This window comes from Gymnodraco acuticeps, unplaced genomic scaffold (assembly GCF_902827175.1).
Source record: "Gymnodraco acuticeps unplaced genomic scaffold, fGymAcu1.1, whole genome shotgun sequence".
Taxonomy (NCBI): domain Eukaryota; kingdom Metazoa; phylum Chordata; class Actinopteri; order Perciformes; family Bathydraconidae; genus Gymnodraco; species Gymnodraco acuticeps.
In genome coordinates this window covers 349239-404669 of record NW_022990235.1, presented here as the reverse complement: position 1 = coordinate 404669, position 55431 = coordinate 349239, and the positions used below count along the sequence as shown (strand labels likewise).

At 40.0% G+C, this 55431-nt stretch overlaps 4 protein-coding genes across 8 annotated transcripts; 2 read left to right on the top strand and 2 right to left on the bottom strand.

The window, feature by feature from the left end:
* Nucleotides 1–1616: 1616 nt before the first annotated feature.
* akr7a3 (aldo-keto reductase family 7, member A3 (aflatoxin aldehyde reductase)) lies at nucleotides 1617–8997 on the top strand. 3 transcript variants are annotated; one of them, XM_034219273.1, is made up of 7 exons: nucleotides 1617–1883; nucleotides 6666–6853; nucleotides 7037–7141; nucleotides 7427–7523; nucleotides 8029–8128; nucleotides 8272–8401; nucleotides 8550–8997. In XM_034219273.1, exons 1-7 carry the CDS (start codon nucleotides 1688–1690, stop codon nucleotides 8709–8711), a joined length of 978 nt encoding a protein of 325 aa, XP_034075164.1. In that variant the 5' UTR covers nucleotides 1617–1687; the 3' UTR covers nucleotides 8712–8997. The 3 variants fall into 3 exon arrangements, with proteins under 3 accessions (XP_034075164.1, XP_034075163.1, XP_034075161.1); XM_034219272.1 differs by lacking the exon at nucleotides 6666–6853 and adding an exon at nucleotides 2647–2834 and having other exon boundaries at nucleotides 1618–1883; XM_034219270.1 differs by lacking the exon at nucleotides 1617–1883 and adding an exon at nucleotides 5615–5915.
* mrto4 (MRT4 homolog, ribosome maturation factor) lies at nucleotides 8991–11782 on the bottom strand. The gene is made up of 8 exons (XM_034219274.1): nucleotides 11682–11782; nucleotides 11385–11443; nucleotides 10716–10819; nucleotides 10549–10630; nucleotides 10390–10457; nucleotides 10148–10299; nucleotides 9605–9681; nucleotides 8991–9484 (listed from the first exon to the last, which is right to left on the bottom strand). The coding sequence occupies exons 1-8, from the start codon at nucleotides 11707–11709 to the stop codon at nucleotides 9344–9346; spliced, it is 711 nt and encodes a 236-aa protein (XP_034075165.1). The 5' UTR covers nucleotides 11710–11782; the 3' UTR covers nucleotides 8991–9343.
* Nucleotides 11783–12541: 759 nt separating this feature from the next.
* iffo2b (intermediate filament family orphan 2b) lies at nucleotides 12542–38558 on the top strand. Of its 2 annotated transcripts, none has more exons than XM_034219268.1 (9): nucleotides 12542–13555; nucleotides 29815–29875; nucleotides 31485–31580; nucleotides 33039–33209; nucleotides 33751–33899; nucleotides 34360–34558; nucleotides 34704–34802; nucleotides 35385–35624; nucleotides 36571–38558. In XM_034219268.1, exons 1-8 carry the CDS (start codon nucleotides 13080–13082, stop codon nucleotides 35616–35618), a joined length of 1485 nt encoding a protein of 494 aa, XP_034075159.1. In that variant the 5' UTR covers nucleotides 12542–13079; the 3' UTR covers nucleotides 35619–35624; nucleotides 36571–38558. The 2 variants fall into 2 exon arrangements, with proteins under 2 accessions (XP_034075159.1, XP_034075160.1); XM_034219269.1 differs by having other exon boundaries at nucleotides 12544–13555; nucleotides 34387–34558.
* A 107-nt stretch (nucleotides 38559–38665) lies between these two features.
* On the bottom strand, nucleotides 38666–45803 carry terf2ip (telomeric repeat binding factor 2, interacting protein). 2 transcript variants are annotated; one of them, XM_034219266.1, is made up of 8 exons: nucleotides 45674–45803; nucleotides 43883–44164; nucleotides 43207–43343; nucleotides 42794–43035; nucleotides 40699–41317; nucleotides 40494–40597; nucleotides 40021–40305; nucleotides 38666–39316 (listed from the first exon to the last, which is right to left on the bottom strand). In XM_034219266.1, exons 1-8 carry the CDS (start codon nucleotides 45739–45741, stop codon nucleotides 39095–39097), a joined length of 1959 nt encoding a protein of 652 aa, XP_034075157.1. In that variant the 5' UTR covers nucleotides 45742–45803; the 3' UTR covers nucleotides 38666–39094. The 2 variants fall into 2 exon arrangements, with proteins under 2 accessions (XP_034075157.1, XP_034075158.1); XM_034219267.1 differs by having other exon boundaries at nucleotides 43883–44129; nucleotides 45674–45782.
* Between the last annotated feature and the right edge of the window lie 9628 nt (nucleotides 45804–55431).

Sequence of the window (55431 nt, the reverse complement as noted above, 5' to 3'; positions counted from 1 at the left end):
TCCAGGAATTTATGATCTCAGTGAACTCTTAGCTCAATGCAGCAATTGATTGGAGCTTTGTTCAACTTATGTCACTTGAATTCCATAGAATTCCTACACATTTTCATTTGCTAAAGGGAAGAAATTGGTAATTGCTGCAGGTTTAAGATAGTTCCTCTCTCTAGCTCTCAACATTCCATCCCTTACACATCCATTATAAAATGGTCTGAAAATGTTCTGAATACACATTTTTATGAATAAAAACTTTTCAAATACAGTATATCAAAAAGATGAATACAAGTATTGTCACCTATTAGCATCTTCAAAGTGGAGTATATTGCCTTATGGTATTAAATTAGCTTAATATTTTTATAAAAGGTAGAAACAAGCAAAGTGATTTTGATAATGAATGGTTTCTGAAGTTAAGATTTGGAGTATAGTGTGGATGCTGCATAATCAGCCCGTATTTCCTGCTGATAATAGATGTGAATGCTGGAAACTATACAAACCTGTTGCTTAACTGAAAAATCACAAATGTGAAATTACTTGAATGAAAAAAGCCAAAATGCAGGATTCTGAAAAGCTTACGCAACAATGTATATGTAACCGGTGTGGTTAAACGGTCTCTGCGTTGTGTTTTTAATGGACGAGACCCGAGCCAGTGTAAAGTTGAGACGATCTCTAATTACTGACAACAGATAAAACGATCAGTTTTACATCAATTTCCCTCACAGTGACTCCTCTCACGTGGAACATTTTCAAAAAGGGAAGAGGAAACGTGAGGGACACAATATATAGGGGGGAAAGTCCTCACAACAATAAACTCCTGAGCACAACGACCACACTTCAGAGGTTCCGCCCACTGATCTCCGACCTTGCCAGGTATTTAACATTCAATAAAATGAAGAACACAGAATAAAATAATATAAAACACAGAATTTTTTGTGATTATACAAAATTAAATTAAATAAACCCCACTGCATATTTACATCTGTTACATATAGCTGTCTTAAATATGTATGAAAAGAAAGGGGTAAAGGAGTTAAAACCGTTGAGGGAAATGGGTTCATTTGGATTAATAAAAGGCTAAATAATCCCACAATAATCCCACAATGTTTCATATTTGTATAAAACTCCTTACGTATGAAAGATGTTTAAAGGTTCGATTGGAGTATGACTAGATTAAAGTAAAAAAAATGCATGAAAGCAACCTGAGCTGTATGGAAAGTTGGAAAAGGGCTAATGACAGATACACAAAAAGAGATAAGGCAAGGAAAAAAGTTGACATTGGACATGTAACTTGAGTATACTGTGAAAGGTTATCATTATTTATCTTTGTTGGATTGCAAAAAAAAGAAAATCAGCTAAGGTCTAAGCCCTCCAAAGCTTTGAAATAAAATATGTTTAATCTAAAAAGAAAATGAGGTCTCCGTTGTGCACCATCTGATGCTGCAGGGATTTCATGATCTGAATGAGCTTTTAATATCTGGCTACAATAATATTATCTCTCACATAAAGTCACGATAAGAGCACACTGATTTCTGACTTTCCTGTTCTTCCAGGTTCTAACCTGCTGGTAAACGTATGCGTGCGTAGACGCCGCGATAGGCTACATGCTCCGATCCTACAGCACCACGCCCATTTTAATAACCATAGACTGTGTGAACTTAAAGACGTGCATTTGCAGAGGTTTGTGGCTCGTAGCAACATGTCGTCGTCTCAAAGTAAGCGACCGGTTTCCTTATTGGGAACTAACTCTTTCGGTAGTAAAGCCGACGCGGAGCAGAGCCTGGAGATGGTGAAGACTTTCCTGGACAGGGGGCACGTGCTGCTGGACACAGCTATCATGTACGCGGACGGGAAGGCAGAGACGTTTATAGGGAGCATGAATCTTCCTAAAACAGGTAGGCTACGCCTACATGAGATGCGCCAATATAGAAGTGGTGGATAGTAGCCAAGAGAAAGTACTGTAAGTACACTTTTGTACTTGCATGCTATTTTATACTTGTTGAACTACATCACAAAGGGAAATTTGATTTTGTTTTAACTCCACAACATTTATCTGATCATTGCTGCTGATTAGTACAACATATAAACAAGTATGTAATTATTATGTGGTTTGTATAAGAAAAAACGTTATTTATCCATTGTGGAAAGTAAACAATGTAGATAAAGTATATAAAGTAGCAGTAGTAGCTCCTCTTTAAAGTGATGAACGCTTTATGCATCATTAATCCAATAATATTATACACACTTTTCTGACCTGGCCGATCCTGCATGTTCAGTACTTTTTTACTTTTAGTGAGTATATTTGGAAGCACATTTTTTTTTATGATTGAACAAAAAAATTGGAATGCAGCTAGGACTTTTACTTGTGACATTGCATTGGGGCCACGAAAGGTTTAATGTGAATCCTGAAAGTCCTGCGAATAAATAATTATCTGTGTACTTTTATGATTATCATGTTTGTGGTTTTGCGAGTAGTGCAGTACTGTAAGACAATATTAGAAGGATATTCAAGAATGATAAACTTATTGCAATAAAAGTACGAGTCATATGTTTGCATATAAAGACATGGGTAGTTCTATAGATGTATGGGGATCTGATGAACATAGATTTATGTTTGCTGAGAACATGCTGTAAATGACAAGTGTTTCTGTGTGACAGTAAGCATAGCTACCAAGGCCAACCCCTGGAATGGGAAGACTCTGAAGCCAGAGAGTGTGCGCTCTCAGCTGGAAAGCTCCCTCCAGAGGCTGCAGACAGATTGTGTGGACCTTTTTTACCTCCATATCCCTGACCGTCAAAACCCCATCCAGGATACACTTAAGGCCTGCAATGAACTCCACAAAGAGGTAAATGAATGGGATGATTTATATGACTTGTGTGTTGCTGAAATCTTTCCTGTAACATGACCAGTGTTTATTAACATATTTCCAACACTGTTTTTATCATAAATGACACCCAAGTTACTATTCCCTATTAAGAATATTTGATTAAACTATGATTTCATGTTCAAATATCACACACAGGGAAAGTTCAAGGAGTTTGGCCTGTCAAACTATGCTTCCTGGGAAGTGGCGGAAATCGTCAGCCTCTGCAGACTCAACAACTGGATTGTTCCCACAGTGTATCAGGTATAGATGCTAAAACAATTGCGCGATTGCATAATCAAGAACTAAAAAAATGCAGATTTGTTTATCATTAAGGAGAGACTTATACCCTACAACTTTTCACAGGGGATGTACAATGCCACTACAAGACAAGTTGAGACAGAGTTGCTGCCATGTCTGAGATACTACGGAATGAGGTTCTACGCATACAATCCTCTAGCAGGTGCAATCTATCTTCCTTCTATAGTACACTTTATTTGTGTTTCTGTTAAAAGGATACTCACAATTGGTGATTAATGTGTCTCCTGCTGTGGAGAAAAATACAGTCCACCACTTGGGTCGAGACTAAAATACCTCAAAAAATATTGGCTAGATTGCCTCTGATCTTTCCTCTAGCACCACCATCAGGTCAAAGTTTCACTCATCTTGTGAAATGTATGTCAAGCAGATTGATTAATACAAAAATACTTGAAATTCTGACACTGCCCCTCTTCTGCAGGTGGCCTTCTGACAGGAAAGTACCACATAGACAAAGATGGTCCCCTGCCTGAAGGACGATTCTCTAGTGACATCTGGGCCGCAGCATACAGGGACAGGTGAAAGATCTACATTTAATAACGTTTTTTTTATTATGTTGCATGTTAGGTATTTATGTTTGTCTGCACTCAAGTACAATGCCAACTGATATGCCCAAAGTAATTGTGTATGTCCTTTTTTGTGTCAGATACTGGAAGCAGAGTCAGTTTGAGGCAATCAATCTGGTTATTGAGGCCTTGGAGACTGTGTACGGCTTGGAGAAACCCACCATGACATCTGCTGCTATGCGCTGGATGTACCATCACTCCCAACTTAAGGTAACTATTGTGCATATATATTTAATGCATATGTATATCTGACATCAAAACTGTAATCTGAAGACTGTATAAGGGCATACAGTAATTAGAAAATGTTATACCATATACTTTATGTGTATTTAATTATAATGCATCCTCCTAAAAACTTGTTATTTAAACATGTATGTCTGCTGTTCCAGGGGGATCTTGGTGATGGAGTCATCATTGGTATGTCAAGTATAGATCAACTTCAGCAAAACTTGGCAGCTGCAGAGGAGGGTCCTCTGGATGAGAGAGTGGTCACCGCTTTTAATGACGCCTGGAACCTAGCAGCCCACGAGTGTCCAAACTACTTCCGCTAAAGACACACAAATCTGTCCACTAATCGAGCACCCTTCAAGGGTCGAGACACACAGCATGTTGTCTGAATTATATCAAGCATCAGACATACCAATGTTAATGTCAATACTGAAACAATGTTAATGGAAACACCAAAATAATTATTTGTATGTTTATTTCTGGAACCAAATACATGAATTACCCAGTTGATTTAGTTATTTTTCAGTGCAAATTCCAGAACAAAAAGGTGCAATTCATAAAATTACCAAAACAGACAAACACAAAGTGTCAGTTGATCACTTTGCCCTGTTGGCAATCCTGTATTGAATCCAAGAATCCTTTAGGTACAAAAGCTACGATTTGAAATAGCACTACCAAACATAATGGAATAAGCTCCCAGATGTATATGCAGGCTTTCCTTTAACCACAAAGGCAACCTTTGCCTCGTGAAAAAATACAAATGTTAACTACAGGAAACTCCAGACCCCCATGGACCCTTCAGTTTGCGTGGCAATTATAGCATTAATTCCAGTAAAACTCCTTTTTCACCTCAATAACAAGTTACCTTTCAAAAGGACATACAAATAAATGCCTCAACAAATAACAGGTTAAGCCACATTATATGTATGTATGTTTCTTATGTCTTTCTAAGAAGAACCTCAAAATGTTTTTGTTTATGCTGCTTGCTTTGGTATCATGATTCATGTCCTATATATTCAGGTTATTTCTCTTAGTTTTTAAGTTTAATTGTAATTATTTGTCTGTTACTAGGTCATCCTTAACTTTGTTTGTGTATCTGTTTAGCTTTTCTTTATTAGCTTTATGTTGGTATTAGAGTATTTATATATCAGAACAGACAGCCACATGCTTCTATTGGGGATCTTTCAATAAACAATAAATAATCAAATGAATGGTTATTTAGTCATAATGCACTGAAGAAACCATGTAATTACTGTCAGCCCAGTTTATCATATCTACAGTAAGTATGGACTGTACATATCTGGATTGATATAGGAGAAACCCATGAGCATAATGTAATTTAGAAAAAAATAGATGGTGATTTGCTGACACTTAGTGGTTAAAACCAGAACTACATCTAATATGATCATGCCATTAGCCTACATATTATGCAACGAGTACACTTCAGCAAATATGAACTCAAAAACAACAGGAAACGGGCACAGAAAACGAACTTTGCCCTGTCTCAACTACAGCTGAGCAAAGAAGCCAAATATATCTTCAATAAAAGTAATTGCGTTTTAAACCTGTGAAGTAACTTTACGACGCTCCCTTATCACCGCTTTCAACGACCTTTGCACTTTGTCTCATTGCTAGCCGCTGTACTGTAGCATGCAGTGGGTAGTAATCACCAGAAGACTGTGCACACTTGGTAAGCGTCACATTAATACAGACAGTGTGCTTAAACATTTGCCGAGGATTGTGGCTCGTCAAAACATGTCGTCGTCTCAAAGTAAGCGGCCGATTACCTTACTGGGAACTATGGCTTTCGGAGGGCGAGCCGACGAGGAGCTGAGCCTGGAGATGGTGAAGACTTTCATGGACAGGGGACACGTAATGGTGGACACAGCCTTCATGTATGTGGACGGGAAGTCTGAGACGGTCATAGGGGGCATGAATCTTCCAAAAACAGGTACATCAGGAGCACTAATATTCATAGCGACGCTGCATGCTAACGTTAACTGAGTAGTTGACCCCCCCACTGCAAGCCTGCAGACTGGCCTGGCACCAGCTTTGGTACCAGCTTATGGGTACCAAAATTGTTAAGGAACTGCTGTACATTATATTGTGCATTGCCCCAATGTGCTTTTATTATTGAGAATATTGATGATGGGTTCACTTGCATTGGAAGAATTGGATGTGTCCTGGAAATTAAAACATTTTATACAATGTGCAATGTATTATAGGTTAAGATACAACTTTATTAATCTGTGGGAGGAAATAAACATGCTACCCATCAGATAAAGCATATCAAATTTCTGAAAATCGCTCACCCATTACCAGCTGCAACATTAAAGTGATGAACACAGCTGGTCTGAAGAGTCCTTTTACTTTTGGTGCCCTAAGTAGGCCTATATTTACTGTACCATACTACTAATTACAAACAATGAAAACAATACATGTACTGTAACAGCGCAAGGATAAGTTGCATATGATAACAATGACATGATTTGATAATAATATTAGTGGAAAATGAAATGAGCACATTCTGATTATATGATATAAGAATGATTAACCTATTGAAATAAAAGTATAATGATGTATATGTATATGGATAGTTCTATAGATGCATGGTGATTTGATGGACAAAGATCACTGATTGCCATTTGCTGAACACATCTCATAGATGACGTACTTTTAATTGGGTGTTTCTATCTGACAGTAAGCATAGCTACCAAGGCCAACCCCTGGGATGGGAAGACTCTGAAGCCGGAGAGTGTGCGCTCTCAGCTGGAAATATCTCTCCAGAGGCTGAGGACAAATAGCGTGGAACTTTTCTACCTCCATGCCCCCGACCACCAAAACCCCATCCAGGATACACTTAAGGCCTGCAATGACCTCCACAAAGAGGTAAATTAACCGGATGCTCAATTTTCTATGACTTGTTGTGTGAGGCTGAAACCTTTCTTGTAATGTGACACATCAAAGATGAAAACATGTTTATATACATTATAAGTTACATTCATGATACTGCACCTATTTGTTAGAAACATTTGATTAAACTGTGATTTCATGTTCAAATATCACCCACAGGGAAAGTTCAAGGAGTTTGGGCTGTCAAACTATGCTTCCTGGGAAGTGGCTGAAATAGCAAGCATCTGCAGACACAACAACTGGATTGTTCCCACAGTGTATCAGGTATTTACGGCCTTGTACTATCATCAATTGCATATTTTTACACTATTCAAGCTACTTATTATTTATCAATTGTGGATCCATCCATATGAAAAGCTGTGTGTTCAAAATCACATTATTTGTACATAAATCTGATCATACAGTATAGGCTAGAACTCACTGTTTCCAAAGAGACCTGCTGAAACGTTTGTGCCATTGTTAATTCAGAATTGCAGTAGTGTTTGTTGCAGAGAGATCCACTGTTCGACATTTTGTGCAGCTTAACTTAACTATTACAACTTTTCACAGGGGATGTACAATGCCACTACAAGACAAGTTGAGACCGAGTTGCTGCCATGTCTGAGATATTTCGGAATGAGATTCTACGCATACAATCCTCTAGCAGGTGCAATATATCTTCCTTCTGTTGGATAGATAGCCTCTGACTTTTCCTCTAGCACCAACTGCAGGTCAACACTTGTAAAATATCTTAGCATCTACCATTTTAATTGATACAAAAACAAACAGACATTTACTGTATATAGTGCCGAAATGACCTAATGTTTTTTGATTATATCTTATTTTGACTAGCGCCACCATGAGGGTGTCATTGGTGATTTTGAGTGAAATGTCAGAGCAGCTATAGGCTCTATCTATCGTGCTAATTAGCACATTTTAGTATACCAACACACTGCTGTAATGATAAATATGGTAATCACCTGCATGTTATCTTTTAATGTAACACAAAGCCCCACTGTGACTATGGCCAGCCTTACCATGGTTGTTTTTTTATCTTTACTGTAACAGTTTCTCAAAATGTAGCTTCAAACACTTTTGTTTGGTGTGAAGGACAACATTTAGAAGATTGAGATCATTATGTTTTGAACTCTGACTTTATACCCCCTCTGCAGGTGGCCTGCTGACAGGAAAGTACCATTACCAAGACAAAGAGGGTTCCCAGCCTGAAGGGCGGTTCTTTGGTAACAACTGGGCTGCAGCATATAGGGACAGGTAAATGACTCCTTGTTTACTTTTGAGGTTTTTCCAATAAGAAACTTGTTTTAAGTAGTTTCATGTTTTGGTTGTTTTCTTCATTTTTGCTGTCATGTACATTTACAATTGATCAAATAATTGTGTCTGTCCTCTTGTGTCAGATACTGGAAGCCGAGTCAGTTTGACGCAATAAAGGTTGTTATTGAGGCCTTGGAGACAGTTTACGGCTCAGAGAAACCCACCATGACATCTGCTGCTATGCGCTGGATGTACCATCACTCCCAACTTAAGGTACCTATTGTGCACGTATTTATTAGGTAAAATGTATACCCATCTCAACACTAGAGTCTGAAGGCTGTTTTTGTGCTCACAGGAGTTTGAGATTGTTATACCATATAACACCTTTTCAATTAAAAAATGTAATTGTCTGCTGTTCCAGGGGGATCTTGGTGATGGAGTCATCATTGGTATGTCAAGTATGGATCAACTTCAGCAAAACTTGGCAGCTGCAGAGGAGGGTCCTCTGGATGAGAGAGTGGTCAATGCTTTTAATGACGCCTGGAATCTCGTAGCCCACGAGTGTCCAAGCTACTTCCGCTAAAGAGACATATCTGCCTAGTCAAAATTTTTTTTTGCCCTCAAATTTAAAGAGAAAAAAAACCCAGCTAAAGCTCCTTTCCACTAGTGAAGACCTTGCACTTGTTCTTGAAATGAGCCTTCTCTTAGAAATGAATCAAATGGAGACCAGAATGCATTATGTTTAGAGCACTTCATTGTTAATGTACAAATGTAAAAACAAAAATATTCTTTCAGGAAAAAAAAAAAAAACATTTTCTGAAGTCTGCCTTAATTAAACTGTTACAATAAAATGAAAACAATGTTTTGTTCACAACAAAATGTTTTTGTATTTTTCTACAGATAAAATACATGAAGTTGGTTGGTTCAGCACAATGACATGTGCTTATTTGATTTGACAAAATACAAGAAACATCAACATGATAACATATGGTAGATCATGATGTCTTTAACTCTGGTAATCTGTTTTTACTGAACAACAACTCAGCCCGAAGCTGAACTGGTGAATATAGGACAGTAGTTTTGTTTTGGGGTAAAAAAAGACAAAGGACAGAGATCACAGACTTCCGGGGAGCACTAGCAGTCAGGCTGAATGGTTTTTAGATCAATGTCCCTCTGCTGTTAAAGGCAAGTGTACACGCTTCTCTTGCAGATGATTTATTCTGCATCTTCATCATCTTCCTCTCCATTATCCATAGGCTCTTCCCCACCTGCAACGTTTTCAAACTCGCCTGTTTCTGAGTTCCACATACATTTGATCTGCACCTTGAATTCTGCCATCTCAATGTTGAAGAGTTTCTATGGTCAGAAAAAGAGCCACAGTCAGTTAAACACAGGGCAGTTTATTGGCCAGAATATGGTAATGGTACACGTTACGACACGGACAATATTTTCTGTAGTCAACAGTCAAGAACTCACCAGAATACGAGCCTGCTCAGGAGTGAGCACATCTCCATCCTTACAGACTTCATGGTCCTTCAGGAGGGTCACCACGCCTTTAAAAACAGATAAATAATGTGACTATCATGACTCAACCGATTTGAAGAAATTACTCAATTAAGAGGGGGAGAATCACCTGGTGCCCTCAAAAGATATCTGATCCCTTCTATAAAAGTAGTGACTGTGTTGCAAATGCCCGATAAAGCACATCCTTCTGTGCTCTGGATTTATTGTTTTCAATAAGCCAAAACAGTCATTCACTGACTTCAGTAAATCAAACATGTTTCGGGGAGATTTCCAGAGGTGAATTGTTTTGAACAGTTGAAAAACTATTTAATTAGGCCTATAATTAAAATCTCCTGCTGTTTAAATGTGTTGCATGTATGCATCTGAGTTGTTAAGCACCTTTGGGCGGAGTGTTGAAGACAAATAGTATTGAGAAAGTGACCATTACATTGTTGGTTTTGGTCTTTGAAAAATATTTTTTGTCAAAAGGAAAAGTAAATAACGCCAGATAATGACCTTTCTTGAGAGCAGTGGGAAGTCCTAATTGCCTCAACTGGGGCTCCATTGAGTGAGGAAACTGATCAAGGGGTCCCTCGTCCAGTGTCGTGTCCATCAGTGCACGGTTGCCTGCTCGTGCATAATCCATCTCTTTGAAATGATTGAAGTACCTGTTGATGTAGAATACCATTTTGTCAAGTAATGAGCAATATTTTGGAAAATCACTGCAACAACATTGCATTAAGTAAAGCTGTACTTACTCTTGTACCTCTTCCTTTGTTTTGTTAGTGAATAGTACTCCTACTTCTCCTCGCAGATACTTGGTGACCTGCACATTGACAGCGATAATACAAATGTCATCTCTATGCAGTATATTTTTCAATTTTCTGGATTAACTGCCCACCTTAGAGATCTCTTACCTTGTGCAAATTATCTTTGTATTCATCTGTTTCTCCTTTACCCAAGGCAACCGACATGACTTTATTTTTGCCGAAGAAGAATCTGTAAAAGAGCGGAGTCAAACATCTTGCCTACAACACAAGCTTAATTCATATGGAAAAAATAAATAAATCACCAGGCTTATTACCTGCTGTGTTTCCATGCTGTCCTGATGTCTTTCAGTTTGTTATTCCTCATATTAGCCACAGAGAATATGAACAAGTTTCTGTACGTGTCCACACATTTCCGTAACTAAAAAGGTCAAACAGGTGGAGAATGAAGTGTTACTTCGTCTTATCCCTACAATTAACATCCTTTATAATACTGAGTATACATAAGTGTTATATATAGACTATAATATCCGTTATGCAACAATTATTTTTAATATTGATTAATCTGTCGATGATTTTCTGCTTTAAATTACTATTCTGATTATCATGTCAGAAAATAAAGCCGAAACAGATATTCAGTTTGATGTGACATAATACAAAGAAAATAAAGACATTTAATCAATACTTATTGTTGCTCCAATATCTTTTATTATCCCTACTAACAAAGTGTTATGTTATTGACATGATGAGGTCACAGAAACGTGTACCAATACTAACTTGATTATTGTACTAAAAGCCTGAATAATGTTTTTAATTAAAAGTAACTAGCATTGTTATTCACTTCATTTGTTAATGATGAATGCGTTAATTTCTTTTAAAATCGTACTTTTGCTTTGAAAACATATCAAATGCCATGCCAGTAAAGCCTAATGTAATTTAAACATGTCTGCCGCTTGTTAGCATAGCATGGTTGACGCAAAACTCACCTCCTCGATTAATTTCTGTTTCGTCTGCAGTCCTTTCTTGGCTGTTTTCGTTAACGAAACTGTGGGGAAGACGATGTTAATATCAGTCAGTTATCTATGAGTTTAAGTGTCAAATCAGCATCCCAATGTACGTCAAACACTTATTCCCCCTTGTGGAGAAGCTAAAGTTAGCATTTTAGCTAACGTTAAAGTTACTTTTCTACCGTCGAGGACAGCTGCTAGACACAAATAACCAGTTGATATCGTTATCTTATGAATTTGTTATACATTTCACAATTTGAAAGGATATTTACTCACTTTTCTTGTCCCTCTTTGACTTCGGCATGGTTCCTTCTCACGATGCAGAGTAGCAGACGCACACGTGAAATGAGAAAGGACCCCAAATGTTTCTGTTTGGCGGAGCAGCTGACCATATGGTGCCTGACTGAAAATAAAACTTTTATTTTTAAATATTTATAACTCCAACTTGCCTGACTGGGAACAGCTTGATGTACATTGCGGAAACATGTGGTGGGTAATAATGTGTGGGATGAGATCATGTGGTTGCCTTTCAGAATGTTAATCAACAATAAATAAAAGAGTGACAATATAATCTCTAACAAGCTGCCATATTCAACCTTTAGTAAATTACACAAACATTAACTCGCAAAAATGTAAAACTCTTTTTACACATTTTCACAACAGCCAACAGGTGGAAGCAAATGCTCTATTTATGATGTGTTTATGTTGCACTATGTCCTTTTGCCTTAAATATGTTTTCTAAAGCACTTTGAATAACTAGAATTACATGCCTGGTAGGAAATGTCTATGACTCTAAATGAGGAAGTGGTTCAGTCGCCTATATAATAATAAAATATAATGAGTGCCGAGATTTGCTAAAATAGCCTAAAATGCATTGATCAATTCCTCGTCATTATGTTGCACACCCTATCTTATTTAAATATGACATTAAGATACACATTGCATGTAGAAATATATCACATAATGAATAATATCTTTTAAACTACTTTCATTTAAAATGCATTGTCATAGTCTATTAATTGGTCTCTTAAAATATGCCTTGAGCCAGTCTGGGATCCTCGCCCTAAGCCAGACGCGAGAGAAGATAGGAAGGGAGGTGGGAGGGGCTGATGCTGCTGAGAGTGCCTAGTTTAGCACTTTGCAACATGATCCGCGCACACCACGAAGAGGCCGGGCTCTGCGGTGCTACGTCCTGCCAGCCCATCGCAGCACATGGAGACTGGAGCCATAGTTAACGGCGAATGACAAAAGGAAGAAGGTGGACCATCTTCCGCTGGCTATATGAACCAGCTCAGCATCAGCAGCGACTGACAAAGCAAATTGAAACAGAGATGAGGGTGACGGGAAGTGCTGCTGGTGTTTATTTCGATCTGCGTCAAACCTCCTACAGAAGATAATGCCCTCGGTGCCTCTGAAGGGAATTTCTAGGTTTCTTATTTACGCAGGGGTCCATGTCAGTATCTCGGGGTAAACACCCAGCAGGGACAGTGATGGTCACCCCGTCTCCAGCAACCTCACTCTCAGCATCTGCATTGTAGGGTGAAACTCGTCCTGGGGGGTGGGCTTGTGAAGGAATATGCTATGCAGAGATAACAACTAAAATTTATTTTGTCGTTGTTGTATACAAACCAGACAGAGCCATAATTGGATTACCGGGTGTAGTTGTTTGTCAACATGAACTCGATGTATTTCTCCGACATTCCGCCTGGGCCGGTGTGCAACCCTCCGGCCGGGTCGGGCGCAGTGACCAGCGCCCTGCGAAATGACCTGGGCTCCAACATACATGTGTTGAAAACACTCAACCTACGTTTCCGCTGCTTCCTTGCCAAAGTCCACGAACTTGAGAGAAGAAACAAACTGCTGGAGAGCCAACTGCAGCAAGCTCTGTTTAAAACGCAGTACCGACACCTTTACTCCCGGGAAGTTGCAGTGCAGACGGACGGTCCCGAATCTCGGTTACCGGGCACCATCTGGAGTTTTACGCATGTCCGGAGGCAAGGGGAGCGCTATGAGACCGTGCGGCGGCCCGGGGTCTCGTGGTCGCACCCGGACGGAGTTGGGGTCCAAATAGATACCATTACACCAGAACTGAGGGCTTTGTATAACGTGTTGGCCAAAGTCAAGCGGGAGAGGGACGAGTATAGGAGAAAGTGAGTACCAAAACCAGACTGAGGTTCATGTTGTTGTATGTGCTGTGGATACTTTCTCTTTCAAATATTTAAAAGTTTCAGACTTTAACATGCAATCATCATCGCCATAGTTGACAGGTTAGGGTAAGGGCTTGGGTTATATTAAATGCTGTCTTAACATGCTGTTTTAATTCCCCTAAACATGGAAATGTCTTGTTATATCATATTAAACTGAATGTATTTGGTTTCTCATCTTAAAAAAAAGACATTTAAGGACATCACCTTGGCATTTTGGAAATTGGGATGGGCCTTATTTCTTTCTACTATATTTGCATGGGAGTAGCAATAAATAAGGCCCTGAAAAATGTTGCTTGTGGCCACCTTTTTTTCTGGGCCTCTATCATTACTGCACAGAGCACACTCATTAGCTACACAGAAGTACAAATGAAGCTGATAATAGGTACACAAAGAAGACTATCACAGAAGCACTTATTGTAAGAGTATTACAGGAATATTCAAGTGATCTCATCTTATTCCTAAATGATGGCCCACACTGCAGTCACGAGAACTTGAATGTAGACGTAACGTTTAAAAGCGGAGTAGTTGTCCTAATGTTGTGCTACATTAAATCAAGACACCACATAATCAATATTGCTCTCAAATATAGGATGTCTTAGTTTAGGAAGTTGTTCAAATGAGAGCTGAATACGCTGATTGAATAAGTTGTTTTGTATAAACACAAATGTTCTTCAATGTGAAGATTCAGTGATTTTCTCAGGAGCATTCTTTTCAGGTATTAATATTTTAAAGGCTGTGTGAATTTTTTTATAAACGCAGTACCGACACCTTTACTCCTGGGAACTCACAGAAATTAAATCTGTGCTTGTTTTCATCTAAACATCACTGTGTGACTTCCAATTAATGTGCTTCCCATGTGGGTAGGGTTAGTCAATGTCACCAGATGCTCATCTGACGGTATGATGAAGAGATGGCAGACATTGCAGTGATAGAGTTACATTTAAGGTAGTATATCACATGAAGGATGTCCGATCCAAGCTCAGCATTTCACAGATATTTTTTGCCGGCATTGAACATCTGCTTCTCACAGTGTTAGGCTATTCCTTTACATTACTTAGTTCCCACCAATTGTTTTAATTTAGACACATTAATTGGGTTTCCTTGAGGAATCATTGTAGAAGTCCTGGCTGACTCACGTCACTGCTGGCCTGCTTGGCTGGCTACTACAGTGAGACATGCCAAGCAAACGCCTGCTTCTGTTTGCTGCCATGATTTAAGCCGAAAGGCATTTTAACAGGCCTCTGTCTGACCGATGAGGTGGGCTATGACGAACGCTGACTTCCCTGTGAGTGCACTGACTCAGTGACACAGAATGTGCGTGCTCTCCCACTCCTCGGGAAACTGGATATCCTGCCCAGTCATTCCCTCGAACACCAGCATATCCTTTTTTGTGCACTTCTGCTCGAAAAGATGGACGGCAGTGACTGGGACGTCAGCCAAATTAAAAACTGCTGCAGCTCAAGTCCAAAATTGTAGATCTCAAAATGGAAGCTTTTGACTTTATAAGTGATTGAAACATCCCAGTTGCTTTATAAGAAATACAAAAAGCTAATGCACTTTGCATCTTCACACATCAAACCTCTATCATACCTCCAATTGGCTGATGTTGACTTATTGTTAGACTGGTTTTCTATAGGTTTAATTAATAATCAAAAAAGGGGTGGTGTTTGTTTACATTATTCTTTAATGACACTCACAAGGCACAAGGTGTCCAACATGTTTTTTTGTCTTTTCTATCGCTAGAAAAGTGTTGAACGAGACACATAGCCTCTTTTTATTGACCAAAAACCTGGCAATCAATCTGTTTCCGTGCCTCTCACTTTCCTTCTGCGCTCTGAGCTGAATAATTGCATCACTGCTGGGTTCACCTCCCAGTTGTTTTCTCTCCATCTCCCAGTCCTCACGTTTTACCATTCAAACCCCAAGCCCCATCCTGCCAATCCTTTTCTGTTCTGCACTCTTTCTTTGTGTTCAGCCATTCCTCCATCCTTCACTCCACCCTCTTTAGCCCCCTCCACCCCTCGGCTCCTGTTTATGTCATACAGACTGCTTTGTAAGGCATCCTCAATCCTGACGGAGCCCCCCTTGTGCTCCCACACTGCCCCACTGATTTATTAAAGCTTTACGAATGTGGACACACACAAGGAGATGGATGGCAAGCTGTCCCGTTTCTGATTTGGTCGCTTGGAATCATACATTGATGCAATCGGTTGTTTACCTCTTTCTCATCAAGAGACGATTGTCTAAACTTTAAGCAACACTGGGTGATTTGACATACGTTGTTGCTTGTAATGAATACATGAATAGGCTCAAATATAAAATAAGAGATAGAACAGATATTATTTGGACCAAGGAATTTGAAAGACTAGGAGCCAGAATTGCAAAAGTGCTCCTAAAATGAAACTTATGACATTGCGTAATACATTTGAAAAGGTTTTTCACCTCTTAAACTCAATTATTTTAAATAAATCTCCTCTTCAGTAGCTTTAAACCAAAAACAAAACACAGACGCAAACAACTGCTTAAATCTGCTCGTAGACATAATACTAACTAATGTTTAGGAAAAATACTTAAAAGCCATTCTGTGTGCCAATCTTTCTCGACTTCCACCTGAAGACCTTAGTTACAAAAATACTTTTTCAGATGGGTTGGTTTTCTTTTTATGTTACAGTACTTTTTGTAATATCTCTTGCCTTAAAAGTGGAAAAAGCAGAGAAGATTGTTTCAGTTGGAATTCTACAGTCACATAAAAGTAGAAATAAGGTTCTGGCACAATATATATTTCTGTTTAGTTATGTCCTCAATCATCTACAGTTATTAGCCATACTCTGGAAGAGAAAAGTTAATTGCTACATAATCAAAAATCCTTTTGGTCGAGAATGGTCTTGTTCTTTCATAGCTACAGGATGTATTTGTGGATCTGTAAAGCTCTTTAACTGATTAAGTCCACATTCTTAACTAATTTATATAATTGTTCGCCATTGAACACAAAAGTGTTCACGCACACAAACACAGTTCCTCTCTCTGTTTCTCACACACAAACAGCACATATAGCTGTCATAAATCAGACAGCCTGCTTACATGAGCGTCCACTCAGTGCCACAGTGTCTGGACTGTGGGGTTACACACCTCTCACACAGATAAATTACAGAGCAAGGGAAATGGGTAAGGTCAATGCCAGTGGTCTCATTTACAGTGTTTTCATCCCACTGCCTTGCATCACTGTGAAATGTATCACTTGGGCTTTACAAGTCTCTGTCAATTGCAATTTGCCACCAACATGAGAGAGCTAAACATGCCAAACACTCACGAAAGTATTTGTGTCTCTGCAACAAACTGTATATTCACTGAGAATCGAAACCGCAGCTGGCTGTGACAAGGAGGCTGTTTTGTCTAGTATTTACATGTTATACTGTTACTGGAAATATTGCACACAGCTTTATCAGATTACTGCGCAAGCTCAAAGCCATCATACCAGTGATAATATGTTAAGGAATTTTCATAGAGCTGTACCAATCAAGATAAGGCTAGTTATTTTCTTATTCCAAAACACCCCAAAGATGAGAGCCCAGTATACAATTGACTGTATTTACATGCATATCTGTGGAATACACGTGATGTTCTTAAGAGATGATTGCACAGAAATAAAAAAAAGAGGAAGAGAGAAGGACAATTTACATTTTGTATACCATATTTTAAGGTGCAATGCAGTGTTCTAGACATACTGTAGTGCTAAAGGACACACAAGGCCTCTCCTAATTGGTTGTTTATTACATCAGTGATCTGAGGCTAAACTTCTGTCCAGGAAGGTGACAATGGGGGCGATGCTGAATGTATAGTGAACATTCTCTGGGCCTCCTGGGCATGTTCCTTCTGCATGAATAATTCATGTAAACTGATTTTAGCTGTGTGTGCATCAATGCAAAGAGAATTCACAAAGTTCCTCTTTGAGGCGTTGATCTTCTGTGATTAAGAGAGGTGAAAGTCAGAGCTCTGCATCTCTTTGAAAGTATGATTCGAGATAATTACAGGGTGAGGTGGACTGTAAATCCAAATCTGAACGCAGCATTGTGTTTCAAATATCTTATTACCTCACAAAGATGGACGAACTGCGCTGATGATGATCTCTTCAGCCTGTCTCTGTCTGTCTGGTGCTGACCTGCCCTGCGTGTAATCCAGGCCGTCTATTCAGGAGAGGGATTTTCTCTAAGCCGTCACCTAGCACCAAGTCTCCAACTTTCAGCCGGCCCTGCACCACATCCTGGCACGCAGCCGCCGCTGTGAACTGGGGCCTCTCGAGTGGTCGACTCCCTGCTGCTGACATACACAGAGAGCTCAGTTCACTCAGACCACTGAACCCCAAATTACAGCCTATATTGTTTCTCTCCTATTCCCATATGGGGTTCACTTTGTTTAAATTCTTGGGTATTTTTAAAGGACCTATTTTTAGCATTTTGTAGATCATTTTCAACATGCTGGATTGAGCTTAGTGGAAACATCCAACCAGATATCTTGTGCAGTACCTCCATTGTTGTTCAAGAACACTTCAAGGAGCCACACTACTGCACTTTTTCTTTATTATGATGAACACAGGCCTTCAGTTTATTTTAAGCGAATCCAACATACAGTACACGGTCCAGATCCTAGGGGTCAGGGCCTCTCAGTGGATTGCAAGATAAATCTCAGGGGTCCTGAGATGACTGTTGTTAGAAAACAAAAAAAGAAGCTCATTACTGACACACAATTATTTTCTGGCTCCATCTTTGTCTGTTTTTTTGTGAAATGGAGCGTTTCACCAATTTAAGTAATTTACCAATTTGTAACATCACTGTAATCGAACTGCTTACATCTCAAATACCTGTTCAACTTGTGTTATTATAGGCGATGTTTGGGATCACTGCACTAGATCACCAAATGTGAATTAATCCGCTTAGATTTCTTTACAATCTTCATAGGGCCCAGTGGGCTTCAGCCTAAGTACCACAGAAAGGGCAGAAAATTAGGTGTAAAGTGTTGAGAGATACATTAATTGTGTGCTGTGTTTTTAGGAGAATGTATCAATAGAAGAAAATACAAAACAATACCAGACTGTCCATTGAATCAGGTCATTATTAAGACAAGAAAACAGAAATGTGTTTTTTCTTTAACTCTCTATTGATCTAATTGAAAGGGAAACTGTGTGATCTGTGTCATGTGTGTTTCCACCTCTGCTCCGTTGTACCTTTTGTTCTCTTTGTGCTCTTGTCTGGAGCTGCTGTGCGGTGCAGCTGTGGTTGATTATTCATGGGTATCGATACATCTGAAAGCAGTGGCTCGTTGCCATGTTTAAAAGTGCAGAAATGCACCTGTCTTCTGTAAGCAATGAATGCATAGAGAGAGTGCGCTGAAGGGCTGGTGGGTGTTTTCTTTTTTAAGAAAAGCACTGCTATAGCTTTTTTTGTGGCCTCAGGCAAAGCAGGAGATGACGTACGGTTATATTGGTCAAGTAAATCTAACTAAAGTCCATAATCATCAGAACTTATCCTATTCCTAACACATTATAATTGAACAAGTGTCTTAGCCTTTCTGTTGAGACCTGCTCCGTTTGAATAGCTGTTGCACCTAAAGGTCTAGATGTGCTGACACAGCATCCTGACTTAATAACAACTGTATTTCAAAAGCTTGTTATTCCAGGGGGAATGATGTTTTGCCAGGCACAACAAATACACATAACTGAGCAGTATATAATGTATATGTGCCAGATAGAAGGATCATATGGGAGATTCTTGATAGGCTCTTAAATCTCCGGATTCCTGCATGCTTGACCTTAACCTAGACCAGCTGTGTCTCCTCGGAGCTTCTTGAAAGTCTTGATTTAGTGACAGATGAAGTGCTTTAACCTCCTGTGGCACTCATCCTGTGGTTTTCATTATAGTGCTTACTGAAGCAAAAACACATTTTAATGGACAATCTGTGTGTTACCAAAGTCGTTGTGCCAACAGAGGAATGTAACACATAGCTGTTGCTCCCAACGTAATTGGCTTACTGGTTATGTATGTTTCCTGATATGGAGGGGGGAAGTCTGTTTGAAATGTTTGCATGTATCTGGATGTGAAATGGATGTGCATATATGGAGCTAAACATTTGCAGATTGAGTCTTTACAGTTCAATTATTGTTGATTTCCAGTGAACATTGGTTTCACACAAAATTGCTAACAAAATCAAAATTCTTAGGTTCCGTTGGACAGGTTGGCTTTTCTTTTTTTACTAATGCCTTCGCACCAGGGAAAGGCGTGGCCGAAGGCTTTCTGTTTTAGGGTTGTCTGTCCTTCCATCCCATTCTCGTGAACAGAAAACCTCAGGAACGACTTGATGACATCAAGACATGAATCTACAAATCTACAAATGTGTGAACTTCTTTTTAGCCAAATATGAAAAATTCACCTGCGAATTATGACAATTTTACAAAAATGTAAATTCTAATATTATGACATTTTGGACACACATTGATGTATACGAAAACTTTTTTTTACAATACATGTTAAGTTAAGGAACTTGTCATTCCCTCTCCTCTCAATTGTATGGGCTCAGAACAGTCTCATAATACACACATGCGCACAGAAGGATTCACACTTGTATTTCCGGATCCACACTTGTGTTTTTCAATGCACACACAAATGTGTTCCGTTTCATATACATGTAAATAAAATCCAAATACAGAAAAAGGTTTTACATATGTATTTTTGATCCTCACATATTTGTTTTCCATTTAAATCCCCTGAACCTGCAAACACAAACAGCTTTCTGTGCACGGATCGCTGTGCATTCGTGTGTGGGTTTTTTGAGACTCCCCTGACGGTCAGCCGATTCGTACTTGTAATTATTTCTATCTATAGCCAATCAGATGTCTCCTCAATTCTAAGCCAATCACATGAGCGCGCCCCCACGAGGGTAGATTTATTGCGTTCATGACGTAGCGCTTCATGTACGCATTTTGCGCAGTCCGGCTAATCTCAGGACACCCTCCACTCTCAGTACAGCGCCACTTTCCGAACAGGAAATGCACGCAAATACAAGCCTTTATATTATTAAGGTACAGTGCCACTTTCCAAACCATTGATGAATGCTTGTGTACACAAAAACGGCAGGCAAAACCGTTTTAAATGTGTGTTTCCTGTATGGCGAATACAGCTGCTTTATTTATGTCTGTATGAAGTTGTTGTGAGTGTGGAGGGAGCAGCTACAGGTTAGCTTAGCCTAATCGATCAGTGCACTACGAAGTCAGTGCTAGACAGTGACCTGTTAACGGGGGGGAGCCCCGCCGGTCATTATCGGCCGATATTCACTCTTAATAGTTTGATCGGTGCTCTCTATAAAGGCCGATCAGGAGAGCTGGATCTGATCGATATGGACATAAACGCGAGTGAAGTATAACCGGACGAAAGAGAGAGATCAGATCAGCTGCTGAGTCTGATGCATGATCACCTGATGCTCCGCCCTCTGTTTAGCGAGCTGACCGGACTGCGCAAAATGCGTATATGAAGTAATCTTACCCTCGTGGGGGCGCGCTCATGTGATTGGCTTAGAATGAAGGAGACATCTGATTGGCTATAGATAGAAACAATTACAAGTACGAATCGGCTGACCGTCAGGGGAGTCTCAAAAAACCCACACACGAATGCAAAGCGATCCGTGCACAGAAAGCTGTTTGTGTTTGCAGGTTCAGGGGATTTCAACGGGAAACTAATAAGTGAGGATGAAAAATACATATGTAAAACTTTTTCTGTATTTGGATTTTATTTACATGTATATGAAACGGAATACATTTGTGTGTGCATTGAAAAACACAAGTATGGATCCGGAAATACAAGTTTGAATCCTTCTGTGTGCATGTGTGTATTATGAGACTGTTCTGAGCCCATACAATTGTACCCAGCATAATGCTCCAGTAAATTCATAAAATTGTTTTCCTTAAGCCTCATCCTAACAGCTGACATTAAACTCAACATGAACAAAATAATCAACTGTCCACCTTAACCTTTATTTTGTGAAAACCAAAACCATTAAAATGCACATTTGAGTGGCTGGAACATGATAATCTTACGAGTCTGCTACAGTAGTTGATTAATAGACTGGTTCAAGAAGTAGAGTGGGTCAGATCTGCGAGGTTGGTTCCACCCCCGTCCTTGAACACTGAACCCTGAAGGTCAGTGGCCTGCGTGGCAGCTCGCTGTGCTTTATGGGTAAATGAGAGCCACATTTATAAAGGCACTATATGAATGCAGTCTATCTAACACAACACTCAAAATGGAAAACAATTAAATCTCAACATACGGGGGAACTGGATGTACTAAAGTAATTAAATAATAACTGGTTTAAAAACCAGATTTCCTCACAGTACAGAGGCCACAGATTTAAAATTACTCCCGGGGTTATTGCTTCAGGTGTGTTTACCCAGCGGTACAAAAGACAGCAGTGGTGATGTCTCATTGCTCTCGGATAATTTCACTGAACACACCCTGACCGGTGAGGACTTGTGCCAAAAGGGAACATCTTCATCTTGTTTTCTTCTTCACTGTCACTCCCAGGGCAACTCCACCCGAACATGGCCTGGGCATGCAGACTGCTGGTTGTGCTCCGATTCTTGTGCACTTCCTATAGGAATCTCACAAATCTGTCATTTGTCAACCACAACATCTAACTCAAAGCCCCTCTGTGAAGTGCCTTTACAAGTTAAATGTCCTAACATTGTACTGTGTGTGTGAGTCAACAGCCAGGGATCAGAGCTATTATGATCGACCTATAATTTGGATTGCAAAGACTGAAATAAATGGAAAATAACCGCAAGTTATCCGCACAAAAGGGTGCTTTGATGGATCAGGGGTGGGGTCATTTTGCGTTGAAGATTAATACCGCACCTCTGTATAATATAATAGTTGATTATTGATTGATTTATATGATAGTTGTTATTTTACTACAGTGTAAATAATTTGTATACGAGTCAAACATTATTTTAAAAATCTAACTTTCCCGTTGCTTGGTCATTCTTAAGATAGTAAGAGCGGTTGTTGACATTGACTTTTTTTAACTTTATGCCAGTTTTCCCAGCAGAGACATTTAGCTGTCAATCATTATAAACATAATAAACCATTACGTTTTGGGCGGTTTCACCGTGGCAACACCTTTGCATGTTTCGACAAAGATCTTGTCACGATCTGTGTTGTGTTTTGTCTTGTCTTGATCTGTCTTTGGTTTCCTGTTTTATTTTGAAAAGTGTTCACCCCCCGTCTTGCCTGTTGCTTTCTGTCTCTGTGTTCCCTCCTGCCTGAATACCCGATTGTGTTCACCTTGTGCCCCTGTGTTTTCTCCTCCCTCCTCACCTGTGTCTTGTTTGTGTGATTAGTCTTGTGTGCATTTAAGTTCTGGTTTTTCTGTCTGTCATTGTTAGATCCATGTTGTTGTTGACTGTGGTCACGGGGGAGAGTTCTGTATGTTACGTTTAGCCTTAACATAAAGGTATTATCTGTTAAACCTGCATTTGGGTCCTGCCTGCTTCGCTCAACCCTGACAGATCTACCATTAACAGTTTTGACATTATCAACACTTACATAAGTTCATTTGAAGTCAATTACCCCAACATTCTTTCATTTAGCTTTTTGGTCACACCTTAAAGTAGCAATCTTACTGTACATGCAAAGATTACCACATAAACATATTTCTTCTCTAAAGGTCTTGACATCCAAGACAAAAGTAAAGAAACAGACTTTAGGAGCATTGGGCTATATAACTAAACTTTGATTGATTTAGTAAAGCAATAAGACAAAGCATGTGCGCAGTGCAAACAAGTCAATCTCACACCCATATTGTTAAGGGAAAATCAGTTTGGCAATATTGTGGAGCTGGGTCACTAGGGAGGATTAGACAAGTTACAACAGGTGCTCAATTATCTGTCAGTCCGTTAAGAGAGGATCTGCCAATGTTGTACCAAACCCTTCAGATAGATTCTTTGATCAGTTAACGTTAAACCGTTCATTATAATCACACCTTGTTCCAAATAAATGTCAGGAACATGATTTGTGTTCAGGTTATATATATACATTTTGTTAATGTTGCTGTGTTGTGTTTTAGCTAGTCCATGTTATTCAAGAGTTCATTCTGCCTGAACTTGCTTCTCAAAGCTCCTTCAATGTTGAAATGGTTCCATTGTGCCAGGATTTAGAGTAAATGTCATACATTAAGTCGTTTTAGTCTGCTAATGATGCATGCAGATCCCCTAACACAAGTGATGTTTGTAGAAGCTTCTTCCCTGTTTAAATGCAGTACAAACATATGGTTGTGGCAAGAACTTTAATTAAGGGGCCAATGTCTGGTTAAAGAACATTCATCAAACTAAAAGATGACATTTCCCAGTCTTAATGTCTTTTTATCTAATCTGTTACAAAACATACATTACATCCCAGACTTTGACAGGGGCGTACCAAGTGATTTGTGCTGCTAGAAAAGGTGGCGGCTTGTCTAAATGTGATTCAATGCTGCACTTAGTAGGACTTGAAATAAAAAGTTGAGTAGAGAAAATAAAAAAGTACAAAACTACGAATTTGTATTGAAAAAATAAAGCATACATTTGTATTTGCCAGCAAATCGGCATTCACAAGTTGAATGACCTCAAAGAATGTTCCCCTATTTCGCAAAGCCCAATTATTCATCTGTTTCCTGTTTCCCTTCTGAAGGAACCATGCCATAAAGGGAAAATACTCCGTGAGAGATATCTCTACAACTTTGTAATCCTTTGATTGAAGGCAAGATGAGCAGACCGATAGAGAGAGATGGGATTGAATGATGATGAATTCAGGATGCTGTCTTCATATTTCATAGCAAAGCTGAACTGATTTGGTCATCATAGTCATATTTTACAACACCAAGGTCTCAACCTATCTGTTTTTTTGGGAGGATAGCCATCATCTGGTCAGGATTTGTGTTGGTTGAATTCTAACGACAATCCTATCAGCCTCAACTGTACTTTTATTTAATGCTAATTAACAAATGATTGCTTGTTTACATACAAAACTAAAATGGTAAATATTATACCAACTAACCAACAATATGTTGTTGTGATTTATGAAGCAGTTAGCATTTAGCTAGCATGACATAGTCTTGTTGCTGCCGTCAGACCTGCAGCATAAGATTCTATGTAATCGAGTCGTCATTCAGAAGCAAGACAGTTGGGAAGCAAAGAAGGTTTTTTACCTATTATATTACATTGATCAATACCTACCTCTTTCAGGAGTAGAACATGTTCTGTGAATATATTTAAAATGTTTTTGTATTCTATGAAGTTACCACACATATTTAAACTTCTCCTCTTGGAAACAGGATATAAACAAATTCAATACAACATTACAACAAAAATCTGTCTATTAGCTATTAGCATAATTTACTCCCTCCCACTGTTAATGGTGGCTTGGGAAAATGTCTGCGGTCACTTAGCAACATGAACATACCTCATGCTCGGCCTGCTGGTGTCTGTGTCGTGTCTGGGATGGGATGGCTATATTTAAGTCTCCCCATGCCTGTGAAACATAAAGCAGAGGAATAGTCCGTCAGTGAGGTCAACAACTCTGTGCACAGTTTATATGATTAAGTGAGACAGAAACTCATCTGCATGCACTTCCGATCACACGGTTTCCATGGTCACAAGATGGCTTGAGAAGATGGGGAGATAGAGGATAAATATGTATATGTGTGTGTGCGGCTGTGTTATGGATATGGCTTGAGGTCATGGAAGGAGGTGGGGCAGGGCAATGAAATGAGCTTTGACCTTGGTGGGTTGTCTCGTCAGCAGAGACCCTCGATGTGATCCATTTCACATCGCTGCATCATTAGCACGCCACACTGTGTCTCTGTGGAGTCATCGGGGCGTTCAATCGATGACCTACTACACACATATCTCCCCCTTTTTTATCTCTGAGGAAAACCTTACATTGCTTACTCTTTCAGATCTCTGTGCCGCAGATACTACTTCCCATCACGCTCCTCCTATCCGCCCAAAATTGTTGGAAGAATCTGCTCTGAGAGTAAATCATGGGTTGGCTTGTGCGGCGTATAATTGCACACAGGGTGCGGAATGCTGGAGTCATGGAGAAGGCATTTTATAGGCACCTATGGGATCCATGGGAGGAATTGAATCACTCTGGACTCTCACATATGATTTGTCAAAGCTGTCAGAGGCTTCATTTCATACGAGCAACTGAATGGATGTTTGTCCTGCATGTAGCCAGATATATTGATCCTTCAATCTGTTATCATATAACACTTCCTGTTTTACTATTGCCTGCACTCGTGAGAATGAATTGTAATAGCCCTATTAAAATCTCATTAAAGTGTTTAGACGTTTTCTATTTTATGGGGCCTTGCTTTAGAAAATGCACATGACCGTTTGTGTCACAAAAAATAACAATTAATAAGGGCTCTACTGACAGAGCTTTGTAATTTGAATTATATTATTATAATGTGTATACATATAGACTTTAACTGATCATAATTTGTTTACAGTATACTCCACTAACCTCTGATTTTGGCCAAACATTACAATCCTATATCACCTAATAAACCCTAAGGCTTATACACAGTTTAATCTATAAATAACAAAGACATTACCTGTTATTTAATTTTCAGGTATTTATGAGTGTATGTAGGAATTTATTTTTGATGTTTGTCAGGAATATGGCCAAGCAACAGTTTAATTTATGTACATAGCTGCCAGTTAAAAAGGTACACCTAGCATAAACTAATGCAGTAGAGATATGTTGATTGAAATACTGATTATTTTGGATGCTGTTGTAGGTGTATAGCCTATAGGTGCAGTTACTTGTTATGATAACAATAAACATTTAGATAGCATAAAGTTGTTAAAATCAAATAGTTTGAGGAGGCAGCATCTTGAGGGGGAAATATAATCAATTAGAAGTACTGTATTAAGGTCTCTTAACGTTTAAAGATGAATCGGCTCTAATGCATAGGATCAGTTTTGGAGCTTGTATGATGTAATGTATGGTTACTGAGAAATTCAACACAGCAAGTAACACGCTTTAGTATTGCAGAGTTTAAAACAGGGTGTTGTCCTACTCACTTTTTTATTTGCAATGAGCAACAGAGGCTTTGTGGATTGATATGCAACCACACCTCAACGTTTTCCCTGAGCTCCTTTGGTATTTACCGCCTATTGCATTCGAACATCATATACAAATGTGATCATCAAAAAAAGAAGCAATCATGAAAAAGCAACCTTGAGATATCATGTTTTATGATTTTATATCTGGAGGCTATAAATCAACCATTTATATTAAATAATTATGGAAGCCATGAAAATATCTCTATGAGCCCTGTAATTAAAAAGTATCAAGCACAGGAAATTAGTACAAAAGATTTGGATGTGTCCTCCGGCACAGCGATGGGAAACCATTGAGGCAGCCTGCGTGCAAACTCCCAGACATACCACACAAGGCAGGGAGTGTTTGTTGGCAGGTGCTGCAGGAATGCTATTGTCCAATAGACAAAAAATGTATGAGAAAATGTCAGTTTGGTGTAAGACACTGTATTTATCTCCCATACTGTTGCATTTCTTTAACCTCCTAATTCACCATGTTTCATTAATCAAATAAAATGTCGTTTTTTTGCTTCCATCAATTCTTTTTTCAATTCTGCTTAAGCGCTACTGCAGTTAATCATGCGTCTCTGAAGAAAACTATTCCCTTATTAGATTGAGTAGGAGGAAACATTACCCAACCAATAACCCAACGTTATAATAGAGATGATTTGTTCTGTGCAGGACTTTTAATTATCCCAATGTTAATTAGATAGTATATTTATGTTGATTACATTTTGGATCTGCTTACTATCTGTTTAAGGATATTTCTGCTTCCCCCAAAAGGAAAGGAAACCACTGACTTTTCCATTCAGTGTGCTTTGCAGAATGAATTAACACATCTGTAAGACCGCACAGTTATTTTTTGATTTATAAGAGCAAGATTACAGAGGATGTGTCTGGCGGTAAACAGATGTCTATGAGTTGACACCATAGGTTGACACAGGCTCCAACCCTCCTGCTGTCTTTGTCCTTGTAAGGAGACGCCGAGTGTGATCGTTTGACTGAGTCACACCAAAGGTACAGGAGAACCAGAACCACAGCTATGTCACAGGCCAGAATACTTTTGCCGTCTTTGTTTGGATAAGCTATTTTAATATGGATGCTCGAGAACAGTCGGTTGTTTTCCATTAGACTTTTATGGTTTGCTGAATTGCTCTGCTCTAATAGCAGTGGCTGCTTACTTCTGTCAATGACTCTATTACCTTTGATAGATGATATAAGTGGCTTTGACATATTGTTGACGAAGGGAGGCTTTCCCTCTATCAGTAGGTCAATTTAATCATCTTGTCCAGTTATCACCCACGGCATTGAAGACAAGGGTGGTGGTTTCTGCAGGAAGTGACAACACAAGTGATGCAGATGCTTTCACAAATGGATTCCTGTCTGCAGAGGATGTGATGCAGTCATGAACTCCAATGACCTTAGCCAGAGTCCTGCGGCAGACAGGCAGAGTGTTGTGGACACAGTGAAGCAGCTCTGCCAGCATTTTTAGAACAAGGCTTCAATCCCAGTGCGAGCTGGCCCGCCCTGCCAAGGAATACTTCTCCCTAATTAGACAGTATATATTCAGTGTGTCCTGAATGGAAACAAGGCTGCATTTTGTTGAGAAAGTGAAGCATGTTGTTGTTTGTGTAGCTCCATGGTAAAGGCTATGTGATGTCCCAGAATGCAGTAGTGGTCATCAGATGTCACCTTTCCCTTTTACACTTAACACATATAGACACAAATCTTCCCACCAGTCTCACACACAGAAACCCCCTTTCATGTTATCCTCTAATGTCCTCATCATGTGTCCCACAGTGGCTCATCCTCACATGGGTGGTTGACACTGTGCGACTACTTCATTTTACTGAATGAATTCCTCCTCCATTCTGAATCTTAAACTCTCTTTTGGGAAGCGCCTGTGACTCAGCATGCCTGATGCCTCATATCCAAGGGAACACGATGACTTAGGAGCGTGCTGAACTGAACGATGCAGCGTTCTGTGACTTGTGTACATTACGTACTGCAAGGCAATTATAGACGCTCCTAATTCTGTTTTTACATAGCTGCCATGGTGCAGATGAGTGATATGGCCTGTCAGGAAAGGGAAATAAAATGGTATGCTAATTATAGCTCGCAGTACATGGGTCGGGGGTTCTGGCACCTCATTTTTGCCATGCTAGCAGTGTGGCTTTCACAGTTGGTCCGCCACTTTGATCCAGACTAAAATATCTCTGTTGGAATGATTGACATGTTCCTGATGAAATGTAATCCTTTTTGTTACTCCTTGACATTCATGACTAAGACGCTAAATTAAGACGGCATACATAGTTAACATCGGCGTCATATTGTGGCATTAGCTTTTAGCTCAAAGTCTTGCTGTGCAGCTTCGCAGAGTTGCTTGCACGACTGTAGACTAACTTGGGACTTTTTATATTTAAAATGTATGAATCCAATAATATGAGCTGCTCTTTTGAGGGTGATTTATCTGCCTAAATGGCAACTACAGTATAATGTAATGAGAGATTCAGTCTACCTTATCGTCTAGTAATTGTAATTGATAATGGTTTAGCTTTAGCACAATGGTAGGTAGTGTTAGCACGTTAAGCTCTATTCGTGTAGGTTGTATCTTTGTCAATAGAATGACGAAAGATTTACATTTCCTTTCAATTGTCATCACTGAGATCTTGTAACTCACTCCTGAGACTTCATAAGGAGAGAAACAGCTAGTCTGAAGGAATTCAGTCTGCAGCAGATATACAGATATACTCCACCCTGTTGGTTTTGCTAAAGCTCAAATGTCCCTCTGTAGTCACTCAAAGGTTAAAAAACGATGTCTGTGTTTGGAGAAGGAGGGGTCTACACTCTATAGTTTTTGTTTGAGTCAGTGGGGTTTTTAAGATGACTGTACAAAGGAGGGAAATAGACAAAAGATTGTAAATGGGGGGGAAGTGGGCGTGAACCCACACTGTCAAGGGCATTTTGTAATCAGAGCTGGAAGTATTATCACCACAAAGGTACCATGAACCAGTGTGTTGGCCCTCAGGGGATGGGCCCAGCAGTAACTGACCCACCTCTGTGCTCTGTGTTGCAGATGGGAGGAGGAGCTGTCCAGACGAGAGCAGCTGGAGTCCACTGTGGAAAACATGCAGCAGGTTGGGAAAAACCACAATGAAATATGTTCCACTAACACGCACAAGCTATTTGAGGCCTTTTCAAGAACCATTTAACAAATGCCACAGGGAGCGCCAATACAATCACAGGAACAAAGCATGTAGGCCTATAGACATACATTTTTCAAAAATGCTACTTCAACCCATGCATTTACATTTGTATATAGCTCAGTGCTGGTGTTTTGTTCTGTGTGGGATCAGCCAAACTGGAAGCAGGAGAATGTGTTAAATTAGGAAAACCATGTTATAAAACCCATCAGAAAAAGTCTGTTGGCCTCAAAATGCTTTTAAACATCAAATATCACCAGCAGTCAACAATTATGTTTCTGTTTATAGCCGGCAGAGGAAGTAGATGTAGAGGCTAAATCAATTTAAAGTGTCCCACCTTCAGGCTACATCACAAAACACACGCCATCCCATCTGCTGTGAGTACCTCATGTGGTCGGCATCCTTCCCGTTCTTATCTTTTGAACTAATCGATCAGTGTCTGACAGCATGTGTGTTGGCTTGGATTCTGGGTCAGCAGAACCTCAGATAGAGAGGTGGAGTGCTTTTACTTTTTAGAGCACACAGACGGATGCCACTGTGTAGGCAAGAGCTGGAAATCTGTTCGGAGATAGTAAATTCAGTGCAAACAGCCATTTATTGTTCAGGGCTCAGAGCCAAAGGGCTGTTACCATGTGTTGGCATAATGTGTAGAGCAAGTGGCACTCCTAGGGACATAATACAGTCAATAGGGTTAGCCCTCCTTTTTGTTAATGGCTGGGAAACAGTTAAGAAGCTAAATAGAATTTTAAGGATTGGTTTATTTTTCCAGGCGTCCAGTCAGAGGTCTTGATAATGAGTTTAATGGCAATATTTTAGGCCCTCCATAGTGAGGCTGGACCATAAAAGTGATATTTTTCAAACATCCTTAGTACCGTTTGAGTGTTAAGAGTTAAAGAAGTTGTGAATGTAGTTTAGATGAGAATGGGTTAGATGTTTTGTAAAGCCACATTTTAAGTTGAACCTCAAAGAAAAAGCTAGTTATCTTGGTTACCACGTTTTTCGCCCTCTTGCTAAGAGATATATGTGAAGACCGATTTCATTTGTCTGTACGATAAATATAAAGGTACATGCACATCTGGTTAGCTTAGCTGCCATTGTTGCAGGTGAACTAAAATGGCTGCAACAGACAACATTTACCCTGTATTGGGAAGCAACTACCTGCATGTAAGTATTCCAGATGGTTTCCCTAGATACCTTCTGCACCAGTTTTAAAAAAAATTGACTATCTGTTAATTATTTCAGTAGCAGCTTACATTTGCATCATCTCAGTTATGTACATGTGGAAAGGAAAGGAAACTATGACCTCTAAGCACTGATCATAAAAAGATCAAACAGTAACCAATATGGAAATGTTTAACCTGATAAAAGCTGTATTTGATTAGAAGAGCATTACTATCTGAATGCAAGACTTTGAGCTACCCAAATGTTTGTCACAGTATAAAGGGTTAGGGTTTGGGTTATTTTACAAGTTTAACGGGGTAAAGCCCACTCCACTAACCTTAATACTGTCTTTTTTAACTCCGACACTGTCACATCCTTCTAGAGTGCCCAGGAGTCCACCGAGGTGCAGGATGAGCTGAGTGAAAAGGTGGACAGACTGAAGGCTGAACTTGTGGTCTTCAAGAGTCTGATGACGGATGTAAGTATTAGTTCAGTGCTATGGAAACTATCTATTTGCCTTCACAGCGTAGACACAGTGCTGTGTTAACTCCAGGTTAACTACCATACTTTGTATGCAATCATGTAAACCATTCAATCAGCAGTGTTTAAAGAACATAAAATTGTTTCCCAGCACATTACTAAGCGTCATTCTGATAAAGGCTGTCATTCATACAGGTTCAAACAATAACACCAAACACACACCCTTCCTTCTTTCCTTCCTTCCTTATTTGGTAAGAATATATACTGCCAGAAAGCTTCCAAGACAAGCATTCATTGAAAACAGCTCAAATAGCAGCTGTAGATCAAGAGCACTTCCTGTTCTGTACGGCCGGGTATTGTTCTGTGGAAGGTCTGCTCGAGTGTGATATACAGTTATAATATGCTGCGCTGGGTCCATTCACAAACAGTGCTTGCTCAGGGATAAATAAAGTTAGATGTTGTTGTTTTTCTTCTTTGTAAAAAGCTTTGTTGATTATCTTGCTTCTGTACATTGTAGATCTTTCATATTATTTTCTGTCTTTAACTTCATCCCCTATGTGTGAATCCAGAGACGGGTAAGTGACTTAGAAGAGATCTCTTAGACATCTCATATCTTGTGCTCTAGATGTTGTAAACCTCTTGTCATTGCTCCTTTTGTTAAAACTTCCATTCTAGCATGAAGAACAGTATATGTGACAATTTGCATGATCCGAAATTGTTAAAACTATTTGGATCGAGTCTTCAGTTTGAGTATTTTTTCAAGCGAATATGTAGTACATTTACTATCTACGCGTTAACGACAATATCATTTATTCTTTTGGAAATCCTGATCGACTTTTTTTATCACTTCCTGACATTTTAAAGACCAAAAAAGAGTTTAATTGAGAAAATAGGACAAATTAATAGAGTAGTATGTGTGAGTTGCAGCCCTATTGCATATTGAATAATGCAAACCAGTGTAGTGTAAGTAAGTATCTTATTCAACCTTAAGTTGTTTTGTTCCTGGACAAAATGGGTAGCAGTAACAGTCAAAACAGGTAACACAAACTTCTCAAAGCGTGAGTTAAACGAAAAGGCCATTATTATGTTATGAATAAAAATGCTAATTTGAATTATATTACAAAGATGCATTGTAAACATAAAGGCAAAATTAACTCTTAAAAAAGGGTTTAAAAAACGTTAAAGTAAACATGATATTAAAGGTAAACATTAAGATACTAAATACTGTATATGACATTAATTCATTGGCTTTCAAATACACTAAAACTGCAAAAAACAAACTCAAATGGAGATTATTTTACAAACACTCAATTTGTTCATTAATGGTGACCAACTGAAGGCGGTCAATATGAGTAAATCAGTACGGCAGTAAATCCACTTTACGCCCTGTACGTGTGCATGTGGTGAGAAGGTGTCTGACACATGGCATTTAACACATCTGTCCTAACTCACGCAGCAAATGTCTGACCTGGACACCAAGATCCACGAGAAAGCCCGGCGAGTAGACATGGACATCTGCAGGAGGATCGACATCACGGCCAAACTGTGCGATGTGGCCCAGCAACGCAACTCAGAGGACATGTCGATGATGTTCAACGTCAGTCCGGCCCGGTCGCTGCCGGAGAGGGTGGGTATACATCTGCTGTTTCACTGTTTGACAGTTATCTCAGGAGAAATATGAAGTATCTTGTGAAGACAACAGTCAGCACTCTGTTAATGAAACCAGAGCTGCCAGGGGCTGAATCTGTATAGTGTGTCGTTTCTTTCCCCCCCGCTGGTAATAAACTCAGTGACCCAAAAGTCGCAAACACGCACACAAACATACACAATAGTTATAGTAGTTACTGTTACATACGTATATGCATGCACATACACAGTGAAATGTGGATAATCTTTGCTGCACACAAGGTTATCTACGCGGACAGGGCTAGCTGGAGCCTGAGTATACTGTAAATTCACTGTGAATCAAGCTGGTGGCTTCTCTTAATTTAAACAGACTAAAGTAGATCCTGAAATGAGCTGAATCGAGAATCAATTCTGAATTGAATCATGACTCCAAGATTTAAAATGGAAATACCGAAAGACTCACACCTCTACCGATGATGATTAGGCATCAGTAGTTCACATCAGCAGGCACATTTTTTTGATAAACTATTTGTGTTTCTCAGGGTGCCGGGGCCAGCTGCAGGAGGAAAGAACTTAAAGCCACGTCTGACGAGGAGATGTCAGAGATGGATGCAGAGCCGAGCCCTTCAGAGGAGGACGTCCCCGGGTCGCTCAATATCACGGACGAAATGAAACGCATGCTCAACCAGCTGTGAGCAACACATACATGCAGCAACAATGCACACAGACCCAAAACACTGCATCAACACCACACCAGCAAAGATGATGTTTTGATGAAGCACTGTGAACTCCTTCATCTCCCTCTAGTGCATGTATAGAGTATCACAGAGTACACTATGCAGATATAGCTGAAATCAGCAGATACAAATATTATGAACATTCATTTGCTTTGTTAAAGTCATATTAGTTTTGTTTGGATGCTCCCTAATGGTTTACACTATGACCAACATTGGCCATTTTGACCTCTAAATATCTTCAAAAAGAAAGTGACTGCTCTGTGTTTCCGTAAACTCTTCCTTCCATGTCTTTGTCTTCTTAGTAAGTGCATCCCCTTCTTTGCTTGTGTCCTCTGCTGAATCTGTGGGCCATTCTACTTTGTCTTTCCTCTCTTCCCCCTGTTCTTTCCGTTCTCTGTCTTTGTCCCTATGCAGACATTCAGATAACTCCTTTGTTGCCAGGCGCGAGACGTTTGATATAGACGACGACTGCGACAGTCTGACGTGGGAGGAAAACGAGGAGACCCTGTTGCTGTGGGAGGACTTCACAAACTACAACGTGCCGAGCGCCTTTACTGCAACACCCGGCACGACCGCCAGCTGCTCCAATGGAAACGGTGAAGTGGCTGAGCCAGTAAGTCCTGTCTGCATTCATGGACCTTTTGCACAGTACATGTTTTTTTAAACTAATGCAGGGCGGTGTGTAGATCATTGCTATGGTGCTGTGTCAGACATTTACTCATGCATGATGTATGAGACTTCTGTCTGTGCTCTCCAAGGACTCCCAGGATGGAAGTCTTGGCAGCCTGATTGATCAAACAGAGTCCCTCTTTAAGACCAGAGAGGAGCAGTACCAGGAGACCATCGGCGAGATCGAGGTAGTGTGTGTGTGTGTGTTGAAAAAAAAAAGACCTTGTGGGCACAAAGCCTGAATAAGGCGTATTAAAAAAACGTAAACAATTAGTGATTGTTGGACATTATTTCCCCACATTGCCATGTAAAGAAACATGGAAAACATTTAAATGTTTTTTAAAGTTGACTTGGTTGTAAAAAAAAAAAAGGTTGATTGACAACTGATGTGTTGCACATGTATATGTAATCATCATGTTACTAAACTGACTGCTAAAACATTATATATATATATATATATTCATTATGTGGAATATAGATAAGTATGTAGGGTTAAGGTCATTACATTCAGTTATGTCTATGTTCAAATTGTATGGCATGTGTATAGTGAGCATAGCCTTTTTTTCTATCTTTGTGGTGGTGGTTTTTTATTTTATAAATCCGTAAACAAATGCATTCCTTGAACGTCATTACGTACTCCCAACAACACTGTGTGGAAACCAGGGGTAAAGCCACGAAAGGCATTGCTTCAGTCTATCCTCCCAAACACCGGTATTTTTTACCCCCTCTCTTACATGCTAACTCTTTTTAAACCTTTCCCCTTACTTTAGTTTGAATTGGCCACAGCCAAGAATGACATGAACCGACATTTGCACGAGTACATGGACATGTGCTGCATGAAGAGAGGCCTGGATGTGCAGATGGAGAGCTGTCGGCGGATGATTAAAGGCGGCAGGAACTCTCCCTCCGTCAGCTCTGTGGCCAGCAGCGACTCAGGGAACACAGACGAGATCCAGGACGAGATCTTGGACAAGGACGCAGAGCCTGAAGTCCCCGTTAGTTGATGCATGGTAGGGCGTTGTCCCGTCTCTTCCTGAATGCTACTCATCGTCACAGGGGTCAAATGTGTATAGAGCTAAACCCTGCTAGAGGTGGAGCAGCCTACATCTGGGCCTGTTGGATCTTTTAAAGTTCTGATGGCGGTGCTTACTGGCGCAGACTCAGAACTGGTGCTTTTATACTATATCTGTTGTTTAGGAAGTGGTGGTGGTGGGGGGGGGGGGGGGGGGGGGGGGGGTTGTCTTTGCTTCACATAAAGAATGGGTGCAAAAATAAAGTCTGAGCTGTGCTCTCTTCCTCACTGCTGCCTCGCTGGATCCTTGTCCAGAGCTTCACTTCATTTAAGGGGAGAGAAAAACTATTCTCTAAGATTTTAAACTGGCTGAGAAATATTTTGTACAAGTTCTTACCCTATTAATGTCCTTTTATTCTAAAGGAAATGAAAATAGTACATATTGTGCTCCTCCACATAGCATTCACAAGAAAGAAACATCCATCTTTAGATTTATTTGTTATGTTTTATTTATATATTTTGCTTGCAATCCAGATTAAACTGTTTGGGGTTTAAGTGTCTTCTGCCAAGGAGACAGAGCAAGGAGTGGAGAGAATGGTGTGGGAGTTCTGTCGGTTTCTGAGGGAACTCTGCAGAGCTGCCAAAGTCGACAGAGGAAAGGAGCACAGTCCTTTGAAGCTTTAGAGCACTACTGAAGTTCTATGCAATTTAGCCGGCCTTATTTTTGGACTGGCTTGTACCGTTCCTCTCCAATACGATTCGCCTTTCAAAGCAAAGCAGGGGTTTTCTATGTATTACTTTGAGATTTATTTGTTGTTTGTGTGCGTGTTTGAGCGTGAAGTTACCTTAGTATGGGACTTTGTTTTTCATGGACATCAAAAGTTAAAACTGGAACAGTACCCCCTCAACAAGAGACAATTAATCTTTTTCTTTTTTTTTTAAAGGACTATAATTATCAACATCTGCCAGATGTCCCTACTTCTGAAACGCGAAGGTCACTGTCTTGATTCTGATGCACTCTGATCAACGTGTATTGTGCATCACATAATGTTATTTTAAACGGCTAAAGTCCAATATATTTGATAAAGTAAATCTAATGTGAGTTATCAAAGCCAAACAATGCCCTCAAAAGTCATAAGAAAAACCAAAGGATACATCATCTCCTGACATCTTAGTTTTTTTTATTTAGATGAACCTGTTGTGTATGTGTGTTTTGATTATGAGCTGTCTTCTGCTGTCCTGCAGGGGACTCTGTTCCAGACGGGTTGTACATCCTGCTTTGGCTCTCCTGAATTGGGGCTAAAAGTGTCAAGACTGTACATAACAAGCTGTAGGCATGTGATCGTATACCCCAGAGGCCTTTTTATTCATCACAAACACTTTGCAACAGAGCGAGAAGTCTCACGATTTCTCTTCTCAATGCTCCCACAGGATAACCGTAGCAAGCGATCGAAGCATGGGGACATAAGTGATCTTTTTATCACCTCTTTGTATTATAATGTATGTACGGTTTGCTGGATCAAAGAATAAGTGCAACTTCTATCCTGAAGTTTTACAGATCAGAATGTTAAAACGCAGGCCTTTTGTTGTTTCAGCATGTTTGTGTGGAGAAAGGGAGCTATGAGTCTTTTTTTTTTTAACGTAATAGCTGCAATGCAGACTTTGCGTCAAGCCTAATCAATAATAATTATATTTGTGACATATAATGTATTTTTCACTGTTTTTTCTAATTATTCTGTTAACCAAAAAGTGTGTTGTCACCATACTCTGCTTTATTGATTTTGCAACATTATTAAACAGACGATTCTGTCAATTATTGACCATATCAGATCACCCATAATAAAAACGACATAAGAAAAGAGTGAGGAAGTGTCTCACTCATGGAGATCCTTCATATCCTCTTATGAGTTGATGTAAAACCAGCCTGATAAATAACAAAGGGCCATTCTGTTATCGCTACTGTTCTTTTTATTAACATCAAAGGCATATGTATTGATTCAATGACTGTCTTCCAGAAACAGCAACACAGTTCGCTCTTCCTCGTTAAAATTGGCTCACACCACCATCACACTAACCAGCCAACCAAAGCAAAGTGTACAGTGAAAGGACAGAGGCATAAATCCAGCTATAAATCCTACTAACTCTCAGTGTTTGTCCATGCATACCACCACACGTGTGTTTTCAAACTTCTTGCAACAAGTCTTGCATTAAGTGCATCGTCTCCATTTACTTCTCTCAGATCAGGTCACATTCAAACGACATGCAGTCGAAATAATTGTAGCAACCCTCCTTAATGAATGTAGCTTGATTGGAGGCATGTTCTAAAGACCTCACATGTAAAAGCTGAGCAAAAACCATGTAGCTGTTTAAATCCAGGGATATATGGTGTGCTGTGATTTGGAGACCTTGGTATGGGTTGCTTTACTAAATGGGTTCTTACCTGACCGACTTACAGTGTGCGGCCTAGATGTATGTGACTTAGGTCAGAGTGAATGTTTCATATTAAAAATGTTTTTTAATACAATTGGTTTTTATCAGCGTGCGGTAGGAATACACGGTTGTGTTAACGGTTGTTTCAACTAACAGTTGTATATGTTCATGGCATACCTGTTTGCTGTTATAAGTCATTATTTTTCTGAGATCTTTTATTTCATAAACAGGAGATTCAAGGTGCAGCAATACTTGTGGCCATATTAGGGTAAATCTGTATGGATTCTGGTCTTTGTGTTTAATTTGCATTACAGGAAGCATCCTGTTTGGTTCATGGTTGATTTGTCTGCTTTAATTTAATAGTTTTATTTCTCATTATTTTGTTTAAAATATTCATTAAATGTTTTCATGTGGGTTTGGGGCAGATTGTTTCAAAATGATGAATGTACTCAATTGTTTTTTGGGGGAAAATGAAATAAAATTGTGGTTTGGAAAAGAAAAATCAAGGCTGTGTTTTTTTCTTAATTCTTTTCACTCATTCAAAAAGATTAAAGAGGTTTCCGTGCCATTATAGTACACTTTAATGCTCTGTGAAAAAGTGCATATGAATGTAGAGACTGTATGGTTTTATTGTTCATCAGTAGAAGATTCAAGGATGTACAGTTATAATACTTGAAAAGTGATATCCGTAATCAAATTACAACAATGTAGTTCAGCGAAGATAAACAAAAATTCCTCTAACTTTAACCTGTGCTTTTCATTTTGCTGAAGTGTGTGAACTTGGCTGCAGTCATTAATGTAGTAAAGTCAGTTCAGCAACTCTTTACAGACATCTTATCTGCAGGTGTTACTGATAACACAATGGTTCTTTGCTGTTAGAGTTTTTTAGTGAATGATGCATGCACAATACCAGGAGCCTTACTAAATGAAATAATTCCAACATTCATTTTATTATCTTAACTTGTGCTTTTTGGAAAATGCTTATTTAAAACTGATTTTTGTATTTATCTGCCACCACAAGAGTTCCTTCCAGCACTATCACCTCTCTACCTCGAGGAACGCGACTCTTTTGGCCACGCCCTCCTCGCTGTATTTCTCCTGCAGCTTCCGTCGGACCCCGGGATCACCTGAGAGCAAGAGACCGTCGTCACTGCGACACCACAGGGGTCCCAATGCGGAGGAGGGGTTCAAAAGGTGCTCCAGAGCAGCAGAGAAGTCCCCGCTGGTCCTCAACAGGGCTTTGGTCACACTGATCAAGTCCTGGAATAAAAATAGTTGGGGGAGTTCAGAAATGCCCAAATATATACAAAATAAATAAGTTGTCAAATTCACTGACAGCCAAATCCAGTTTTTTTTCTTAAGCATTTTGAACATGCATCAGGACTACACTTATTGAGTAGCTTTGGATAAAAGCGCCACCTAAATTAAATTAAATGCAATGTAACCTACACGATCACATGACAGCTGTAATAATGAACATATTGGTGCGATTCGTCACTTTTACTTATAATTAATGCTGTTAAGCGATTTATAACATGTATTCAATAATGATATGCTTTGGGACATTCATCTAAATGAATTGCATATATCAATATTTGCTTCGAAAAGTTATATTATCCAGTATATTAGAATCAGCTATATGAAAAAAAACTTAAAAGCTTTATCACGACACAAGCGTTGGCATTAGAAATCAATAAATGGTTTTATTTTCAATCACTTGCGGACAGGGGGCTTTTGCTGGGTGTGCTGCTCCTTCCAGCCACTGCAGTCAACATGTTGATGTATCCTTGGACAAGAAACTTAAGGCCAAATTGCCAATGTTGTGAGATGTGTGAGAATGTGTGTGAATGGTGACTCGTGTATGTGTGGTATGTGTAAAGGCGCTTTGAAGGGTCGCAAAGACTGGAAAAGCGCTACAACAAATGCAGTTCATTTCCCATTCCCATTGCATCATCAGTCCTCACCTGGCCGGTCTGCTTCATCAGCTTTTTGATTCGCTGTTTGTCCTCCTCCAGCTGGACCTGAGTCAGGGAAAAGGCAGCATCTTTGTTCACCGCTGCCTCTGGTCGGGATGGAGCTTCTCTGCTGGGACCGATGACAGACTGAGAGTCTTCCTCCTCCTGAGTTTCACTGTTGAATATGAACAGGTGGGCTTTGGAGGAGGAGCGGACCCCCTCAGCTGTCGCGGGGGGTTGTATCGTTGGTGTTTCGGATGGGTTTTGGAGGTCTGGAGTTACATCCTCATCTGACTGAGAGACAGGAACACAACGGTTTAATTAAATAAATCATAACTAAGGATTCTTTCATGGGGAGTATGGTTTTTTTGGAGGTGATGAAGAAAAGGATAACATCAGCCGATACAATTCAAGAATTCCTTGATCGAAAAGCAACCTTGTGACAAGCCATTTTTATTCATTATGAATCGGTTTTGTCTTACCTCACTTTCATCTTCAAACTCCTTTATAGCCAACTCTAAAATCCCCAACTTTCTCTTTTCTTTTTTCTTCTCCACTTCCTGTGGCACTGAATTAGACTCTGAATCTGCAACATATCATTGGAGGTTGACAAATTAGAGAAGTGAAGATCCTCTATTACATAAAAGCTATAATGATTGTTCCCACACTGGGAGACGTATAACACACCTGTTGGTGCTGTTTCAGAAACAGGAGCTTGTGCGCTCTCCTCCTGCGGTTCCTCTGGCACACTGCTTAATCTGGCTTTCTTTGAAGGCGGCTGCTCCACCATGTTGTCTTTCTTAGGAGAAGACTTAGTGGGAGATTCACTTTTCTTCGAGAGCTGCGGGGATGATCCATATCGTTTTGAAGGAGCTGCTGATCTGAGTTTTTCAGCATATGGTTCAGGCGACCCCTCCAGCTCAAGATGCCAGCATGTTGATCGTCTCTGAGGTTGTTGGGGCTTTGGGGAGGCCTTCTGTTTCTCTTTAGGCTTTTTCTGAAGAGGGGTGCCTGGCAGGGACTCGGGCTGAGCTGGAGGAGAGTCCTCTGGCACCATTTCTTCCTCAGGAGAGATGATTGTTTCCGTGCTCTCAGCTTGGATGGGCTGAGCATCTGTGTGTGGGTCCAACCAAGGTCCCTCGTCTTCGGAGGGGTTAGAAGTTTCAGCTTCTACCGTCTCTACTAGTGTGCTTTCAGCTGGTTGCTCATCAGATTGTGGATTCGCAAGTTGGACTTCTTTTTCGGGAGAGATGGATTTTGGAGATTCTGGTTGTGTGTCTTCAGCTGGTATGGGCTGGGCATCTATCTGTTGAGACACCAAATCTGTTGTGTTCAGTTCAAGTCATTTAAATTGCTTATCAAGGGGCCAGTGTGTAGTATTTAGGGGTATGATTAGCAGAAATGGAATATAATATTAATGCTTTCATTCGTGTATAATCGCCTGAAACAAAGAACTGTTGTGTTTGTGTTAGCTTAGAGTGAGTCCTTCATGTCTGCGCAGGGAGGGGGTCCTTTTCACAGGGTCTGAAATGTTTTTGCAGTAGCTCTGAACACACAAACCAAACTCTGGCTCTAGAGAAGATCTTTTCTGTTTTTACATTACCTTAATGTTCTCATAATTCTCAGACACGCTTGTTAAACTGCTTCTAAAGTAGTGTTATTCTAGGGATGGTGTTTAAAGACCTAAAGATTAGATAAGATAGGACTTTATTTATCCCGAAGGAAATTGTTGTGCCAGAGTTGCAAAAATAAACACAGCAGCATAATAATAAAACTGTAAGCTAACAGTGCAGTAAAAAGATACCCAGGTGTTACCATGGCACTTCAATTGACAAGTCTTTACCTTAGTGTGGTTAACGGAGGGGTGTGTGGGGGTACAATTTGCAACTGCAAAAATAGATGACACCAAATCCCATACAGTCCCTACAAATCACATTCAAACCTACTAAATGTTTTAACTGTGGTGTTGGTTGCAGGCAGTGAGTTAAAAAAAGAAGGTGGCATTATGTGTACGTGTTTTATGGTTACTCTGTTACTTTGAAAATGTTAATGTTTTTTTGGCACCACCGCTGATATTATTAACAAATATACTAGCACCTATCTGTGTTTTACATTTTTGTTTAACTTTTACGTATGCGCCACAACACCAAGTCAAAGTCCTCGTACGTGTCAATCTAGCTGGTAATACACCTGTTTCTGATTCTGACCTACAGCCTCCAAAATAATCAACCTGGGATTTGTTATTTTGTAGCAATGTGGGAACTTTGGAGTTCATTTGACCATTTTACATAAAAAAATTGTTTTCAATACATTGTTGCACTAAATGGTGGTGATATGATGTAACATGAACATTATTTTTTGTATCTTTGTAACTGTGCGGAGAAATGTTGAAATCATGACAGCCCTCATGTCCAATGAATGTTCAATAAAATGTTCACACCCTCCCTGTAATAACACCAGAATTGTCCCTGGTATGACTCATATATTGCTCAAATGAATTACCATACATGAAAGATACATTTACTCATCTACTCAATAAAATCATCTTTCAATATTCTGTAGAACAATAGACCACTAAAAAGATAAACACCACTATTGACAGCCTGCCAACCAAACCTGAACATTAAAAGGTTCAATAATGTTGGGTTTATTTCAGGACTGTTGCATTGAATAGGTTTGGTTGGACAGTAGTACTGTATTTAAAACTGCCTCTTATGTACATTCTGAAAGAAATATAGTTATACAGAGAAATATATAGCTAAATATCTTCAAAGTAAATTACCTTAAAATCACCCTCTACTGATTTTGTGGCTTCCTCTGCTTTCACCTCCAAAACCTCTGGCTTTTTATTTGCCAGGTACACTTTATAGTGGCTTTTCATTGACTGCCAGGTGTGATTGGTCACAAGCTGGTTCTCCATCTCTTGCCAAAGCCGGTTCCCCCCAACCTCTTTCTGGCACTTGTTGATATAACTCGAAATGGCTGCATCATCTTCAGATGTGTAGGGAATCCTGCCTACTTTTTCTGAAAGAAAGAGAAAGTATTTGTCAGTAAATGTAAAACTAATAAACAGTATGACATGAATATTCATGTGATAATAAAGGCTAAAGCTAATACAAAACGACTGCACACTTTTTACATCTTGTTATGAGTAAACTATGCTCCTTACAAGAAGGTCAGCTCATAACATCATACCTCCTGAGAGACGACGAGGGGTCTTGTTGAGTATAGGAGACTGTCTCGGGGCAACTTCAGGGTTTAACCTGTAGTCCTCTAAATGCAGCTGTTCCTCCTTCTCAATACAGTCGTGAATGTACTGGGTGGACACGTAACTGAGGAATAAACAGACAGCACTTTCATTTCATGCTTTAACTATGTTTAAATATAGTTACACAATACCAATGTTGTCAATATAAATTACACTCCTTATCACCTACATATACAAACATGCTACGAACATTGTGAGTATTTCACTGAATAAATTAGACTTGGGCTGTGGTTATTGTGTGACAGTTTGTGAACTGATATGTTGATATCGTTTTGCTGTTTTTAAACGCAGCCTCAAGCTACCTTCATTTATCAACAATTGTCTCTGTCTTTGGATTCCTCAATTCAAGATTGAGGCATGCAAACAAAAGTAAACATTTCTATAATAATTCATAGTTAGACAGGGTAAATAATGACATTCAAAAAGGAAATTTGGGATGAAGTATTCTTTGGATCTAGATGTGTGAATGTTGGGCAGAAATATTCTTAAAATATGATTATTGAATGGCTCAAAATAACCATCAAAGCCAAGAAAGGTCCTTACATGGTATGGTCATGTTTTATCAACTGAAGAGGCTGAATGGCATCCCAGCCTAGCACCTACCAGTGAGCAGTAGTTTCAGGAATAGAGCCGTTTTCTTTGGGGTCAATGAGCAGAATGGCCCCTGGCCGCTGCACATTGCTCAGTATCCCTCCTCCAGCTGCAATGAGCGGCTGGAGCTTGCATTTAACAGAACCCGGTCTCAGGAAGAAGGACATGGGTTCACCGTCAACCGTCATGAACAGAACTGGGGAGATGTCAGATATGGCCGCATCCTGCTGTGTGGACGCCATGCTTTCAAATGTTTCACCTCGTGGAGGAGGGTCAATTACAGAAAAGACAGCCCTTCAAACAAATGAAAAGTTACTGTAATACATACAGATTTTTATAAAGTAAAACATGGACTAAATTGAAATAAATTGAGGAAATCTAGTGTAGGTTAATTTTAATAACAATATTTAAAAATGATTATCCCCCAATTATTATTTTAGAAGTCCTAAAATCCAATTTAAAAAGGGTGTGTCTTATTTGTCTAGTTCCATAATAATATATCATATGGATTGGGAGGCAATGGCTTACATAAACACTTACTTTATTAAAGTGTATTCAACTTGTCTAGTATGTCTACAGTAAAAAAGCTGGACTCAAATCCAATAAAGAGAAGTGTTTTTATATTACAGTGTAGCTAGTAACACTATGCTGCATTGAGTCACTGGCTCACATGACATGGAAGTTGATGATATTCTAATACAATGTGTTTGATAAACCAATTAATGGCACATCAGTAATCAGTTATTATAGTAATCAGTAATAATTATATATTTGTAGCAAGTGAAACCATTTGATTAAGAGGAAGGGCTCTGAACGTCCACTTTGAAACTGAAGAAGAGGACTGGAGTGAATGCCTGTCAAATATCAAGCCAAAAAACTACTTCAACGCAATCTTTAAAGAGCATAGAAATATGTCTGACATAGAAGAAGTTAAGTAAAAATGTAAAGCAAGCTGCATTATCTGATCGATATCTTATTCAATCAAAAAATGTGGCGTTTACTTTATGTTAAAATACCGTTCATTTTGGAGGAATTAGTTAGCGATTCTATTCAATTCATGGAACTGATCAGGTGTTTGTAATATGTTGTCCAAACCAGTTGTATGAATGAGTGTTTGCACATGCATTAGATACATTATAGTCAGGGCTGCACATAACTGGTGCGCAGGTGCACCGCGAAAAAAGGAGCACCGGATCATTTGAAAAAAGGCACATTTGCGCACCAACATTGAGAGAGAGAGAGAGATATTTGCGAGTTGCATATGAACGAGTAAGATAGCAGGGTTTCCCACACATAGGCTTTACCTGGGCGGGCCACCCAGGTATATTAACGGCCGCCAAAGTATAATTCGTAAGCCGTTTAAGTTTGATTTTTTTAATCCGTCCGCGAGCACGACGGCATCTGTCGATCCCTCGCTCTACCCCCTCGCTATCGTGTGAAGGGTCTGCTTTATGCACTCCGCACAGTAACCCTGCTGCGAGGCTCCGGTGAACAGTCCATGAGCGGGCTCACTAGCGCAACTCCCCTCCCCCCCCCCCCCCCCCCCCCCGTTTATAAAGTCAAGTACCCCTCAAAAGGTCCGGTTTATTTCATTTTAAGGATGCGCACCAAGCAACATCTCCAGGTGCTCCTTTGAGAACCAGGGCAAAAAGGTTGTGTGCACCCCTGATTATAGTACTACTTTTTCCCGTTGCTTAGGTTACAGTAGCCCGTTTAACGGCAGAACATTAAGAGAGCTTTGCAGCCAGATTAGCTGATTTAATGACTAAACAAAATACATGAGACATTTAACTTAATTCTTACCATGTAATTTGTTTACTTCGTTCTTGTGAGCTTTCCCGCCGCGAAAAAAACCAAAACAAATCAACCATGGATCAACCGGCTACTTCCGGGTCTTATTCTTCCTCGCCGGATTGATTCCAGGTAATGTTGCATAACTGCCCCCTCTGTTGGATGTTTGTAAGTATAACATAATGTATTTTTCTTAGAAAACTGTGAAAATGGTACTGTAGGTCAGCCTGCCATGAGCCTATACAAATCTTAAGCTATTCATTTTTAATGAATTGCTTATGCCCATAAAAGTTAATCATTAGAATAATAGTTGGGTTTCTTTCTGCTGTATAACACTTGCTCTGTCTCTTTTGCTAGCTATTTTATTTAACAAGAACACTCAACAAATGCAGTTCCTACTTTGGTAATACATTGTTATACATTCCAAATAGACATAAAACATGTCCCCTTATGTTGTGTTCGGGTCTCCCGTGACCCGTTTCAAGTTAAAATTATATAATAACTACGCTCTAGTTTTTTTTATTTGAACAAGGCTTCATTATATCCTCCACAACAACTATATAAACACTACAAAACTGATTTTGACAAAGTCTGAAGGTGTATAGTCTAATTTGGTGTTCAAGTCTGGGTAGACCCAGCAGCATTGTTGTGGGTGACTCGAGGTCAAATTTGGCCCAATCAAGATTCATCTTTGACTTTAGACACCCCAGCCCCACCCCCTTCATTCATTGTAACAATCATTTTTCGCAACATGCACCTAGTCTCGCATCCCTCTGGCCCCCTTCCCCCACGGGAACTCCAACTTTCTCAAAGAATATGTACACTAACACTTGAACCTGAACACACACATGCACGTGTGCAATATGTGGTGTAATGTGTTTTGGGGCCATACAATTAAATTACAACAGTATTGTACGGTTATGAATGCATAAGTTAGTTATGATGTAGTTAAAACAATATTGGATGATAGTCATTTTTTTGGTGTGTTTTGGATTGAAATAAATCATGGGTAAAAATGGACCCGCGAACACCATGAACGGTAACAGCTTTCGAACACAACACAAGGGTTAAAATGTAACACTATGTTTTATTGCATGGTAGTTAGCTACTTCACCATAATATACAATATATTTTTTCCCAGGTGCTTGTGTGCACGTCTGAGCAATGTGGGAGAATAGTGTGCGCCTTATTTAGCATGCTCAAATTCAGGGGCGGCGCCAGGGGGGAGCTAGGGGGCTGAAGCACCCCTCAGAATTGCCAAAGCACCCCCTAAGCACCCCCAAGAAATATATGCGGTTTTTTTTGAAAATTATTATTATTATTACATTTGAAAAATTATTGATTACATCAATGCAAATGTGAAACAAAATGATTTTTGACCAAAAACATAAAGCCAACACAGGTGATATGATTAGGCCAATGGCCAGCACAGTGACTTCCTGTTAGCTAGAGCGCCAAATTATTTGCTAACAGCAAAGTGAAAAATGTATCGATTTTTAGTCCTTAAACGGGGATTCCATAATCAGAATCGGGGATTCCATAATCAGAAACATCCGAATTTTCAACGCAGCCATGCGCTGCCTCCCTGGAGCCACCGTCCCGGTTATCCTGGAGAAACTCCCGGGGCTGCTGCACTCACTCCCGTCCTCTGTCAATCGTCTAATCGTCCATGTGGGGTCTAAAGATACAGCCCGCCAGCAGTCGGAGCTGACAAAAAAAGGATTTTAAGAAACTTTTTATTCTTTTACGGCTCTGTGAAAAGTCGTTTTTTATTTCAGGTCCGATGCCAACGCTAGGCCGTGGAGCAGGGCATTTCACTAGGATCCTCAGCCTCCACACCTGGCTCCAATCCGCCTGCAGAGCTGACAATTTTGGTTTTATTGACAATTTCAATCTATTTTGGGACAGACCCGCCCTCTTCGGCACTGATGGAATCCACCCGAGCAGGCTTGGTAGCCGCATGCTAGCGGCTAACATGCATCACGCTGTTCAGACGTCTCCCTGACTTTTCCAGCGCCACGTTGACACACCACCCTCTCCGGCGGTGTCATCCAAGCCACTGTTTCCACGCCTGCCGTCTCGCTCTCTGGCGCCACCCAACGACCAGAGGCTTCTATACCAGTGCAGCGTCCTATTAGTGTTGTGGCCTGCTTACACAGGCTGGCGACTCGGACTGAGAACAGAAGATCCAAGGGCATCCGTCTGAATGTATGTAACGTATAGGGTTGCCAACTTCCAGAAATGGAGAAACGGGACACACGATTTTCGGGTTTCTGGCGGATTTAGTTACTTTTTTAGTAACTCCACCTCCTCACCTGCTGCGACCTCGGTGGGAGGAGGACACAGCTCTTTTAGAATATCCCGAACAGTTTTGGGGCCAAGCACATTGGCTGTTATCATCTCAGCCTTTGTTCTTCCACATTGCATTTTCTTTGCAGTGTTCGAATCACTAAACATGGCACTTGCCAGCTTATTACTGCAGTCCATGCTGTTGTAACTCAAACCATGCTTAACTGTGTGATACACTGATGTTACCTCACATGCAGCAACTTTGTCTTGTTCTGCAGTTGAACTGCCGAAGAATTTAGTTATATTTGATGCACCTTTATTTTGTGTTGCTCGCTTGTGCATTTCTGTGCCAGCATGCTGTTTTAGGTCGTTTTCTCCACCGTGACCTATTGAAAACTCCCTCCGACACAAAGTGCAGAAGACCCGAGACAGATCTCCACTCACGGGCTTTACCCAACTGTGTTTTTCTTCCCACTGTTTGTTGTAAGACACAAGTATTTTCTTTTTAGAAGGGCCAGGGCCCAGAACCACATCCTCTCTCTCTTCTCCTCTTTAATTATCACCTCCTCCACCGGCAGGGCTCATTTTCCCACACGACTGAACAGGCTGACATGCCACACAAACAATGATGCCGCGCCTGTATGGCGTTATATTTGTGCCTCTAACCTGAGCACGCAATGAAACATGTTGAGCATAGAAAATGCTATTGAGCGCGCACTTGAACATTTTTGAGCACAGAGAAATATATTTTCTCTCATAAAACTCCTGCTCCGTGCGCAAGCAGACCGCTGCACGCGCTCTCTCTCCCCCGCTCGCTCGACCTCTCCAGCCTGTGCGCGCTCAGCTTTGCCTGCGCTCGCTCAAGTTGTCACAGCGTTACAAATGTGCCACAAAACCAACCAATCGGAGAACTCGAGAAGGTCAATTCTGATTGGCTGGTCGTCTCCAATCATATCTTCTATCTTTGATGAGATGAGAGAGGGATTTTCGGTTGCCATCAGGCTGTTGACGTTCTTATTACACATCTATCGTTGACATTTACAGGACATGACAGACTCGAATGAAGAGAATAGCACGCCACAGTGTCAGGTGAGTTATACATTTCTAGTTTTCTGATATCACGTTATTGTTTACAATGCCTGAGTTTGCTAGCCGGCAACATAGCTATAGGGGTAGTTTAAGCAAACCGCTAACAAACCGTAGCCTACATGTACATGAACCCTTCTGAGGTATTGATTACTTGCTGTAAGCATTAGAGGTGGCAGAATGACAAAACATGTTTCTCTCTCTATCACAATGTTGGGTTGACCAGAACCTGTACCAACTTCTGTTTCTTGTTCTACAATGGGCATAGAGCTTGCATTAATTTTCAACCGGACAGATGAGGCTAGGATACCGGTGAAAGTTAGCAACACACGTTAACCATGAACAGCCTATTAATCCGTTCTCTTAATGTTATTTCTTCCAACGTTGTGGAATTAGAGAAAAGGGGCTTCTTAACGTGCTTTTATCCGGGGTGGAGGGAGTTACATATTAGTTAAATATAACATTGGGGCGTGTGATTGTAGTGGGTGGAGGTGGTGAAATGAGGATATCCATTTTGGAGTTCAAGCTAGTATAATATAGTTAACGAATGTTACACAATAATAAGGAAGAGAGCTATTTGTGTGATACATCGCTATTGATATGGATTTAGAGTGCATATTTGAGACTTCCAAACAGTAAACAAAAACGTAACTTATGGGTGAGTGTTTTTAGAGCCATATAATGTCCTTGTGATTCTGTTGATTAGTACCTGTCTGTATTATGTTGCAGCTCAGCTGATTTTGGATTGATGGCAAAGGGAGAGGGACTTAAGTGAGAGTGAAAACACAAGGTAAGTTTAGAATAGGTCAGCAATTTCCCATCCTATAGATTGCTAGATGTATCTAACCCTTCTCCTGTCTCCCTCTTTCAGCACAAGAACCCCAGGGGGGATTCAATGGAGCCTGAAGACCTGCAATGAGACCCTCACCCTGCACCTGAGTCTCAACTCCCAGAGTTTTGCAAGCCTCTCCCTGTTCTTTATTTTGATTAAACAGACATTAAGCTTCCCAATGGTGTGGTCTTCGTTTTGTGAAAAATATGATTACCTCACATATGTTGTTGTTGTCTTTTGTGATAGTTAAATTGCTCCTGCTGACTTGAGCCAGCCATTATTTCCTCCTCTCTGTGTCAGTGGGGAAACTTTGCATGTGTACTCCTTTCTCTGAGCGCTTGGAGCATCCCTAGGCAGCACAGCAAACCATGGAGGAGACGATATGCCAGGACAACACGGAGGAAAAGGCACAGACAAACGGCATGATATGCTATTCAATGTTTATTGAATTCCATTTATTTACATGGATGTTCCTAAAACAACACATGTAACATCATCATCATCATGCTGCTGCTGCTAGTCCTTTGACTCATTGTGCTGTCAGTTGACAATCATTGATAGGCACCTGTGGGTCTCCTGTCCTTTCTGAAAGTCATAAAGATTACATTAGTACTTTAGATTACTTGTGTCCTCAATTACCATGGGATTACTGAAACCACCATGAATTAAAGAAATGGTAGAAATGTATCTAATCAGAATGTTGAAACCTTCCTTCCCTCCCTCTAAATATATCAATAAACATTAGGATGTGATGCTCCTGACTACCATACAGGTTTAAGAAGATAATATTTGTTTTAAAGAATTCAAAGCAATAAACAACAGCAACAGGCTCTAACCAAGGCAACGTTAGCCTAACATGTATATGTTAACAGGTAAAATAGCTGTTCACACTATATTTTCTACGTTGTAATGCTATGTTATTTCTATTTAAGATGTTTACATTTTCGATTGTTTAATTATAGTCTTTTAACTGTCTAATGTACAATGCCTCCTTGTCTTTTGCTGCTGCAGCGTAAACATTTCCCAAATTGGTATCAATAAAGTACTTCTTATTTTATCTTAATCCTCAAATATTAGCACATTTTACTTAAAAAAAAAAAAACACATTGATGTAACTACATACACATATCGATATGTTGTATAAATATTGCAAATCAAAACCTTTATTGACCACTAATTACCAAAAATTGCATTTCTATCCTGTTATTAATGCATTCAAATCGTGATTCAAATGGCCCGCCACGAACTTCCGGGAACTTTCTGAGTCTCTCTGAACCACGTGACGATCAAGCATTTTGGACTTCCGCAGTCGCAACTCATGGCGCTGGACCAGCCAATCAGAATTGACCTTCTCGAGTTCTCCGATTGGTTGGTTTTGTGGCACATTTGTAACGCTGTGACAACTTGAGCGAGCGCAGGCAAAGCTGAGCGCGCACAGGCTGGAGAGGTCGAGCGAGCGGGAGAGAGAGAGCGCGTGCAGCGGTCTGCTTGCGCACGGAGCAGGAGTTTTATGAGAGAAAATATATTTCTCTGTGCTCAAAAATGTGCGCGCTCAATCGCATTTTCTATGCTCAACATGTTTCATTGCGTGCTCAGGATAGAGGCACAAATATAACGCCATACACCCACCGGAGAAAATCTCACACACACACGTGCGAGCATTGTGCCTGCCCTGTCAACTGAGCGGTCCTAGCGCCCTTCGTATACAGCACACAAACACACAGGCACGCAGCCAGACACACTGAATTGCGCGCAAACAGAATTTTTATTTTTCCCTTTACACGGGAGTCCGGGACAAACAAAGTCCCGTACGGGACACGCCCCTTTTGGCTCAAATACGGGGCGTCCCGGCTAATACGGGACGGTTGGCAACCCTAGTAATGCATCACATTTTGTAGTGATTCCACGTGCTCCACGTTCTGTCGTTAACATTCAGAGTGGTGGTATGTCAAACACACTCAAACTGGCTTTATTAATTGTCAGGTCTTTAGCAGGTAAATCATTTTTAATCAATGATTTTATCACCAGCACAACCTGGATTTTATGTTTTTAACTGAAACTTGGTTAGACCAAAACAACAGCACAGCTGTTCTTATAGAATCAACTCCTCCCAACTTTAATTCTATGAGTCAGGCAAGACTACATAAGAAAGGGGGTGGAGTAGCTATTTTGTTTAATGATTTATTTCAATGCAAGCAGACTATGTATGGAAACTTTGCTTCTTTTGAATATGTGGCCCTTCAGTTTAAATGCTCCTCTCAAGCTCTTTTCCTAAACATCTACAGACCACCCAAATACTGTGCAAGCTTTTTTGATGATTTTACCGAGTTGTTATCAATACTAGTGTGTATTGACTTTGACCGTTTAATCATTGTTGGCGATTTTAATATCCTGACAACCCTGAGGACAGAGGGGCTAAAGAACTGTTGTGTTATCGACAATTTTGGACTGACTCAGCATGTCAAGGGTCCGACGTACAATAATGGGCACACCCTGGACTTAATTGTATCAAAGGGTCTGAACATCGCTAAGCTTGTGGTGACTGATGTAGCGCTCTCCGACCATTCCTGTGTATTCTTTGAGAGCTCTATTACCGTCCATACAACTGTTAAGAAAGAGAACCACTAGACGTCACTTAACTGAAAATACAGAGGAAATGTTTGCCCAGATTTTTACTCCCTCAATTGCCCATGCTAACTTCTCAGTAAATGAGCTAGTTGATCATTTTAATTCTAAAATAACAAATGTCATGGATGCCATTGCTCCCATTAAAACAAAGGAAGTATCTAGCAAGAAAAAATCTCCATGGAGAAAAGCCATGACTGTGAGAACAGCAAAAACTGAGTGCAGAAAAGCTGAACGCAGGTGGAGAAAAACAAATCTCCAAGTTTACTTCGAATTTAAAGAGAAACTCTGCGTCTATAATCAGGAAATAAAAAAGGCACAACAGTCTTTCTTTTCTGACATCATTACCAAAAATAAAAACAACTCACGTGCTTTATTTGCTACCGTCGACAGACTAACCCCCCAGTGTCAGTAGCTTCAGAATTTCTATCCACCAGGGCCTGCAATGATTTTGCCTCCTTCTTCACTGACAAAATCATGCAAATTAGACAGGCAGTCAGTGCCTCTGCATCAGGTACAGCTAATGTTTTGTCCCTGTGTCCACCTAAAGCCAATTCAGACACCATGTCACAATTCCGTCCGATAAATGCTAAAGACCTGGAAGACATTATTCAACATCTGAAATCCTCCTCCTGTAGCCTCGATATTATTCCGACAGGATTTTTCAAAACAGTTTTTCCCTGTATGGCCTCAGATATTCTACACATAGTAAACAACTCTCTTCAATCAGGTGTATTTCCACAGACCCTGAAAACTGCAGTAATTAAACCGCTCCTAAAAAAGCATAACTTGGACACAACCGTAATTAGTGCTGCGTACCTGGACTCACATTCAGGTTCAGGTCCGGACTCAAGTCCAGAGGTTCAGGTTCAGGTCCGGACTTATAAGTCCGGACCTGAACCCATGGCTTGTGTCAAGTTGTGTGAGTAACTAAAGTGAACTTATTGTGAGCTAATTATCAATTGAAAATTAACTCATAATCAACTCAAATTTAAACTCGTCAGGTTTATTGTGCTCCCTTCCAACTTGTGTCTACATTTCTCTACAAAGTACAAATGTAAAAAAAAAACTTTTTGCCACTTAGTCTACAAATGACTTATGACAGCAACTACAGTGAACTACTACAAAGTTCAAACATTTATTTCATTTACCAAACTAAAGTAACCAAACAGTCCCTGAGCTGACTGAGCCTAAATCCCTAAAACGTTGCTGAAAGGTAGAGTGGAGAGTAAACTATACGCATTACACTGTAGTGACTGTTGCGAGTCCAAGTACCGGTTCCCGACGTTCCGGTTTTAACCGGACTTGAACCGAAACTTTTTACAAGTCCAGTACCGGTTCGGCGTACCGGTACGCAGCACTAACCGTAATGAATAATTACAGGCCAATATCAAACCTTTCTTTTTTAAGCAAATTGATTGAAAAAGTTGTTTTTCAACAGTTGAGTCATTTCATGTTTTTAAATGATGGTTTTGATGTGTTTCAGTCAGGCTTTAGACCTAACCACAGCACTGAAACTGCTCTTGTTAAGGTCTTAAATGACATTCATTTAAACACAGACAGTGGCAGAATATCAGTTTTAGTATTATTAGATCTCAGCGCTGCCTTTGACACTGTTGACCACAACATATTGCTAGACCGTCTAGAAAACTGGGTGGCTCCATCTTAGGACCTTTGCTTTTTAATATTTATATGCTACCTCTGGCTGAAATTATTAAAAAGAGCGATCTAAGTTATCACATCTATGCAGACGACACCCAGATTTATTTTAAAATCACACCAGGAGACTGTTCTCCGATTAGAACACTGAGCAAGTGCATTGAGCACATCACTGACTGAATGACTCAGAACTTTCTCCAACTGAACAAACAAAAAACTGAGATCATTGCTTTTGGAGCAAAAAAGGACCGATTAAAAGTAATCGCAGAGCTTCAGTCAGCAGACTACAAAACCACTAATAAAGCCAGAAATCTAGGTGTAGTGATGGACTCAGACCTGAATTTCAACAGCCACATTACAACAGTCATTAGGTCTGCTTATTATCACCTGAAGAATATATTGAGGATTAAAAAACTAATGTCACAACAGGACTTAGAAAAGCTTGTCCATGCTTTTATTTTCAGTAGACTCGACTACTGCAATAGTGTATTCACAGGGCTGACAACAAAATCCATCAGAAAACTTCAGCTGATCCAGAACGCTGCTGCACGTGTCCTCACTAACACTAAAAGAGTGGATCACATCAGTCCGGTTCTGAAATCTCTACATTGGCTTCCAGTTGGCCAAAGAATTGATTTGAAAGTACTATTGCTAGTTTTTAAATCATTACATGGTTTAGGACCAAAGTATATTGTTGAACTCCTGCATAATTATGAGCCATCAAGGTGCCTCAGGTCTTCTGGGACGGGACTGCTATCGGTTCCGAGAGTAAAAACAAAACATGGAGAGGCAGTATTTAGCTATTATGCCCCGACACTCTGGAATAAACTACCCAAATCATGCACGTCTACAGAAACGCTTACTATTTTTAAATCGAGACTAAAAACATTTTTTGCCGCTGCTTTTAATTGAGATGCTCATATTCGAACTACAGTAGGCCTATGCCTTTTAAACATGTATTGTATACCTGTGGTGTTTATTTTTATTATCTTTGCTTTGTAATGTATTTTGTAAAATTGTATAATGTGTTTTTAATGCATTTATTCCTAAAAAGTCTTTTAATTTGTTTTGTAAAGCACTTTGAATTGTCGCGTACAGAAAAGTGCTATATAAATAAACTTGCCTTGCCTTAAACGTCCACGTGTGGACACTCAATGTTACGCCCAGGTCTAGGGGAACCTAGGCGCAGCACAAAATGTGCACTCTCCCCCACTCTTCCCACTAGTGATGGGAATTCCGGCTCTTCTTGGTGAGCCGGATCATTTGGCTCGGCTCACCA

Bases quoted from the DNA above. Each gene is read 5' to 3' on its own strand.
- akr7a3 (XM_034219270.1), top strand. From the start codon at position 5,615: ATGCAGTGGGTAGTAATCACCAGAAGACTGTGCACACTTGGTAAGCGT. The intron at 6,854-7,036 runs GTAAATTAACCG...TATCACCCACAG, and splicing joins GCAATGACCTCCACAAAGAG to GGAAAGTTCAAGGAGTTTGG. The intron at 7,524-8,028 runs GTGCAATATATC...CCCCCTCTGCAG, and splicing joins CGCATACAATCCTCTAGCAG to GTGGCCTGCTGACAGGAAAG.
- terf2ip (XM_034219266.1), bottom strand. From the start codon at position 45,741: ATGGTTGATTTGTTTTGGTTTTTTTCGCGGCGGGAAAGCTCACAAGAA. The intron at 44,165-45,673 runs GTAAGAATTAAG...ATTTGTTTGAAG, and splicing joins CGAAGTAAACAAATTACATG to GGCTGTCTTTTCTGTAATTG. The intron at 41,318-42,793 runs GTAATTTACTTT...GTGTCTCAACAG, and splicing joins CAGTAGAGGGTGATTTTAAG to ATAGATGCCCAGCCCATACC.
- mrto4 (XM_034219274.1), bottom strand. From the start codon at position 11,709: ATGCCGAAGTCAAAGAGGGACAAGAAAA. The intron at 10,631-10,715 runs GTAATAAGCCTG...GCTCTTTTACAG, and splicing joins ACAGCATGGAAACACAGCAG to ATTCTTCTTCGGCAAAAATA. The intron at 9,485-9,604 runs GTGAGTTCTTGA...TTCTGACCATAG, and splicing joins CTGAGCAGGCTCGTATTCTG to AAACTCTTCAACATTGAGAT.
- iffo2b (XM_034219268.1), top strand. From the start codon at position 13,080: ATGAACTCGATGTATTTCTCCGACATTCCGCCTGGGCCGGTGTGCAAC. The intron at 13,556-29,814 runs GTGAGTACCAAA...TCTGTGTTGCAG, and splicing joins AGGGACGAGTATAGGAGAAA to ATGGGAGGAGGAGCTGTCCA. The intron at 33,210-33,750 runs GTGGGTATACAT...TGTGTTTCTCAG, and splicing joins CCCGGTCGCTGCCGGAGAGG to GGTGCCGGGGCCAGCTGCAG.